Source organism: Thermobia domestica, chromosome 15, assembly GCF_964235325.1.
Source record: "Thermobia domestica chromosome 15, izTheDome1.hap1.1, whole genome shotgun sequence".
NCBI classification, from domain to species: Eukaryota; Metazoa; Arthropoda; class Insecta; order Zygentoma; family Lepismatidae; genus Thermobia; species Thermobia domestica.
The window spans coordinates 74,415,953-74,476,900 of NC_137468.1; the positions used below are offsets into that span (position 1 = coordinate 74,415,953).

Consider the following 60,948-nt stretch of genomic DNA (forward strand, 5'->3'; position numbering starts at 1 on the left):
CGACATATGTAACGATATCTTTGTATTTTCAACGTAATTCTAAATATCTTTTATTATACTTCTGGGCAATGTGTAATTTTAAAATATGTACTAACTAGTGTGAAGAAGTAGAATAAAGTACGAAAAAGACATAGAATCAAAAATTGATTCTAATATGTGGATTGGATGAGTTATTGTTCTTACGTTGTCCTGACGACGGAGAATCAATAAAATTATTATTCCAGAATCATCTTAAGAAAGGGATATACACACAATCTTTTGAGGTGTAGTTATTTTAGTGATTATGTGTCAAAATAAAAAGGTAATGTTCAAAAGCAATAAACAAAATTGTTTTGTGTGATTATCGTTACCTTATCGTTATAAAAATCTGACGGGCCTTTCTCGCAGGATCACTTATCGTTATAAAATCCCTGAGTGCTTTCTTTTAGGTTTAAGAATACATATAGAAAACCCTGAGTGCCCTCTTCTAGGTTTAAGAATACATATAGAATCCGTGAGTGCTTTCTATTAGATTTATGAATACATATAGAAATCCCTGAGTAATTTCTCTCAGGTTTAAGAATATATATAGAAATCTCTGAGTGCTTTCTCTTAGGTTTATAATACATATAGAAATCCCTGAATCCTTTCATCTAGGTTTAGGAATACATATAAAAATCCCTGGGTTCTTTCTCTTAGGTTTAAGAATACATATAGAAATCCCTGAATCCTTTCATCTAGATTTAGAAATACATATAGAAACCCCTGAGTGCTTTCTTCTAGGTTTAAGAATAAATATTGAAATCCCTGAGTGCTTTCTTCTAGGTTTAAGAATACATATAGAAATCCCTGAGTGTCTTCATTTTAAGTTTTAGAGTAAGTTTTCTTCTTTCTGGAAGGCATGAGAAACTACTTCCCCCTGTCTACACTGAAGTAAAATTATATTGGATTTTCTAGAAGCTCTTTCAAAATATGCTTCTTGCAAACATATTTCAGGTGGAGATTCGGGTTTAATTGTAAGTGAAAATATATACATATATGATTCGAAACATACGTTAAGGTGTTCACGTTCAGGAAGATATGATACTATAGTATGCCGTCAAATTTTATTTCACATGGTTCCTCTTGTGTCAAAATGAATGTACGGTACCTCAAATTCCCTAATTATCTCTTGAACAACTCATATATAGTCCATATTTCAAAGAGGGAAAGTTTTAAATTGATACTTACAAAGTTAGTTGCTACAAAATGATAAATGAAATGTTTCTTTTTATTATTATTTTAAAAAGTGCATTTCTTATGTTTGCACGAAAGTGAATTTCCCCAATTTATTATAGGCCTTTCATATGAAGTTGGCCAATTAAAGATTTTTTTTTTGTTTTGTTACAAAATGTGATTATAGACAAACTTTTCCCCGTAACATCCATTCCAGTACTTGTATACATTATGCAGTTTCTTTCTTTCAAGTGAAAATAGTCATCGTGTAATAATGCTGCACTGTTATTTTCTATTACAAAATAGGCAGGGTTTATGTAAATTTCCCTGAATGCCTCCCAAAAAGATTAAATATTAGTCACCTGTACACATCAAGTGCCACAGATGTTGTACAAGGTAAGTCTATTTATGAATCAAGATTAAAAATCTTAAGAGACATTCAAAATTAATTTCTTTATTAAAGTTAACAATTGTAGATTTTCAATAGTTTTAGTTTCCCTTTAAAGTAAAGGTCAATCCAAATGAAATCGACCAATGATAGTTGCTGACAAAATTTAGTTTTTTATTAATTTTTTACCTAAGTTTGTACCACACTTAGGAAGCTGAAAACGGGTATTCATTTATTTTTAGCCGCGCAAGTTCTGTATAGTCGCCTGGCTCATTTTGCACTTTTTAGTGCATTCCGTTAAATGCTGTAATTTTTTTTTTTTTTTAAGTTTTAAAGATAATGAGTTCAAACCAAAACCATATGAAAGATAATAAAATGGACAATATTCTGTTCTGTGCACATTGAGACATGCTTCAGAATGTCGAGAAAAGAAGCTCTGAACATTGAGGTTGGAAAAAAGAATTTGTAATTTTGGAATGTACATTTTGAAACGAAATAAATGAGACTCACCTTCAATTCTTTGTCTACATACAGACTAGATAATATACAATGTCCTAAACAAGTTTCAGATCTGAGAACTATATACTTGATTTTTTGGATTTTTTTTTAAACATTGCGAATTTTCGAAAATTGTGTATTTTCATCATCAAATATCTCAGGAAGGGCTGGAGTAAAAAATCTCAAATTTTGCACAAAATAGACAATAGTTACAATAGTTATGCAGTAACAAGTGGGTAAAATTGCATAATTTATGAATAAAATTGCATAATTCACTGAGACTCGAGTAGTTTCTGAGTTATAAGGCTTTTTTCACTGGGACTTATTATCATGAAGAGCCATTGGAGTAAATATAAATTTTGTAGCAAAATTCAAAATAACACGACAGTAATGTTAGATGGGTGAAGTATGCATAATTTATGAATCATATCTTGTATAAAAAGCTAAAGTCGTCTGTTATTTGTTTTCTGCCTATAGCGCTGCTGTTAAGACATCAGTGAGGTAAATAGTTGACTAATTTGTGTACAGAATTTGGCACTGATAGTAATTGAAAGTACGACCCGTAGGAGTTGTGAACTCTGTGGGTGTGAGTTTCCTTCGAACCTTAGTGATTGGCACCCATACTTTGTCATTCATATATAGTTTAAAAGAGGTTCTTGGGTCATGGGGATGGAAAAAGTGATCAAAAAGATCGTTTTTTTCCTGACTGATGTCTTCAATTCCCCCAATCCACCATTTCTATTATAAATACAGGCTACGGCATCATTAGGTGCAGATGACAACATGTTATGTTCTGGAAGTACTGAAGTACTACAATCACTAAATTCATCTGATTGTGAGTATTCATAACATCTGATTGTGTTTTCGTCAGAGATACAAATCTATAATATGACCTGGTATTAATAATTCTTTTACAAGTAGCAGATCTCGAATTTCTTGCTGTTTAATTGCACTTCTTCTAATGAAACATTTAAATTGTATGCCTCAGATACTATATCAGCACAAAACCTGCACATCTGTTCAGTTTTTAAAATTGTAAATTTCACATCACTGCAACAACTTATAACTCAGAAACTACTCAAGTTTCAGTCATGCAACTTTACTCACTTGTTACTACACAGCTATCGTCCAGGGGCGTCATTTAGGGGGGGCAGGAGGGGGCAATTGCCCCCCCCCAAGAGTTTAAGAAATACATATACTTTAATAGATTGTCTACTAATATATTAGTACAAAACGTCAAAACGTGAGCTCTTGCCCCCCTCAAGCAAAGTCTGAAATGACGCCCCTGCTATCGTCTATTTTGTATAAATTTGGGATTTTTTACTTGTGTCCTTCCTGAGATATTTGATGGTGAAAATACACTATTTTCGAAAATTCGCAAAGTTTAAAAATTTCCAAAAAATCAAGCATATAGTTCTCAGATCTGAAACTTGTTTGGGACGTTATTTATTATCTAGTCTCTGTGTAGACAAATAATTGAATATGAGTCTTGTTTATTTCGTTTCAAAATGTACCGGTATATTCCAAAATGGCCATTTCTAGGTTTGGAATGTCCATTTTCAAAGTTTCTTTTCTCGACGTTCTAAAGTACGCCTCAATGTGCACACCATTCCATTATCTTCCATATGGTTTTGGTTTGAACTCATTACCTTTAAAACCTAAAAAGTTACAGCGTTTAACGGAGTCCTCTGAAAAGTGCAAAATACGCTTAGGCGCCTATACAAAATGCCCGCCACAAACAAACCTGCGCGGCTAAAAAATAAATGAATATCCGTTTTCAACTCCCAGAATGTGGTACAATCTTAGGTAAAAAATTTAAAAAATAAATAAATTTTGCCAGCAAACTTTGACCTGGAAATTGGTCGATTTTATTTGGATTGCCCCGTAACTGATAAAAGAAAATTTAAGCTAAATGGCTGTTAAGAATTTAACGTTTAATATTGAACGTTGAACGACTATGTTAAGAAAGCACTTTTAAAGTACGACTGCCATCTATTAGATAGATGCCACAGAATATTATCATGTTGTGACATTTACGAAAGCTGGATGTAATTCATTTTACAACATTCGATATTGTTCAGCAAATAGTAATTTTATCAAATTAATAATTTTAAATGCCAGTAAGGTTGAACTGTGTCCCTAATTCAACTGCAATATTTCAAGTAGTGTTTCAAAAGTAAACTGTCTCTAATATAAGGAACCACACCTCTAATTGCAGTAGGGATAATACAAGTTCTAGTTTCAAAAATGAATAAAAATTTGCAATATCATAATAAGTATGTACTCATAATAAGAGCATTAATAATAATAATAATAATAATAATAATAATAATAATAATAATAATAATAATAATAATAATAATAATTTCAAACACTGTGGCTTGAGAGTATCACATATTCACAGCTAGTCAAACAAAAGTCTTGTAATCTATGCAGAGACGTCCGGATTATTATTATTATTATTATTTCAAGAAGGGAAAGATGACAGACAAGCGCTGTCGGGAATACACACACATATTTTGATCCACGCGTGAAATAGGCCCGTAGCGAAAACACTGAATTAGGGAGGGGGAGAACATATTTTTTAGGTGCCTAATTTGAATTCACTTTAAACTTATACTTAGCGCTGTAGTTCTAAAATTTTCAGAGGGTATACGCTGTTTTGTGATCATCTATTGTGATAGTTGTAAGAGACTTGAAGACATTTTAATGAAGGAATGTACAGTAAATCGCATGTGTTAATTAACTAAATTAAAATATAAAGAATAGTCTAAAAGCATTTCATGCTATTTCCTTGATAACACTCCTTACTTAAATCGCACCATTAATAATATAAATGAGTGTAGGTACGAGGGAACCAACTCACTCCGAGAAGGAACAGAAAAAAATCGCGCCGGATGTTTTTTCATGAGTCATATATTTGAACACCTCTTAAGAATATGAGAAAAAAGTGGCATAGTCACATTATCATTGGAGTCATGGCCCAGTTAAATAAATAAATATAAAAGAAACTAAAGTAGAAAGTACTATATACTTTGAAGCAGAAGGTACACTCTAATGGCTAAGATTAAGCAGAGGGTATACGGCGTGTACCGCCGTGTACCCTCGACTACAGCCCTGCTTATACTTAAATACCAATAAAGAACTGAAGTTGTCAGGAAAAGATGAAGTAATATCAGGAGGATTAAACTTTTCCGGCTACTCCTTAGATACTGTTTGCCGTACATATTGTGGACAATTCCTTAAAAGTGCTTTGGTTAACATAAACACAAACATGAAATAAGGTACTACATTTACATATGGAGTCTACATAAAAAAAATATTGGAAGTAAAACCAGGCACACTCAGAATATCCTGGAAGTCTGCTCCGTCCGAAATGTTCCATCTTAATTAATTATTATAGTAATTATTTGTGAGACTAATCAGATCTGAGGTCTTGACATGTACGAGTAGTGATTGAAAAGTAATGCCTGCGTGATTGTAATTTTTTTCATTTGTTAACCAATTTTCAAAACTCTTTTGTACCAAAAAAATTTGAAAATTAGTTTTTAAAAAGTTTTTAAAAAACCTTAAAACAATGGAGACATTATTTTTCAATCAAGCCTCGTATTTCGGAACGCCTTCCAAAATTAAAACTTGGGCTCGTATACCTGCAAGTAATCAGTTTTAAGTGTCAATATATGATGTGAAAACTAGTTACTTGTGCAAATGTTAAGTTTTAAGATAAACTTTTTTCAGGACAACATATACAACTTATCGTGTTTCGAAATTTCAGCAGTCAATTGCTTCTCCTTGCCTCATCATGCGAGAGGCCATATTTGTATGCACAGGCGCAAATCTTGGGGTGCTGAGGTCTTCCCCCCAACGTCACCCCAAAGCAAATATGTTGAGAATCTAAGAAACCAAAGCAATTTGGTTTCTTAGATTCTCAACATATTTGCTTGGACTTTACTTCTACACCACTTTCCTAAAGACTTTCAAAACGTCTTTTACGTTAGCATAATCATCGGCAGTCATAAAGCAGGTAGAGACTAGAATTAGCGTGTTTGGTTCGAATCGAGAGATCGTAGTCTCAGAGTTGGTTGCCAGTCATTCTGACGGAAAACTTTTTGTTAATTCCCCCAGGCAAATGCGAGTATTTTACCTTTAGATACGCCTGGTTGAGTTTCTTTTCTTATGATAGACAGTAATATTGTCAATCTTAATTATAAAATGACAAGTAAGCAGCCTATTGGTCACGCTATTTGGGAATACCATTCAACGTTGGTTAAAAGATTTGAAATCTTGGTTGTAGAAAGACAAGAAGAGCATCTTGAGACTTCCGTATTTTAAACGGCTAACTTCTCAGTTCGTCACGATAATTCCTAACAGGAAACAGTCACGCTAATTCCTAACAGGAAACAGTCACGCTAATTCCTAATAAGAAATAGTCACCGTAATTCCTAATAGGAAACAGTTCCTCCAATAGCTGTCGTAACGATTTGTCTATTTGACTTATAGATGTTGCTACGTACAACGAAGTTCTTGAATATTTGCATAAAAAATTTACAGATAATTTGGGATGGTTAGTAGGCCAGTTTAAGTAATAAAAAGAATCAAATATGTAAAAATGTAAATTGTTTTAGTTAAGGACGATTTTAACGAATAGTTTGACAGCAAGCCAAAAGCTTAAGAGCAACAGACTGTTGTTAATTGTCTAATAAAGATTGGCACCGTAGGCTGTAGTTGAAATTTGTTAAATAAATAAGTATAAATATTCAGTGATAAACGCATTGAACGCTTTTCAAATTTTCGACCATTTATTTAACTATCAGTTGTGATTGTTTATTGTTTCCTCCAAATGTTACATTTCAAATATTTTTGGTCGTCTTGACCACCATAGTGTGCAAATAAATGAATTAGTTCATGTCAAAAGGGCTTCAATCACCAAGATGGCGAAATTGAGTTATTATCCTCTTCAGTATCACTAGTAGAACAAATAGTTCAGTATCAAATAGTTTTGTCTTTTAATTTTTTTTATTTTCGTAATCCTTTCGTTCCATACATGCAAAGAATAAGAGAAATTACATTTTTTTTAAACAGAGTTATGACAATCATATACGTATGTCATTTAGTACACATTGGAACTCTACCAATAGAAAGTGAGAAACTATATGCTGGTAGTGGTCTGTCTGTGTATGTCTATTACTTAATACATCTATGCAATACAACAACAATATCCAATACCTAAAACACGGTCACATGTTCATAAAACCCAAGTGAAGAGATTCAAAACATGAGATATTTCTAGATTATGAATAATCATCTTTTGTAATGGTTGGTTTCATAGTGTCGCATCCGGTACATGATAAAACAAATGGTCTCTATTTTCCCCCCACACAACAGAAAAGCAAAATAATCAACTGCGTATTTATCCCAAAGGCTTTAACAAGATAATTCAACATGTAAAAAATAACGCGTTAAAGAAAGGAGAATACTTACGTAATCGTGTCAGTTTTTCTGTTTCTGCCATATTTTCTTCCCTCCAAAATCACTGCCTAGAACCAATGGAAAACATTCTCCAAAGCTTCTATCAAATGCAGCACCCATTCTGACGACAAGGAAGAGAAGCAAACTAAGCGTGTCGTAGATATGTGCCATGTTGTCGCTCTATCAGGACAAATAATGCTAAATTTATGTGTGTATATGACACTAGGCGTCCGAAGAGATCAATAATAATAATAATAATAATAATAATAATAATAATAATAATAATAATAATAATAATAATAATAATAATAATAATAATAATAATAATAATAATAATTATTATTATTATTATTATTATTATTATTATTATTATTATTATTATTATTAACATTGTCTAATTCAATTAATTAAAATAATTATATCTCGAATATTTAACTAAGAAATTATAGCATACTAGCAGCGTTCACCCCGCTTCGCTGCGGTCACCCCGGAACGCAATAAACTTTGTTACTTAGGTAATTTTTACTTTTTCGCTTTCAAGTGATATGATAAAAACCATAGAAGATTGCAGTAAATGTTAACATTATATCGCCTGTCATTTATGTTAACCCGCCCCGCTTCGCTGCGGTCACCCCGGAACGCAATAAACTTTGTTACTTAGATAATTTTTACTTTTTCGCTTTCAAGTGATATGATAAAAACCATAGTAGATTCCAGTAAATGTTAACATTATATCGCCTGTCATTTATGTTAACCCGCCGAGTGACACGGTCATGCGGGTTGCATATAAATACGTTTATTTTTATACCTATGATGAACTAACAAAGGATTTGTACGTTATGGACACTTGAATGGTCAATTATCTCAAGACACTGGTAATTAAAAATTAAAGTGATATGATAAAAACCATCTAGGGTCCAAATCCTAATAACCCCCCAAAAATGAAAGAAATTGGTTCAGCCGTATTAGCGTGATGAGCTAACAAAGGATTTGTGCGTTCTCTTTTATATAATAGATTACCGAAGTTATTTTATATTTAAGTTTTGTTTCTATTAGTACAGCTAGTAACCAACAGGGTGCAAGTGGCTAGAAGCGCTTGCAAGTGGCCCTGGTTTTGGTTACTGAGAGAAGAAAATTGAATGCATTTAGTGCAGGCACTAGCCTGTGTCACGTGTAAATTATATGTGCCCTCATTTTGACTGCTGGGTATTATTACCCACTTAAAAGAGAGTTAATTTCCTTTGGTCACTTGACCTGGTTCATGGTCGTTTACTCACCATATTGGATTCAAGATGGCGGATCATGACCTTCTTTAAACGCTCATAACTCGGCCATTTATGGACGATTTGGATCATCTTTTCTCCTTTGGAAAGAGAAAATTATACTCTACAATTTTGTATTGTTGCACTTTTTGCGAAATCGGCGTCGTTTTGGAGTAGAAATGAAGATAAAACTTTATTCTATTTTCGTAATTTTCTCGAAAATGGCTAATAATTCGAAATTTTAATAAGACACCCAAAAAAAAGCAGAATTTAATAAGTTTTAAAACGGTATACAACATGCTGGATTTAGTTTAAAACTAGGCTATATATTAAAGGAAAACTAATAGTATGTATGATTTTAATTATTGTTACAAAAATAGCTTTTCCGACGTTTCTATCTTCTAGCAATATATCTGTGCTGCAGGCGCTAGCCCATTTCACGTGCGAAGTTTTATGTCTTCTAAGTATTGTTGTGGGGTTTATTAAACACCTATACGAATATAAAAACTGTCACATGATCCAGATCATAGTCGTTTGGTTGCCGTATTTAAAAATGGACGCCAAATTAGTAGATTTTTTTTGTCTAAGTATATCTCCATATCCAGTGGTCTGAATTTACAGCCTGGTTGCTCATTTTATTCCTTTGTAAAGTAAATCCCATAGTTCTTAATTATAGTGTAATTTGAAAAAAAAAAAAAATGGAACAATGACGTATTTTCAGATTCAAGTTTTTTTTAAGTGGATTCAAAGAGCAAAAAGTATTTTTACAAACAGAAGAAATATGTACTTTTAAACAAATACATCGTAGTGAATAATACTGATACATATTAATAACATAGTGCCAAAAATTAAAATGAATATTGCAAATCTTTCAGAGTCGAGATAAGTCGAGACTTAAACAATATTATTTATGAGGGTTCCTGCATTGGTTCAAAATAATACTTTTACATTTACAAAAATCACAATACAATATTTCCAATTTTCTATAGAGACATGCAGTTTCTGTGAAGCACATTTTCCAATTGCATTGCTTAGGAAAGTCTTCAGGCTTCAATGGGTCATCTGTCACCTGTGGAATTAAAATACCGACTTCCTTTATGTAACCACAGTCCAACGGATTGAGTTTCTCAGACGGTTCCAAAACATGAATCCATCTATAACATTGCAAGTAGCTTCCTTTTATGTGAAGACTGATAGAGTTTGTGGTAGGGGCCAAATCTTGAAAGTTTCGTAATTTTAAAATTGATTTCTACATCTTTATTTTTAACGAGAAATGGATTTCTGACAACAGGAAAAATAATAGCTGGTTCATGAACTAGAGAAAACCTACAAACACCGCCAAATTCCGAAATTCCTCAATCTTCTGGTAAAGCAACAGTTATAGACCTTATGACGGTTGCAAGGAAGGTTCCAACAAAATCTGAAGTTTAAAATTGAAGACATATGAAGAATTTGTAAGAAGCATTTGGAAAGCTATCTGCAAAGCTTCTCATCAACATTTGTTTTCGACGTTTATAAGAAGAAATTTTTAAAATTGCTTGAAAGGTCCAAGCGATCACGGAAACAACCTGTAGAATATAGAGCCAGAAATGACAGCAAACAGCTTCCTGTAGATACTGAAGCTTACTGAGCCTTATCTAGGAACAAAGAATTGTTAAGTCATACTTTGTTGATTGGATACTCCGGGAAAAAGATTCTGTTACTTCATCTGTTCCGATTCATCTTGGTGGTGTAGTAAAATAGGTCAGCCAAGATGTGTTTATATGAAGAATGAGGTGGATGGGAATGAACTTAGTTTGGAATCTGATCATGAAGAAGCAGATAAGAGGATCCTAGCCCATATTTCTCACAAGACACTGACTTCAAAAGTAAGCAACGTGGTCATTTGTTCTACTGATACCGATGTCTTTTCTTGTGCCTTCTATCATTACCTACAGAAGTGGAAAAGTTTAGGACTGCAAGAACTTTCGATTTCCTTTGGAGTGGGAAAATCATCGCCGTACCTTCCACTTTACTCATTTGAAAACAGAGTAACGCTTGCTGTTTCAACAGCTTTACAAGCTATTCATTCTTTAACCGGCTGCGACACTACAAACAGCAACTTTGAAAGCAGCAGAATCATCGGCGGTTAAAGAATGCTTTGTGTGTCGCCATCTCAAACATCTCAAAAACGCCATTAGTAGAATGTCAAGAAATCTGCAAATCAATGGCAGCGACTTTTTTTTACCTTGTTTATTATTATAGGATTAAAAAAATGGGAAGGAATTTAGTTGTATATAGACTATAGACCGTTGCAAGCGTAATGTATGCACGTAAACAATAGCACAAAAGTATGCCGCCAGGGTACCGTCCTTTTAGTTGATTTTTTTGAAGGAAAGAAAAGGGGAAAGGAAAACCTGTATCCAAGAATGATGTAAATATTATAAATAAATTAAATGAAGGTGTGAAATATACAGGGTGTTTCAAAACAACACCGACAACGTTTGGGAGCTGATTCCTAACACCAAACTAAGACAAAAAGTATAAACCAACCTGACTGCACAAATGCTTTCTTTCGGAGTTATAGGCATGAAATGAAAAACTAAAATTTATAGGTCCATGGCTCCAAAACTATGGGATCTTCCGTAATCGGGTCGATACTTCATGGAACTAAAATGTGCACTATCCAAAAATACATGTTTCAGAATCCTAAGGTACTCACGAAACAATTTTTATAGAAGGAATTTGGCTACGGGAGAGGGAATTTGAAGTACTCACCAACTACCTCTATAAAAATTGTTGCGGAAGTATCGCAGGATTCTGAAACTTGGTACAGTGAAACCTCTGAATAACGGACACCAATGGGACATGAACTTTTGTCCGTTACTGAAAGGTATCCGTTACAGAGAGGTTACGGAAATTTAATTTCTCACAACGGTAATTGTATACAGAATATACAGTAAATACCTTATGTATGAGCTTAAATACGTAAAATGCAATACGAAAATAGGGTTTACTCTTTTCCAATGCATCAACTGATGAAGAATAATGTGTCAAAGATGTTTGGATATTTTCCTACATGGGAGGGGAAAGCGTTTTTCATTTACTTCAAATTCTCACAAGTAAACCTTACGTTTGGGTGAATCGAGTTCCTGACCGAGACACATATGAGAAAGTAGTACTAAATGTGGTCAGTATTTCAGTGAAGTTGTAGGTGCGAAGCTCTAGGGGCTTAGGAGATACAGCTACCAGAATATCACATGGAAGTACAGAATAGTCTTCATACAGTTGGAGGTAAAAGCCCTGTAAGACCTCTTGTAACTACAAAAGGTGAATAAGAAATATATAGGTATATATTAGGACTAGGGGGAAGTCATATAGTAAGGGTATACCTGACGTCGGTCTTCTTGAATTCCGCCATTTTGAATTAAGGTTAAGTTTTTAAAATAGGAATAGGATCATATGATACATGATTTAAGGCGCAAATTTAATCAGAAGAACAATGGTGACGTTAATTTTTTATTTACGCGCAATTGGTAAAAAGTTACAGGGAAATTAAATATTGTTGCAGCATGTGTATAGTCCCACCTTGTATGTATTTACCCCACCTTGTAAATTTTTGTTAATGATGATAATTAAATAAAAAGCAGGTGGATAAATATTACGTCTATGGTAAGAGTTGTCTTGATGACGGCCATGTTCAAATCCGCCATTTTGAATCAGACAAAAGGTTTAAACGAAACGCATAACATTGACACCTTATTAATAGCAAATTTTACCATAAATCCAACGGTATAACCATTTTTGCTGTATCATTAACCAGCATTTGTTGTCGCATAAATTAGTTGCTAATTTAAGGAAAAATGACCAAACTGGAATTGAGTCATAATTGACCTTGGGTCTTTCTTCCAGAAAAGTCCTCAATTAGTACAATCAATATGTAGTTCAGAAAAGAGTGCATGACTTGCACAAATGCTCTGCTCACAGTGAGCACATCTGAGAAAGGCAATCGAGTTAGACTTGACACATTTGTCGTTAACAATTCCGTCAAAGCAGTAGTCGTAAGGAGCGATCCAACGTCCAGGTTCTTCGTTCAAATATCCAGCCTGATTGAAGGCGAATCGAATCATGTTGCGAAAACGAGGAGCACTGAACTGGTAAATTGTAAACGACTGAAGTTGAATGAACCTATCACAATGCAATATGTTCACGCCACTTTCTGTTTCTGTCACCATTTTTCTTCTGATTAAATTTGCGCCTTAAATCATGTATCATATGACCCTATTCCTATTATTAAAAATTAACCTTAATTCAAAATGGCGGATTTCAAGATGGCCGCCGTCAGGTATACCCTTACTATACGACTTCTCCCTAGTCCTAATATGTACCCATATATTTGTTATTCACCATTTGTCGTTACAAGAGGTCTTACAGAGCTTTTACCTACAACTGCATGAAGACTATTCTGTATTTCCATGTGATGTTCTGGTAGGATGTGATGATCTCCTAAACTCCTGGAGCTTCGCACCTACAACTTCACTGAAATACTGACCACATTTAGTACTACTTTCTCATATGTGTCTCAGTCAGCAACTCGATTCACCCAAACGTAAGGTTTACTTGTCAGAACCTTCTCAAAAGATGAGTTAGGAACCAATTAAAAGGGTAAACTGTTTTATTTACCGAAAAAGGCATGCTTTTTTCCTCTACAAGGATAATAAAACTCATTAGCAAGTGTCCTGTGGGAATCCTCAGTACGGTTGCAGAAGAAACACATGTGTGTTTGTGTACTGGCGTGGCGGAATGGATGAAAAGACAAGTTATTGGGAGTGCACATGTTTATTGACTCAGCCCCAATCACAAAGAATATCTTCTTAGAGAAAGTGAAAAAGGAAGCCAGGTAACTCCGATCCAGACTTGTTCTAGTATCATAAGTAAAGAAAAAAAGTACGAGAGGAAACATTACTCGTTGAAAATGTTATTGTAAGAAAAACAATGTTTATTTTGTTATCTATGGAATTGTCGGGAAAGTTGCAAAGCCCAGAGGAAAAAGAACTAAATTTATTAGGGAAAGGAAGATCTTTTGCATGCAATTCTTGGCCATACGATAGACCCTGCATGAGTGTTATTGTTTATTGAACGTTTACTAGGATTTCCACCAGAGAGTAGTTTATTGCAGGTAGAAAAAAAAAAAAAAGAATTTTAAGAACAGCTTGAAGCTGTTCTGTTTGATGGTTCACCAGGTCTAGACTCATGATAGGTACACTTCTGGGGAAAAGACTTTTTCTTTCTAATGTAATATATCGCAGAACCGAGAATAATTCCTGTCCGCCATGAAGAGGTTATTGAAACATTTGGGGGGGGGGGGAGGACTGGCAGCGTTCGTATCTGAGAGTGTCTGTAAAAGGGAGGGTTTTGTTCCGTAAGAGAACATACATTTTTCCCAGGACAAAAAATATGTCCGTATTATAGAGGTTTATTTAAGAAAGGTTTCACTGTATTTGGATAGGGCACATATTAGCTCCTAAGTGAAGTCTTGGCCCGACTACAGTAGATCTCGTAGTTTTGGAGTTATAGATCTTTAAAGTTCATTTTTTTTTTATGTTTTCGGCAGCCTATAAGTCCGAAAGGAGGAATTTGTGCAATGTTGGTCTATACATTTTGTCTTATCTTGGTGTAAGGTATCGCCTCTCAAACGCTGTCGGTGTTGTTTTGAAAAACCCTGTATACTACGTTTTCTTAAGGGAAAATAGAATATAATAATAATACAACTATTACTAATAGCTGAAATGCAAAAAGAAGAAGAATTGTATTATTATTATTATTATTATTATTATTATTATTATTATTATTATTATTATTATTATTATTATTATCACTAAATTAGTTCGTCAACTTTCATACCACTTGAAACACAGAAAAACGCAGTAAAATAAAAAGAATATACACATAAAGAAACAGCGAGGAAAGTGCATGTAATGGCCTGCACAACGTTATCTTTACAGCAGTGTTGCACAATGCAGTATCAAAACTATCCATAAATCTGTCGGAACCTTGGAACTATTCAAAGAAAAAGTGGTAACTCTCCACACAACACGGTAAAATTGCACTCTGATAATAGATACATTTCTTGTTTGTAATGACCACCTAGCATGGGTTGGTGCGAGTTTTCACAGAATAATCCTTTTTCGCGTACCCTCCGTCGTTCTGTTCCTTGTTTTTAAGGATACCTCGCGCTTCCAGATCAGGACCCACCAATTTCACCCTGCTCTTACGCCAAAATTCTTGTTATATACGACCACCTATTACAGGTTTGTTCGTGTTTTTGACATTAACTTATCATTTAAAGCAATAAGTAATGAAAATTATATCTTTTTTTATTTTTAACTTGACGACATCTCGTAAAACTGCACTTATCTAAAGATTACACTAACATGTTCGTAAAGACAGAATCGGAAATTTATTTGAAAATATTGTTTATTAATTCTCTCTCTCTCTCTCTCTGGTCTGTAAGTACTTTAGTAGCGTAAACACATGCCGATACCTTGCAGGAGGAAGAAAAAGTGAACTATAATATAACTTCAATCGCTGTTGCTATGGAATTTTCGTAAAACGTCTTCCGCGAGCTATGTTTACTGGTAAATTATGATGGTACTGTGATTTTGCACAAGTTATGACCATGACACCCGGAATGTCAGTGCGCGAAGAAAATGAAGTGATTGATCATGGTCGTCCTGTCGACCTATCATTCTTGGAGATTCTTAATCTTAGTGGTAATACACATTTTAGAAATGAAACTGAAGAATTGATTCAGCATGTTAGAACAAATTTAGAATTATATTGTTCTTTCTATAAATTGCTCATTTTTAATCTACTTTTCTTCAGCTATACATATTTTAGTATTCAGATTTTGAGCAGTATGATATCAACATTTAACGAGATAATCTAAACCCTAGTATGTAGATTTTTTAGTTTAACGTTCCACGTTATGGTTTTAACTTAGGTAAAATGATATTTTTGTTTATTATTGTGTGACTGGGATTATGGCAAAATCTAAGTATAGAGGACTGAAACACTTATTAATCATCATGTGTTATCCTTCGTTTCTACAATTGTCGGTTTATATAGTACCAAAATTATGTTTAATTTTTACTGTTTGCTGTTTTAAATGTGTTAATTTTGATGTTTCTTTAAATGTATTAGTACTTTTGTAGATTAACACATATTTCTTTCTGTTACTTAGGTAATAGTATACATGAGAACCCCCTGATCTGCGTTTCTTCTGTGTTCTATTACCACTTGTACATGAAATACCATAAATTTTCTACGTAGTGCTATAGTAAGAAGTATCAATGTGCACAAGACATGCGATATGCGTTAAGTCCCCCCCCCCACACACACACATAGTCATAGTTAAAGTACATGGGCACTACACATGCAGATATAAAGTACAAGTACGTTCTTTTTTATTTTCGTATCAGTCGATAAGTAAATAAAAGTTGCTTTGTTACCCCCTTTGAAAGTTCGTACATACTCAATGAATAATCCCTAAAAGCATGAGCGTCCTGCTCCTTCGGGAACTGATGCAGCTTCACGTATACTATATCCTTAAAGTAATCTCTCTCTCGTAAAACTGCACTTATCTACAAGGTAGCACTAACATTTTCGTAAAGACGTAATCGAAAATCGAACTTAATGCAAACGGTGATGATGAGATGGATTATAAGGACGGAATCATGAAAGAAGGACGAAACGGAAAATCCACATCTACGGTGTTTGCCATCTCAAGGCCCATTTGGAGAGAGGTGTGATCGCACCTACAACTCTACGCGCCATAAGTGAGCGCTCTACAACTGAGTTACTGCAGCCCTCTAAAAAATACACATTGTAGGCCTAATGCATAATCATTCTGACGGTGGTTAGTATCATACTAAAGAGTTCGACTAACATAGTCAAAACGATTCTGCATAAGGCCTTGTATTATTATTTATGAAAGTGGTATACATTTACGATAGGAATCTCATTACAAATTTCTTCAATATACCCTGCTCTTTTCATAAAATTGATTCTGAATATCTTTAAGAACTATATTTTATAATGAGTATTACATTCCTTGGTGTAAATTAACTTCAGGAGGGCTTGAACGTTATGACTATCAAGGAGAGTGTCGCAGAAAATAATGGTAAGCGTCACTTTCAGTAAAATTGAGTTATTAGGTGGAGTAGGTTGGGATTGAGTAACAAAACAGTATGTAGGTAGTTTAATTTCGGACGGTACATCAACTATTTATTGATTTTAGAAAGGCTTACGACTCGGTTAGGAGAGAAACATTATACAACGTTCTTACAGAACTTGGAATACCGAGAAAGCTAATTAGATTAATTAAGATATGTTTAAGTGAATCCCAAAGTAAAGTCCGGGTAGGAAAATTTTTGTCCACGAGCTTCCACGTCGAAAATGGCCTGAAACAAGGGGATGCGTTGTCGCCATATTATTTAACTTTGTGCTGGAATACGCCATAAGGAAAATCAAAGATAGCAACCAGGGCCTAGAGTTGAACGGCATTCACCAGGTTATGGCATATGCTGATGATGTAAATTTAATAGGGGATGATAGGAGAACAGTAGAAATAAATGCAGAGATCTTATTAAACGCTTGTAGGGACATGGGTTTAGAAGTAAATGCAGAGAAAACTAAATACATGGAAGTGCGTCGGGACCGTAATACGGCAAATTGTGGAGGCGTTAAAATATTAAATAATGCTTTTGATAAAGTGGATACTTTCAAATATTTAGGATCAATATTAACAGACGAAAATCATATTCACGAAGAAATTAAATGTCGACTAAAAGCAGGAAATTCGTGTTATTATTCGGTTCAAAATCTCTTGTCGTCGCGAATTCTGTCGAGGAATTGGAAGCTTAAAATATATAAAACGATAATCATTCCTGTTGTTCTGTATGGTTGTGAAACATGGTCGCTTACTCTGAGGGAAGAACATAGACTGAAAGTATTTGAGAACAGGATCCTGAGAAGAATATTCGGACCCAAGAGGAACGAGAATGGGGAATGGCGGAAACTTCATAACGAGGAACTACATAGTTTATACGGTTTACCCAACATTGTTAGGGTCGTCAAGTCTAGGAGGCTTAGGTGGGCAGGTCATGTAGCTAGAATGGAAGAAAGTAGAAACGCTTTCAAAGTCTTGACTGGTAGACCCATAGGAAAACGACCATTAGGAAGACCTAGGCGCAGATGGGAGGACAATATTAAGATGGATCTCGCAGAGATAAGAATACAAAGTAGAAACTGGATGCAATTAGCTAAGGATAGAAGTCAGTGGAGAGCTTTTGTGAACGCGGCACTGAACCTCCGGTTTCCATAGGCCATAGAGTTAGTTAGAGTTACCTATAGGTGGCAGGGGAAATTTGTATGTGTTATTGCATTATATTGCATTTGAATGGTGAATCTTCTTTTCCAGTTTACTCAGAAGTTAGAAAATGCGACAAATCATTGTTTCCCAGCAATGGGTGGAGCTGCAAGGGAGCATGGGGCGTTGTCCTCCCAATTTTTTGACAAAAAAAAAATGAGTTGTTGATATTAACTCCACACCCGTCTAGGAAGTATTCCACAGGTCCGAAACCGAGAAAAAGATCTGCCTCCCCCTCTTCCCAGCAGACAATTCCTAAATCCGTGACACCGATCCCTTCAAATTGAGCTTTTTGCTGGGTAAAATTCTATTCAAATCTCCTGAAAAGCTATTATGCACCCTTAACGAGAATGTTACCTACCAATTAAATACATATTTATAGCAATATATATACTAACTATGCCATAAATTACATGATGCATTATATTCTATTAAAACGACACGTACGATTAATACTCGCATTAATATGTGCTAGGTGGTCACTAAGTATATGAATTCTTAGAAAATCTCGTTCAGGGCAGGCCAAAGATGGTGGGCTCTCTTGGATATTCATTCAGACGGAGAAAGCGCGAAGGATAGTGGGTATGTACATATATGAAGAAGAGTACGTAAAGAACGGGCCAACCTGTTTTACGTTGTTACTACAAGCTAAATTTGTATCTCTGTCTTTCATCATGAGTAAGTGTATTCTTTCTTTCATCTACATTAACTACGATTTAGGCCTATTGACTTCAATGCACTTATTATTTTCTAACTCATCTTGTAATTGAATCCCGCAATAGTACGAGACTATTATACACACTTACCACTCTTGTCAAATTTTCGACTACTCCAAATTTTCCTTCCATTCATTTTTATATTTGGATACGATGTCTATTAGTTCCGGTTTTAACGCACTTCCATACCTACACAATACAATCTGCAGACAGTCTACGTATACTTACTTTTCGCGCGCTTCTTCGGTTGCACATGATGGTTAACTTTCGCATAGCTGACGGACTGATCGATCAACACGTAAGCCAATCTATTAAGCAAGAAATTTGAAATTTGGGCAGTTGGCCTATATATGATTTGTAACGTGAAGTACCATTATTTTTTTTTTCTTTTTGGAAAATGGAAGTGGGAGGGTGTGAAGTAGGGTAGTAATTATTATAGTAAGATCAGGGGTGTAGCCAGCAGGTTTATGTAGGAGGGGCCCGTCGTTTTTGAGGGGGGGCCAGCTACAAAGCCAAAGGAAATTATGTTGCAGCCAGTGTTTTTGAGGCATGAAAAACCCGGCAAATTTTGGTTTCTAGCTTATTATTATTATTATTATTATTATTATTATTATTATTATTATTATTATTATTATTATTATTATTATTATTATTATGCTTTTTGTGCATAAATTATATTCCAGGTAATTTTTATTATGTTTAACCAATAATTATTGTCCCAGACCAAATGCCTTACCGGACCCGGAATGTACCTTTGTGCATAACTAGTTTAGTTTAAGCCGTTGTACACAGAACCTATCTACATAAGGCTGATTTTCTTTAATATTTCCTGACAAAAAATTATTTATTATTCTTGATTAAAAAACAATTATTTTATTAACATCTATGTCTCATTTCCTGTTCTAGGGGCCGTCCACATATTACTAACGCTATTTTTGACCAATTTTTACCCCCCTCCCTCCTGCTTGTCACACTTCGTAACGCAAGGCCGAACCCCTCCCCTTTGTTACGTAACACTTTTGATTTTTGTTTTTTCACCAATTTTTATTATTTTAGGGGCTATTGCAACAAAAAAAAAACTATTTTTAATGGTAGAACTTTTTATTACAAAATGCTTATATTATTGTGAATATATTTATAGCGTTTTTCGCCAACAAATCAAAATATTAGAAAATGGTAGACTCGTAATAATCTTTTATCCCCATAAGGTTGTTTAATTAAGCAATCCTAATTCTTCAAAACTCCCCAAGGAGATCGCACCCATCATTTTAGGTCACTGGTGATTGGCAAGGAGAAAGTACTGCGGAAGATGCAGTTAAAACAAGATCTTAAGAAATAACATTGACCTCTTCTTCCGAGATACAGGGTGCTTCGTGCATTTGAAGTTCGCCAGTGTTAACGAAGCAGAGTTCTGTTGCTCGTCGACCAGAGATTCGAAGTGGCTGCACACGTGAAGGAGCAGGGACATCTCGTTTGTAAACAAGATTTCGAGCATCTTGTTTGGACTTCGGACTTCAGTTTACCACTATACAAATTCTTTCTTTCTCTCTCTCTCTAAATTAGTGCGAGAATGCGAATAAACTCGATTTCTTCAGAAATATTCAAATCCAAAAATAATAATATTAAAGTAGTATGACAATAATATCCGGAGAATTATGTTTTTAATATCTTTAGGTCTGCAAATCGTGCCTTGTTCCGTCAAAAAAATATTTAACAACTCTTGAGCCACCCGACTGATTTCGATTAAATTTTCAACGTAGATGAGGTTCGAGCCTGGAATGGTTTTATAGCTTTACTTTGAAGGTGCGCTTTGAAGAGAAGGGGAAGATATACGAAAATGATCGAAAATGACCAATATTAATCTTGAATCATAGTTTTCGGAGTGGCTGATATGAACAGTGCCACTTCCGATGCCGTTTAAATCCAAATTCAGTCTCCATTAGTACTCCTAAGGGGAATTGTGACATGTAAAAATAATTGAAAATTACCAATTAATTGAAATCCATACTGAAAAACGTTGTTTTTCACCAAATTTTTCATCTAATATATATATTTTTTTAATACTAGTTACAGCATATAAAAAATGTAATGCAGGCCTACTTACAAATCAGTTTAGTACCATTATTTAATGGTAGTATTTACAGTAAATTGTTGAAACGTTTGTTTTCAGTGTCAAAAATAAATCGCAGTAAACTGTGTAATCTGCTGTAAAAAAAAATAAAAAATAAAATAAAATAAAAAAATAAAAAAAATAAACCATACTGTTTTCCGATTGGTATAAGGAGGAAATACCATACTATTTTTCGATTGGTATAGTAAAATAGTATTTTTCCATATTGTGTTACCATAAATTATTAATTATATGTAAACTTTGTTATTTTCAAATGACTGAAGCGAGGTAGTCTTACAATGATGTTTTAAAAGCTGGTCATTTGGGGGGGCCAGGAAATCATTTGGGGGGGCCGGGCCCCGATGGGCCCCCCCGTGGCTACACCCCTGAGTAAGATATTCACATCTTTGACTTCCTTAAGGCAACAAACGTTAAAATTTCGTATTTGAACTTTCTATTTAAAATAACTAAAAACGTATTTAAGCGATTTTCGATCTACAAGAGAAGTGAAAACGGTTAGAAATCGAAATGGATGGAAAGAACTGACTGAGATAACAGTTCTTACAAGAAGACGTCCATATCTCTGAATTCCTCGAGGCTACAGACATGAAATTTGTTATTTGAACTTATTTAAAATAATTAAACACCTTTTTAAACAACATTTGATGTTTGAGCTAGCAAGAAGAAAAAGGATCGGAGTGGTTCATTATGCCCATACGAGGTGTTCGAATTTCGTGCGAAACTTTTGAGTTCAGACGAATTTTATATGAGACGAAAGGATCAGCAAGAGGAACAAAAAAAAAAAAAAAGTGCCCGCAACCACATTTGGCGGCACTTGCCAGTATTACATTTTTTTCCCCTGTTCAGGGCACAGTGGCTCTGTGGTAGAGCGTTCACTTCTAGTGTGAAGCTTTCCTAGTTCGATTGTACGCCATGTGAGATTATGGTAGACAACAGCACATTCATGAGTTTTCTCGGGTTCTTCTGTTTCTTTCCATCTCATTCCACCAGTTCTTTCATAATAATTTGTTTCCAGTAATGTAATCATTAGGATACTGTTTTCCATTCTTTCTTTTGTCAAATAAAAATAGGTTCTCATTCAAGTACTGTATATTGTGTAGAAGTTAGACTAACACATTTAATATTTAATTTCTTGTTTTCTGGATAATGCCTTTCTTTCGTTGTTAAGAATATAAACATTGAAAGCGTTGGTCCTGGTCAAACGTATAGTCAGGGGTGCCCACAAGGGGGGACTATGACGCAAACTGCGTCATTGAAATATTTGAGGGGGGTTAAAATCTATATAAATATAGTTGATGAGGGGGGGTAAAATTAATCGAAAAGAAGATTTTTTCATGGGAGAACACCTACGGATAGACAATTGGGGGGGTGCGTCATAGACATAAGGGGGGGTATAGTAACACAGTTTTGACATTTTTTTTAACCGGTGAAGTCTATGAATTCAATAAGAAAGAGTACGCTTTACGATTCTGTAAATTAAATTAGGAACGTAATGACAGTAGCATATCACACAGTAAGTATAACCAGTATAATAAGCGTTTCAATGCAACAACTTCAAATCTTTCCCATTGCAAAATAATCTGTAAGTTTACAAACACAGTTGACTGCTAATACTGGCCGCCTTGTGAGTTTGATCCTTACCTCGTGTGAGGTCAGCGACGCTCTTTCAGGCTCCAGCTACCCACTGTGGTCAAGATGGGTTTCCCTTTACGAAAGCGTACTTACAAGGGACATACCCAAGTGCCCGGCTCCGATTTCAATGATTTTTTTTTTTTTTTTGCCATGTCCATGTTTTCTATTTTTTTAAAATAATTTCTAAGATTTGTGGTTATTAGAGATTACTGCAGAAGTCCCTTACTACCCTTTGTAAACGGAGTGTTAACGAAAAAAAAGTTTAAAACAACCATGTGGATACATATAAGGCCTAGGGAGAAGTCGTATGGTAGGTATGACCTTGACGGCACCATCTTGAAATATTTTGAATTAAGGCCAAGTTTTTTAAATGGGAATAAGATAATATGATACATAATTTCGGGCTAGAATTTAATCAGAAAAACAATGTTGAAGTTAGTTTTAAGATACGCACATTTGGGAAAAAGTTACAGGCATATTAATTGTTTATTCTTACTAAGTGCATAAATCCCTTACCTCCGCTTCTAACCCTCGTATTCTTGATAATAAGTGGATAAAGGTTTCGGTAATACATATTATGCCTAGAGGCAAGTGTTACGGTAAGGATAACCTCGACGGCAGCCATCTTGAAATCCGCCATTTTGAATGAAAGTGAAGTTTTGAAAAATGAAAACCACAGCATGTGACAATTAATTTTAATTTTAACCAACCACACTATGTTCGCTGTTGTGTCGAATGATATTTATCTCAAGTTTTGTCTCTATGCATGCAATAGTCAGGCAACCTTTCGAGAAAATGTATTCTAGAATGGTTGGAAACACTGACAACCTAGGATGGTTGGGAGACGGTAACACTCAACGTCTTTTTGCTATAGTATCATGTGATGTTTCTGCCAAGCTTGGTGTATAAACGTCTCACCGTACGGAACCTCTTTTACAACTTCTCATTTTTACAATTGGTTGGCAACACTGACAAACTGGGGTACTTGGGAAGGGAGAGGAATACGTCCACAGTATATTTTCTCCAATGCCAAATGATGTTTATGCCACGTTTCATTGATATACATCCAGTGGTACAGAAACCATCTTCTACATTGTATTTACAGTTCGTTGGGAACACAGACCAAATGGATACGTCAGGGTGCAAAGTGATATTATCAAACCCTTGCCCAAGTCACGTCCTAGCAATGAACCGAAAAAGAACGTGATGGGCTCAGGCGCTTACACGTAATGCATCGTAACCTTCATTTTTATTATGTTGAATATACATCATACATAGGGTTACGAACACCAACAAACCAGCCCCTTATAGGGTCAAGTTGCAGGTGTGCCCGTGATTTAAAAACGGTTTCATACTTCTCATGGTAAGAGCTTTCAGACGATATAGGTTTTCCCCATGTACTTGGTCCCAGTATGGAATCATCCCTAGTTAGAATAAAGGCGTGCCGAGGACACCTCGCGATCAAAGTCGAGATTTAAGTCGCATTCGCTGCCTCGATGTCTCGGTCGCGATGGATGAAGGGCACACATAGGCAGGGGCGCCGGAACCGGGGGGGCAAGGGGGGCAGTTGCCCCTCCTGAAATTTTCAAAGGGGGCAAGATACTCGTTTTGCCCCCTCACTTTCAGACCGTAAAAACATCACATAACAGTGATTATATGAACTAAAGTTTGCTTTTTATAGTAATGTGAAAAAAATTCTCTATTACAGATTCATCTTTCTCTTTGAAACAAGGGACTGGTGCTTTTTCTGCCCCCATGTTAGACAGAAAGAGTTAGGAAAAAAGAATTGAAAGTTCTCTTTATTTCCATTGGTGTACATTCTCAAAACACTGTAAATTCTTCTAAAGCTGTTGTTTAAGTAATCGTAAGTCTGCAATATGAAACGAGTCGTCGAGCGAGATTTTAAAGTTTAAAAAAGACAATAGTTTAAATGCGTAACAGGACGTTTAAATATTTGTTTTATAAATTTAAATTATTCTTACAAACAATATGCAGAGTGCAGTAAGTTTTATAGTGAGGAGGAAAAATGTATAAGGTAGGATTAATAATTCAGAGCATATGAAAAATGCGAACTCTATTGTCGTTCCATTCGTTTAATCCTTTCACTACCATTTTTTCGGAGTGAGAAACATTAATATATGGCTATTTTAAGTTGTTTTCAAACGTATAAATATATATATAAAACATTTTCCACCGTTTCGTTTTTTGACGTGGGAAGGGTGGGACATTATGTATCACTCTTATATTTTTACGTGAGACTTAGAAAAAATATATGTCCCAGTGTTATTGACATAAATGATCATCTTGTATTTTCAATTATGAAACGTATATTGTCAGAAAAACAATTGGGTCGTATTTATGATTACAAATATTTTACATTTCGGCATCCTTTTCCAAATTACAGTACATGCAACTACTGCTTTATCACTAGCACATTGTTCCTCACTTTTATCTGTTCCATTATCACTTTCATTGTTCACGTTCACTTCCCCTACTGTCTATTTGATAATGTTAATAAGAATTCTGTGAACCATTAGCAGGTTTCTCTTTACCAGTGGAACATCGATTCATAGCAATAAAATGTAAATTACCAGGGGTCCTCTGAGAATGTATCGTGGGACACATATGTCCCAGTGGTAGTAAAAGGGTTAAGATATGAGTGCAGAAACAGAACACCTGTTTCAGCTCTCCTTTCAGACCAAGTTTGTAAACAAGAATAAGGAAGACAGTCACTGCTTATAATAACTAGTAGTGTTAGATATTTAGCTCGCAGTGGTCAAGCAATCAGTGAACATTTGCATAGTACGAGTAATTTGAATGTCACTCCTGGATGAAAGAAAAATGGATGTGCCTGTTTTCAACCAATGGATTAATCGACAGGATAACTGGCTTAGTGCTGATTGAAAGAATGAAATTTTAAAGATTATTTGACATGCAATATAGAGAGACTTGGTAGCAGAAGTTAAAGAGTCTCCATTTTATGCAATCATAGCCGACTCCACGACTGATATTTCAAAGAAAAAACAGTTGTCTCTGTATGCGCTGTATTGACTCTGATTCATCAAACCCAACAAAATATTTATGGAAATGATTACCCCACATGGCACAAAATCGGAAACAGAATTCACGATCAAAGATATTCTAACGAAACCTAACCTGAATGCAGAAAATATACGCGAACAGTGTCATGATGGTGCAGCTATCACGTCAGGACGAGTGAATGGTGTGCATAAGATAACTTCGACTCAACACCCGAAATCTGTATACATTCATTGCAATTATCATGCATCAGATCTTCCATTGCAGGAAGTAGTACGAAAATGCGAATCTTTGTGTGACGTGCGGGTCATAGTGAAAGACGTTTGAAACATCAACCTGGATTCTGCAAAACAATAGACAACATACGCACGCCGACATTGTTCTTGAACCCTGTAAAACTATCAACGAAAGTAATCCTGAACATTTGCTGCCTGTTTGTCCTACTCGCTGGTGTGTTAGACGAAAATCTCTAATCAGATTTCAATCTACTACAAACGAATTCAAATCACGTTGGAAAAGAATAATCAGTAATACAAGTGGTCCAAATGATTATCAAAAAGTAATTCTAAAAGAGTATTTGAAAAGAATGAACAAATTCGGAATGATATTTTTTCTGATAGTCGGTATACGTCCTTTTGTACCTTGGCGAAAGTGCTTCAAAATTCTGAAGCTTCTACTTTTGGAGCTAAAAGAGCAGCAACACTCTGAGAAACCTACGAACGGACAGTGCATTTGAAAACATATATAAGGAAGCAAAGGAAAATGCAGACATACTACACTTAAAAGTGCCCACTTCACCAAGATCAAAGAGGACACCAATTAGGTTGGAGGAGATTGATAATCCTTCTATAGCAGCTACCCTAGAACCTGTATCAGATCTTCGAAAAATGTACTTCGAAATCATTGACTATTTGTTGAATGATGTGCAGCGTCGTTTCAATCAGCCAAGCCTCAAACAACTCATAAAACTCTAGAAGATACTTTTTGAAGGAATGAATGAATATAATGAATATGTGCTGGTGGGCCTCTCTCAAGAGAATATTTGAAGCAGGAATTGGGAGTTCACTCGTCGGATTTTAACCTGGATAGATTATGAGCTCAGCTCAGGCTGCTTCCACCTACTTTGATGACGACTGAGTCGCTGACGACCATCAGAATATTAAAAACTATTAGTGCTGAAACCCCAACTGTTCGCAGCCTTCTCGACCAAGTCGTTCATCTAGGGACTTTCGTTCTCACTATGCCAGCTTCTTGAGCATTTGCGAAAGATCATTCAGCTATTTGCGTTGTCTAAAGACATATTTGAAGACGTCCATGACGCAGGAAAGATTGGCTCATATGCGTTGTTGCATATGTGTAGCGACCAGACTTGAGTTGAGTTTGGGTTTAACGTCCCGTTCAGCAGCGAGGCTATATAAGACGTGGACCTACTGATTAACGTGGAATCCGAACCACATGAGCTTCCGCCGGGAATCGAACCGAGGTCCCCCACGCCAAAGGCGCGTACGCTAACCGCTTAGCCACAGAGGAGCTCAGCTACCAGACCTAAACAACATTGCAAGAGAATTCATATCAAAGACAAGCGAAAGAAAAGATACTATTGATCAATTTTGAAAAGAAAAAAATGTAGAATTATGTAAGTGAAAATATTATGCGAATTATAACCTATTATTTAAATTACAAAATAGCACTTAAAATGCAATATAAACTTGAATTATTTCTTATTAATTGTGTCGAACTTTATTAGTATGAAATGAAATAAATATAATGAGATTAGGAAGAGAGATGAATGTAATAACCAACTGGATATACTGAAGTAAGTGTAGTAAAAAATACAAATAACTGTGGATAATTAGTGTAATTGAATTTTCTATATAAATTTTATGAAGTCTTTAGTGAAAATTCCATTTTTCCATTTCTTGTACAAAGTCAAGTAGGTAGAAAAAATATATTTTCTTATTTTTTACTTAATTATGTAGCCTGTTTTATAATGTACAAGTTACTTTCTACTACAAAGTGCTACAAAGTTTGTAGTTCTAAATAGCAATTTCTAATATTACAGTGTATTGCAACACCAGAACTGGATTTTTAAAAATATAATTTTAATTTCCTCATTTCCAAGTGATTTAAGTAGCTTTAAGATTCTTTAATAGTGTCCGTGTGACCATGTCCAGTACAGTTAAAAATATGTAACAGTAAAATTGTAAAATTTGTACTTACAAACAGTCATTGTGAGCAGTACAAATTTTACAATTTTATATGTTTTTAATTCTGATTTCAGTGGTTGAAAATTTCTCCACCAGACCAAAATCCAGCACACAACTGACACGGAATTAATTAATCTAAAGATGTAAACTAAGATGCCTCTAATAGATGGGAATTTCACTCTCACGAAACTGTTTACAGCTTCATTATATTATTATTATTATTATTATTATTATTATTATTATTATTATTATTATTATTATTATTATTATTATTATTATTATTATTATTATTATTATTAATATTAATAATAATAATAATATTAATTAACCAATCAAATCAAATTATTGTTACATTACAAACATATATTCGTATTATCTTACCTATGTTATATTCCCGTGTCTATTTTCAAGACAGCAGTTTGCCCCCCCAGCTGAAAAATACTTCCGACGCCACTGCACATAGGGACCTCGCTGTAAGTTTTCAGTTTGAGGAGAAACATTGCTGTGGTGGGTGTGAAATTATTCCGTGCGTGTTTTGTTGTTCAGTTGATTTTGTAAATTCGTGTTGCTAAACTATGTACTCCAGTGACAGTCAAGATTATGAGTCAATACCTATAATTAAAAAATGGTGGTTAATTTCAAATATTCAAAATAGACGTTCAAATATTCAAAATAGTGCTCATCCTACTAATAAGAGAAGAGAAAAGTAATCGGTGAATAGCATCATTTATTTCCGGAACTGAAACAACATACAGATAAATTTCATGAAAATATGAAAATGTCTATTGAAACTTTCGACTACATTTCAAATTAAATCAAGCAAAACATAGAAAAAGAGAACATGAGAAAAACCAAAGTTTCGTCTTGTATTTCGCAAAAATACTTGAGTTTCATCTCGTGTCCATCTCTTTCAATGGGTCAGATTTTTGCCTTTTTTCAATTATTCGTGATTTCTCTTCTAGCACCCGGGCGAGAAAAATTATTTCTCAGTAAAATCAGAAACAGGTATGTCTTCAGGTTTTGGGATGGAGGGGGTATTAACTTAACCAAGTGAAGTTTCGTCACTGCAATTCCATTATTCGACATTTCCTCCCTATGGATACATGCCTGTCTTTACGGTTATTTATTTACCTTATACAGTATTAGTAACGAATGTAGAAATTCTTTATTAATCTCGGAATTGGGGGGGAGGCTGTGGAGTTGAAAATTTTAAGCATAGATATGATTAACACTAGCTTCTTTTTCTTTAAAAATTGCAGGATTTTGGAGCTTCAGCCCGAAATCCCCCTCCCCGTAACCACCACTGCCTTAATTCTCAAATAAATATGAATAGCTTCCTGACATTCCCATTTGAGTTCCTATTTTCTTCCATTCTCTATTTATAACGTACTTATTATAATGATGTTTGTGCCCCTTATCCCATATTCCTGGAACATTCCTCATTAGTCCTATTAATATGTCTTTCATAATCAAATTTAACAGTGTAGCAAAATCTCCCGAGCATAGATACACACAATCCTCTGCAGACGAAATTCTGAACAAATGAAGATTTTATTCCGTGCAGCGCTTCGAGACCTAGGGAGGATCAATGAGAACACGTACCACAGCGATGCTTCCACCGAACATCGATGTAAAAACAAATTCGGTTGTTTATCATCGCCACCACTAATTCATCATCGCGGTTGACCTCTAGGTCGCGATATAACGTATACCTCCGGCATGCGTTAAGGCTTGAGTAAGGCTGTTAAAAGTCTGTGATTTTATGACAATTGTAAAGTACTTGAATATTTAGTGTTCGTAACTGTTCGTGTTTTCTCATCGCACTGTGTGAGGTACTCTGAAACGTACTATTGCATGGAAGAAGTTTAGAACTGAGTTCAACCGAAATTGAATTGTAGGAGCTGCCATTGTCCAGTCAGGTACACAATATTCCATTTTAGGATATATTATTGTCTTGTAAAATGATTTTAAAGAAGAGAGTTCCCCTATTTCTGTTCTTTACAGAATTTCTAGAATGTCAACTGATTACTTAGGCTTAATATTAAGGTTTATATGCTCTGTATAAGTTAGTTTTGTGTAAAAAAAGAAAAGAAAAAGAAAGAAAGAAAGAAAAAAGAAAAGAAAAGAAAAAACGAGATATTTAACTATTGACTCTCATAATGGACGAACCATTTAACTTGTATGAGGTGTATACTATGTTTTTCTTTAGAGTAAGTGTTAAGAATTTATTCTTATCGGAATTCACTTTTATGAGCCATGTATTACACCAAGAGTAAAACTTATCTATGCCATTTTGAAGTACCGGTAGTTCGGAGTCTTCTGTACTGTTGACTTCCCTGAAGATTTTGCAGTTGGAACAAGCCGAAGAGCAGAAAATAAACCTGTACACAAGTGGACTTGTAATTGTGAAGAATTAATAAGTTCGTTACTCGTTATTTACGTAATTCATAGTTTTCAAGAAGAGGAGCTATAAATTTTCACGCAAGTATCTCGATCCACCGAAAGAAAATTTAGATATTTAGGATTTTTGCAAGTTTGCAATGCTTTTTAAGGAATCAAAACATACTGTTTTCTACATCCTTTTCAGGACCAAAGTCGTTACTAGTTTCCAAATCAGAACAAGAATCCTTGTAACGAAATTCCAAACTTTGATCAGCTGCTCAATTCCATTCTCAGGAGCATGAACGTCTTCCACACTTGTTCAAATAAGCTTTCCCCTCCCCCATGTCGAAGACAGGTGAACTCATGCACGCTAATTATTTAAATTTGAACAAGTAATGCCAACGAAGGTACGTATGAGACATGCTGCAAATTTAGCTCATGGTTCATTCGAAATAAAAATGTAAAGCAAAGGGGAGGTCTATGTCCATGGTCAATCCATGATATTAGTTGCACTATGGGCTTAACCCGTTGCTCGTCCGGAGAGTGTTAAGGCGGATTTCCATGCAAGCGTTCGTTGCGTTCCTTGGTTGAATAGCCAATTGAGAAAGTTGTTTAAGTATGGGTTCTACGTGTAATACAACTTTCTGTTGGCTACACATAGAAATCGCAAGCAACGAACGTAACGGACGCTTGCATGAAAATCCGCTCTTAATGATTTACTCGTCATTTAGCCTAATTCCCATTTTGCCTAACACTTTATCAGCTATCGATCACAGACAAAACCTACATCCGCCATTTTAGGTGGAATGCCAATTCTCATTATACCTAACGATCTTATCAGGAAGGAAATATCCCCTATCTAAAATATCTGACAGTATTTCCATGCTTATACATAAATAAATGACAGAAACTTACGTACAAAAGCCACATTTATTTCAAATAACTATAACATAAAATGTTTCAAATACACACACACAACAATGAAACAATAACTTACATCAAAGAAATTACTACAATCATATTAACATCTTACCACAATGAACAACCAAGCTTGCTTAAAAATCGATATTCATTTCAAATAGCAAAAGATATTTCAAATATACAATAATGTAGTTATATACAGTGTGAATACACACACAGTCGTCCTTCCTGATAAGATCGTTAGGCGTAATGGGAAATAAGCCAAATGGGAATTGGTATTTCACCTAAAATGGCGGATGTGATTTTTATTTGTGATTGACAGCTGATAAAGTGGTAGGTAAAATGGAAAAACATCGTTAATGATAACGCTTTTGGATACCCTATTCAAAATTTCTCATCGATTGCTTAAATGCAATTGAAGACATTTAAATTTTACTATTGAGCTCCCTCGTGGCTAAGTGGTTAGCGTACGCGCCTTTGGCGCGGGAGACCTGGGTTCAATTCCCACGGGGAACTCATGTGGTTCAGATTCCACGTTAATCAGTAGGTTCACGTCTCATATAGCCTCGCTGCTGAAAGGGACGCTAAACTAAAATCAACTCAAATTTTACTATTGTCTGGTTTTGCATCCTTCTGATCTTTATTGTGCCGTATGTCCATTAGCAGCTACAGCTTTGGAATATGTTAAACCTTCAGAGGGCTATCTAAATTTGCTTGGAGATTATTCAGAAACTATATAACAGTTAAGAAGCATTCCTGGTCACTTTATGTTTCACACATTAGGCAACATAAATTTTCTATTCTTAACCACGTCAGCTTTACGTAGGTGGAGTCAATGCACAAATGTTAAACAATTAATTAATTAACTTGCAGTTAACAAGAATGTATTAATTCATTACAGATATCACTCCTGATATAAAACTGAGGACTAATCGTGTCAATGGAGTACCAAGACGAGGAGCTAATGGGAAGTACAAGACACGATCATTGTGGTTATGCAACAATCTATTGGAAAATACTGACGGCCTCTGCCACGCAGTTGATGCATTGCTGATTGATCCATGCAGATTAGGATGGCTAGATCTCTCATTCAATATGATAACTGATATTACTGACGTTAGTATAAACACTTGTCTTTATTTTTACCATAGATTCTCTATAAGTAACACTTAACATGTTAGGTTCATTAAGAGAGATTACAAATGTTTCGCCAAGCTTTTTTATTTCTTTCGATATCCTCCTCCAGTTGCAAAAATACAAGTTGTAGTCAGGGGTGGATCAAGGGGGGCGATCACCTCCCCCCCTAGAAGAGGAAACTTTCTTATTTTATATATAAATAAAACCCATCTCAGAGTTTGCAGCTCTTAAAAGTAGCTCTAAGTAGCAGTATTACCACCCACCGCCCCCCCCAAAAGTCCGTCCTGGATCCGCCCCTGGTTGCAGTCGGACTCGGAAAATAGATTTCGTCCTATTTTTCCCGAGGAATCGTGAAGTAATGGGGCAGACACAACATTAATGTGACATTCATCCATACGTCATTAGAACAAGTACGACTAAAATCCTCTGAATGAAGATATCGCACTGCTAGCAGAATGTTCAGATGAGCGGCCCATTCTGTGCCCGGTAACTATGATGGTTGGAACAATTAATGCTTAGCGGTATTGTTAGACTGACAAGACCGAAATATGTTATTCGCAGACTTCTGGCGTTCTCCTTTAGGTCGACAATGCGAGATCACACTTGATGACGTCAAAGAAAAACTATTATCCTAATCTCGGCTCGGAGCGCTTTCCACATCTGCCGTAACGACCTCATGTCAGTAACTTTCATCTCTTTCTGGTATTGAAGAAAACATCAGTGGCGGATCTAGCCCGGGGCCGGGGGGAATTGTACCCCCAGTTTTTGGGTGACAAAAATAATTTAATTTATAGGGTGTCCAACATACAATGCAACCCAGAGTTTGGGATAGTAGAACTTTTGAACCTGAAGTTATACACAAGTAATGGTTATACCAAAATGAAGCCTTGTTTATGCATATATTTTGAAACTACAAGCAACGATTGAAGTACACTAGGAATCACACAGTGTTGCCAGATGTAACCAAAGGTGTAAATCAATTTTTTTGCAAAACATGTAAATTGACTCATAACACATACGTAGGCCTATGGATCTTCTGTCATTAATTTTCAGTTTGCTTAGTTGGAGTAGCTTGCAAAATATGGAGCAGAAAAAAGAATTTTTCATTTCCACCGATAACTAATCGGATAAGGCCTCTGTAAGGGGAAACTAGGGAAATCGTAGTTTTCATAAATTAACACTCTGAATTGGCAACCCTGCTGATGTTTCAGTGCATCAAAAGGTGTGTTAAGGATCTGTCTACATTATTCAATTCCTGAAAACAATTAGAAAGAAACTTTGAAATTATCATGATAAAAATTTTACTTACATGCACCCGGCAACACTGCTATTCATTTCTATGGGTCTATTTAAAGCAAGGGGTATACAAGAACAATTCTCGAACTATTCACAACCTGGAAACGGACATTCGTAGTGCCAATGAAAACATTAATACTTCTAATCTTCGTAAAGTTGCTGCCAACCTGGTGAAACGGGTGAACCAGTGTTTGAATCAAAACAGGGGACACTCCCAGATCCACTGTAGAGCTGGTAACTCATTTCTGATAGTAGCAGTGTTGCCGGGTGCATATAAGTAAACGTTTTACCATAATAATTCCAAAGTTTGTTTTTCATTGTTTTCAGGAATTGCATAATGTAGACAGATCCTTAACACACTTTTTGATGCACTGAAACATCAGCAAAGTTGCCAACTCAGAGTGTTAATTTATGAAAACTACGATTTTCCTAGTTCCCGCTTACAGAGGCCTCATCCGATTAGTTATCGGTGGAAATGAAAAAATATTTTTTCTGCTCCATAGTTTCCAAGCTACTCCAACTAAACAAACTGACAGAACATCCATACGCATGAGTTATGAGTCAATTTACATATTTTGCAAAAAAAAAAAAAAAAAAAAAAAATGATTATATTGATTTACACCCTCTGTTACACCTGGCAACACTGTGTGGTTCCTAGTGTACTTCAATCGTTGCTTCCTAGTTTCAAAATACATGCATGAACAAGGGTTCATTTTGGTATAACGATTATTCGTGTATCACTTCAGGTTCAAAAGTTCTACTATCCCAAGCTCCGGGTTGCATTGTATATTGGACACCCTGTATTATTTTTATACTTCTTAAAGTGTATAGTAAACTCATGATATACTTATCACAGTATGGGGCCTGGCTGGCTGCCCCCCCCCCAAGTATTTACCTTCTAGATCCGCCTCTGAGAAAACTCTTAGCGGAAAGTACTTTGCAACCAATAACGAGGCGAAGATAGTCTTGATGGAGTTTTTTCGAGTGAAGGGCTCGCATTTTTTTTTTTTCCAAAAGGGGTTTTTAAATCGTTAAAGCGGCATGACAAATGCTGATTCTTATGTAGAAAGATAAAACCTTAGTCTTTATTTTCACAGTTTATTATTTGTCTTGCACGAACGTCTATGTCCATAGGCGCTATGGGAGACTTTTCTATTTAACCTCGTATGGATGATTACAAAGAAATGAAAGAGAATCGCACTCGAAAAATGTTGTGCTAATCATAATTTACCAACAACTTGACGATGACATGCGAAGTCCGATGAAATAACTGAAATTGTTTTGACCATCGAACAATTTCTAACGTTTGGTACTTTCAAACAAATAATGTAGCCCCTGTAAGTTAGGCAAAGTTCTATTTTCAATATTGAGCGTAAAGTTTTCCAAATTTCTCAACCGACAATGTTGAACGGCATGCTTAGGCAAACGTTTGACTTTCCGATACAAGATTAGTCAACCGTGCGACGATTAACCAACGTTGGCCCAACATTGTTCGCTGATGGGAAAGTGGTAGAGTTTTGAAATGTCCTAATTTACTGAATTGTTAGTGATTTATCACTAAGGTTATTATATGTTTCATTTTGATTGAGACAGTCTCGATTTGAAGTCCTATGTCCTGGTGTGCGCTGGTTTACATTTTCTGCCTGTTTTTGCTTGTGGCAAACAGTGACGTAATGAGCCATTTGGGACGCGACTTTTGTTCAGTTGATTCGGGTTTGGGTTTTGCTTCTTAGACTTGGTCTGACCCGGTGACCCAGACAGACCCAGTAACCAGACCCACCAGGAGGCTCAGACAAACTCATTCACCCGGAGAGACTTAGTAATTCAAAAGTAGTAGAAATATGAGCTCTGCAGCATTTACTGCAGAATGTTATAGTTGACTAATGATATTCACTGCTTGAACTCGAACATTAATTTGTTTGATTCTCGTTGCGACATGTCTTAATAAAGTTACCATGTTTTTTTTTTTTTCTAATATTTCACATTTATTCGTCTTCCCATCCCATATTTGGTTTTTGAACATAGCCTAAACAAAAATAATTAACAACATATCGTTTGGGCTCAGCAAAATCTTCTATAGCTAATGTAAACGAGAAGTATTATATGATTAAACTCTAACGATCTCTCATAAGATAAACATATAGCTTACCTTTTCTGTGATTCTGACGCGTTTGAACCCTAATAAGTTTTGTAGTTATCTTTCAGTGCCATGCTTGACGTACACAAAAGCAAATAACAAGCGAGAAAGAAAATTATATTTAGTGAAAAGACAATGAGAGAGGAGATAATATATTTGTTAGAACTGTATGAGTATTAATGGCTTTTATGAATCTACCCTTCCACTGATATTTGACGAGTTTTTATCAGGGGTCCTAGGGCACTCCTGGTCATGGATCTGTCGGTGTCAACAGGTCTGGCGGCTAATGTGTCTAACTACCTCTGGGGTTTCATGACCCATTCCATCGCTGATAACAACCTTTCACACCATTTTGTGTGCCCTATGCTCATTGCAGTATTCTATAATATTATTTTTAGTATCATACTTCTACAGCTACATGAGCCTATACAGCTATAAATGACTAATTTATACAGAATAATAGGATATGTTAAATATCAGTAGAATGTGCCACTCAGTCGAGCAGTCATACAGTCAGGCAAGCAGTACATAGAACGGAGCGGTAAGAGTTAACTATTAGGAATTAGTGTTACTCACACTCTCACAGGTTGAGATGTTTTGCCTTCATAATAAATATTGTTGTTAACGGCTCGAGCGGCTCGGCTCACGGCTCAGTCACCACCGATCCGAACCGAGAAGTGAGCCGAGCGAACAGATCACCAACCCAGCCGGCTCGAGCCCTCGGCTAAGTTGGGCAGAATCGAGCCGGCTCGAGCCGATGGCTTACCTGGGCTGAGTCGAACCGAGCCGATGGCTCATTCCAACCGAATCGGCTTGAGCCGGTGGCTCATCCCAACCGAGCAGATGGCTCATCTGAGCCGAGTCAAACCGAGCCGATGGCTCATTCGAATCGAGCTGGCTCGAGCTCTTGACTCACCTCAGTCGAGTGAAACCGAGCCAATGGCTTGCCTGAGACGAGCCAAACCGAGAAGTGAGCCGAACCAACAGCTCACCAAACGAGCCGGCTCGAGTCCTCGGCTAAGTTGGGCAGAACCGAACCGAGCCGATGGCTCACCTCAACCGAACCAGCTCGAGCCGGTGGCTCATTCCAACCGAGCAAATGGCTCATCTGAGCCGAGTCAAACCGAGCCGATAGCTCATTCGAATCGAGCCGGCTCGAGCTCTTGGCTCACCTGAACTGAGCCGAGCCGGTTGACATCACTAGAGTACACTCCCGTCTATATACCTTAGTATTTTTAGATCCTGCTTCCACTACAGGCTTCAATCATGTATTTTCCAATATGCCACTTTTGACTGATGTACCTCTTATTGTCATCATGTATGTCACCACCACCGACCCGAAACGAGAAGTGAGCCAAGCCAATAGCTTACCCAACCGAGCCGGGTCGAGCCGATTGCTCACCTGAGTCAAGTCGAACCTAGCGGATGGCTCATCTCAGCCGAGCCGGCTTGAACCGATGGCTCACCTGAGCTGACTCGAACCGAGTCGATGGCTCATCTCAACCTAACCGATGGCTCACCTGAGCCAAGTCGAACCGAGCAGATGGCTCATCGCAACCGAGCCGGCTCTAGCTGATGGCTCATCTGAGCCGAGCCGATGGCTCATTCCAATCTAGCCGGTTCGAGCTGTTGGCTCAGTTGAACCGAGTCGAGTCGATATTTTCAAAATACGCTACCTTTCATGTGACTAACAACGCAATATTTAACAGCTGGTGTAACATTCATTTTTTTCTCCTATGTACACACGGAAAACAAAGTATTTGACAGTTGACAAATTTTCTTTTGCCAATAACTCGGGAACAAATGAATTAATTTGTATCTTTTTGTTGTTATTCTTAGAATAGTTATAACTTGACAACTTGCCAAAGTTGGTACTCTAATAGGTTAATTTATTGTTGAGTTATTAGGAAAAGCAATTTTGTCAACTGAAGAATACTTTCTTTCGTGACTGTACTTACTTATTCTATATAGCTATTGTAAACCTTATGTTGTTGTATCTCCTACCTTTGTAATTAACCGTTCATTTAATTGTAGTAAAAGAAACGTAAGAAAACAGCGCCTGCAATTTTTATGGCTGGTATGCCACGGAAAACCTCGGAAATGCGCACAAACTTAATTATGGAAATTCTTAACGAGTATACATGTAGGTTGACTAACAAGATTACTGCATTATCAGCCGACAACACATAGAAATTTGGAATGACAACCGAACAAGAAAGAATGTTTTCTAAAATGTGAATTCCAGTCTAAACAGAAGCTTATTAGGTTCGGGTTGTGTCGCTAATATTATTTAAAGTTCAAATGACCAATTACCAGTGGATATTGAGACGGTTGTGTGTAGGATATTTTCATACTTTCACATATACACTGTCCTTGAGCAAATTTGCAGGAATTTTGTGATTTTGTAGGTGTCCAATAAAAAAAAAATCTTGGACATTCGAATAACAGATGATTATCTTTAGCATCGGGAATTGATAGGATTATTCCTGATTTGAAGTCTTGCTTCTCTTCGGCAAGAATCATGCCCTACAAGACTGAAAAAATTTCTTTGACGGTAACACTTCGCTTCTGTTTTTGTAGTTCAGTTAAGAATAAATATACTTGTACGTACAATGATTGCATTAAGGAAATTGAAAGCAAAAAAAAAAAAAAAAAAAGTTGTACTTTTCTATGAGTTTCATTTACTTTTAATAGAATTATTAGAGATAGGAAAACTGAACAGTTTCCACCTACAAAATCAAAATCATTACTGCAAGAAGAGGGTGATATTAGAGGTAACATTTCAACAACAGTGTGACAAGTTCTATGACATGTTCTGATGTCCGTTAGTTATATTGAAAACTGAGCATCAGAAAATCCTGTTGAAGATCGTACATCGTTATCCTGGCTTTGTCTGATCTCAAAAGACATTGCATGTGGATAGGCTACAGGTAAATTATCGTTGGCGGTCATTTTAAACACTTCGGTCAGTGTGATATAGATGACGGCCAGTACTTTGAGCATATAAACTGGTTGAAAAAAATGATAGAATCCGAGAGGCCGATATAGAATTATAGTTCAAATGATTTGTTCATGGAAGATAAATGAGTACAAATTTTAAAGACATTTCATGAGGAGGGAATCGAGTTTCAGCATTTTCGTGTGTGAATGCCTCGGGACCAATGCCTCTGTAAAGTGCATATTTTCAATTATAAATTTATTATGGACAGATAAATAAACTGGACATCGACATCATGGAAACATGTGTGACCAGAAAATACTTAAAGATAAGGAATTACTTCAACAACTGCATGATTCAAGCAAGTACTCATTCATACACGCGCACCCAGAGCGATGAAATGGAGCAGAAGCAGAAACATCTCAACAATGAAAGTTTTTATTTAAATATCAATATATCAAGTTTTTTTAAAAAAATGATTTAGGATTTTAGGATTTTATATTTCTACACCAGTGCAGGGAGGTAAATGCAATTTTGCTGCTTTTATTTTGGTTGTAAAGATGAAAACATTGTGTCCCGAATTTTCATTTTTCAAAAACAACATCCCTAAGCAAATTCCTTTGCCAATTGTACTCCCTGCTATTATTTCTTTTATTAGAACTCTTAGGCTAATTGTTTGCTTATACGTTGAGTCCATCTTTTCATTCCATCCCAATCATTCATCTTTTCATACCATCCATTTTATCTAGTGGAATTTCAATTTTCTCGTGCAATGAGTACAGGGCCGGCCTTAGGTACAGGGCAGGTTTTCAACTAACTTGCGCAAATGTCTGTAGAACCTATATATATATTACGCTCTCCATGCTGATCTAGTGGTTGGCGCGTGCACCTGTGATGTACACCTTGTCTCAAAAAGGTTGAGCGCATTCTTTATTGGTGTTTTGAGGCAAAAATTTTCAAAGTCCAACTTCGGGTATCTTCGGGAAATAGTAAACCAGGTTCGAACCTCCAAGCCAGCCTTTGCTATCGGGAAAAAGTTAGCAGATGGGTTTTTCTTCTTTTAAATATAATAAGACTTGTTACCAAGTGTTGAAAAAAAGCAACATTGATTGAAATATTTAATAATACAATATTTCGAAACTTTGTATTAATGTCAGCTCATGTTTGTTTGTCATTTAGCTCTCCATACGTGATGGAACATTTAGAAACGTAAACGAATGTTTCCATATGTAAAAGAATGCTCAAAGTTAAGACATAGAACATAATTATCACCTGAGTACTAAAATAAAAATCAAAGTAAAACAAAAACGGCGTTTCTAGTGGGTATGAATGTCATAATTTTCTTGAAAACCGTTATACATCGCTAAAAATACCTTAGCACAAGTCCTTGTGTTAGCTCACTGGTAAGCTGTCGGATTTCAAATCATAAGGTTGAGAGTTCGAATCCCATCTGGGCCAATGCTCTTTTAAAAATTATATTTTCCGCAATACATGAAAAATTATATAAAATAATGAAATTAAATACATCAGTTTTTATATATATAACATAATCATTGCAGAATGTAGTAATTATTATGTTTAAAATATAACATCTGAAATAGGTAGGTGTTCACAGTAGGTCTGTATTATATATATGAGAATGTTAAATACAAGTTAAGAAACTCGTTCACTAGCAATAAATAAATCATGTAGTGTATTTATTTGCAGCTATTTGTCATACAGATGTAACTTCTCAATATTCTCAATACAGCATGTCATTTACATTCGTGAAATACAGTATATTCCTACGGATATAGAAAGTGTGTAAACAGAGTATCCAAAGTCGGATCCTGCTTCAAGACACATAACTTTTCCCGATCCCCTTAACGTCACGGGAAGAAACACAAATTCTCTTTAGAACGGAATATCGTTACTTAGAGTCTCATTCGAATACGTTGGATATGCTTTTGTATATTCATCTTTCTCTCTCTCTCTCTCTCTCTCTCTCTCTCTCTCTCTCTCTCTCTCTCGCTCTCTCTCTGTCGCTTTGTTTATGTGTTGCGGAATATCCCAAGTTGAATACAACATTTGCAAAGTATATGACCATCAGAGTTATGGAATACCGGAAATTGAAAGTCGTGTTTCTTCAGGTTGGATTTGCGTGTTCATGTTAGCTCACTGGTAGAGTACGGGCTTGTTAATGAGGTCGTCTTGAGTTCAAAGCCTGCAGAGAATATCTCTTTTTTTTTGTTTGTAGAATTGCACAGAAATCGGATTCAAGGAGTGGTTTACTTCTAGAAATATTTTCAGAAGCGTTTAGGTAGCCCTCAAAAGGACTGTTTTCGGGAGTTATGGCGGGGACATTAATATTGTGTCCAATACCCTTCTGAATTTATTACACGCCCCATTCTTCGGGGCATAGAATCTATTAAATGGGTGACAAATTTATCTCCTTCCCCTACCTCTAGCTATGCTTCGGAAACAAGATGCCACAGGTCATCCTGGGTTCTTGGTGGATCTGCCTCAGGCCAACTATCCCTTAGAGCACGCTTCACTTCTGCCCACATATTTTCCATGAGATTGAGGTCTGCTCCACGAGGCGGCCAGTCAATTAAATCAATCTCAGGCTGCCCTGCGAACCATTCCTGAACCACACGGGAAGTATGTATTGGCGACTGGTCTTGCTGGAACTGAATTACACCATCAGGCGGAAATACTCGTACAGATGGCACCATGATATTACTCATAATATCTAAGTACTGAGCACTGTCCAGGTGTCTTTCAATTCTGTGAAGCTGTTCTGCTCCGCGCCTGAAAATCCAACCCCAACATGAAATAGATACATGGCCACTGCGATTTCAAGCAGCAACACATCCAGGGTCATATCGGGTGCCTCTCGGCCGATACACAAAACGGCGTCCCTCATTTGATGTTGTGAATATGGATTCATCTGAGAAAACTACGTTTTCCCAATTGCGACCCACATTCGCCTGTGCAAACGCGAGACGGTAAATTTTGTGGTCGTCTGAGAGTTTTTCCTTCACGGCAGCAACAGAGCCACGTAACCCAGCATGACGAAGCCTTCGCAGAGCTGTATGCTTACTACCAGGAAAAAGAGAATCTTCCCTTAGCTGTCTAGACGTCCATAGTGGGTCTGACCGGGCTTCGTTTACTAATCTCGCATCTTCGGCTTCGGTTGACACATGCGGACAACCAGAAGATCGTAAATTACCAGTTTGATGTGTAGGACCATATTTCCGAATCCATCGCCTTCCTCTAGAGGCCGGGACACCTACTCGCCTGCTAGCTGCAGTTGCAGAATAGCCTTCCAACTCCCATAAAGTAATTATTGCTGTACGTCTATCCATAGTTACCAATGTTCTGAGCTGTGAGCAGGAAGCAATAGGTAAAAGCTAGTACCTGACGTGTGGTTGGTTAATTGCACGACACGCCTATTGTGGGGAACGACTTGGTCAACGACTAGCGAAAGAAATCTGAAAATGGTGCGCCGTAATAACAATATCAAAAACAGTTTTTATAAAGGAGTATTAATACATACGAAAAGCTGTTTAAAGAATGAATTGTTATACTGACTTTACACGTATAAAAACATATACCATATACCAAACAGATTGAGCAATATTATGATAGCTGTATTGAGACGAACACTTTCGAAGTCCAACTTCGGGTATCTTCTGAAAACAGTAAACTAAAGCTGCTGGTTCGAACCTCCAAGCCAACCTTAGCAATCGGGAAAAAATGTACAGATATGTTTTTCCTTCTGTTAAATATAATAAGACATGTTGAAATGGTATTAAGTGTAGAAAAAAAGTAAAGTTGATTGAAATAGTTAATGATACAATATTTCGAAACTATATATTCACACTCTCGTTTCGTCATTGTGATTTCCATACGAAAAAAAAATACGTATGAGCTCAGTTATATTTCAGAAGCAGCTTCCGAAAAGCGGTCATGTTAGCTCAGTGGTACACCCCCGATACCCGATTAAATCGTGAGTTCGATACCCGTTCAGGTGAGATTCTTTTATGATATTCTACTTTCCTCAATGCATGAAAATTATGTAAAATAGTTACATTACAATTCATCAGCTGTACATATCAGTTGAATATAAAAGCAATTCTTATCTTTAAAATATAACATCTGAGGTATTGACAGAACGTCGGTATGTTATATGTGAATATTAAATACAAATTAAGAAAATCGTGTAATAGCAATAAATAAGTTATGTAATGTATTTATTTGCAGCTATTTTCATACGCAGGTAACTTCTCAATATTCGCATTACAGCATTTAGGTAGAGAATATCGAAAATCGGATCGTGGTTCAAGACAAAAAACTAGCTAGCCCCAAACTGTCACGTAACAAATTCACGAATCGCAAAAGTAAAGTGAAGAGATTGAGAGCGGTAATACCTTAATCGCTCTCTCTCAACTCTCTCTTATCTGCATTTATACATATAAAAGTGTATGTACACGGTGCATGTATGTTCCGACATAACTCATGTATGCCTAGAGCAGGGTTTCTCAACCTGGGAGTCGTGGCCCCTAGGGTGTCGCGAAGATAAGCGGAAGAGATAAATATAGTTAGAATCTAATACCGGAAATTATTTTGAATTTTGTTCTGATAGGCATACTTTTATTTTTTATACATACTGTAAAGAACAATAAAAAATAAGTCTACTGAACATTTTCAAAGGGTGCAGAGTTGTTTAAAAATGAATTTAAATGAAAGACGTATGATATGATACTAATGAGAACTGTATATAGAAATACTAGAAAAATACACATGGAACAAAACCTGCACATTGAAATACAATTAAAATTGAAACCTAATGAGATACCTAAGCATGGTGTAATTTCACTAGTGCAGCAATGCCCGGTTCAATCTTCGTGACGAACATTATGAAGCCATTTTCAACTGATAAGCGATTTCTTGTCTTTGTTTTAATGTTTACCATTAAGAAAAAAACTTTCGCACAAGTACGATGTAGCAAATGGAATTATTACTTTTAAAGCAGCAGATACCAGACCAGGATATTCTTCTCTCCTCATCAGGCAGAACTTGTCCAAGTCTTTGTTACAGAAAATTAGTTGCAAAGACTTGTAGCATGATCATTCTATTATTTGGTTAAGAAGTTGTGGGCTTAGATCAGATACGTTAATGGCCTCTTCAAAGAAGGAGTTTAACATCCATCTTGAACCAGCACCTTCGTCGTTGGGAATATAGATAGTACAGTTACTGTATCCACTGTCAATGCCGGGCGCCGAAAAAAGGGGGCACAAATTTCGGAGGAAGTGTGTTACTCATGTTAGGAAAGTAGGGATGCACGCGAGACAAGACGAGACGAGAAATGGAAAAGTTTCGTCTCGTCTCGCAACCTCAAACGTTGGTCTCGTCTCGCGTAAGGTCTCGTCTCGCAAATGTGAAGTCTCGTCTCGTGTCTCGCATAAAATTTTGAGTCTCATCTCGCATCTCGCGCGAGACTTTCTCGCATGGTCTCGCAGTCTCGCATATATTCTAGGTCAAAATTTTGCAATGTGTTATTCTATGGCTGCTAATGAATGATGATGTGATATTCTGTCCGAAGGCAGGTATTTGACCTAAAAGTCCCTTGGCAAGGTGAATGGTGGTTTGCCATTGCTTTCCATGGGATGAATGTTCATAACATCCTAAGGAGACGGAACCTAGAATTCAACATGGTATTCGAACTTGTGTCCCCTCCGCTCCAAATTAAAAGAAAAGTTGTGCTGGAATTTGATCGCTGGACCATTAATTTTCGTCAAATTAATAGCATAATTTACAGCAAAACCAGCATAAATTGTTGCTGGATCCAACATTGTTTTCCAGCTTAGAGGTGTCCAGCAATATTTGGCTCTTCTAAAATATCGTCGCCACTATCAACATTTACACGTTTTGGTCGTTTCCTTGAAGGGTGAGTTTCCAGTATAAAGATGTTTTTATACCAACAAAAGGGCTTGTACACAACAAAAGAACTCCTCACAACACAATACGACCCAATTCTTTTGGTTCGTTCGCGCTTGTAGCAATGTTGGATTATCGCATTTTATCAACTTTCGCTTTCAACTTATACTGCCAGATCTAGAAAATAAAATTACTGACAGATATAGGGCAATTCCTACCATCTCTCACGAAACCTATAGGGACATCCTGCCAAGCCAGTATTTGAATTAAACTTCCGAACTAGAGGGGGATGTTTTTGATAAATATATGGAAAGAAAATACTTATTCCATGTAAAAATATCATGTTATTTCTGCGAGCCGGGCCGGGGATAAACTTTGACGAGAGGGGATTTCCCCGCCATCCCCCAACATTAATCGCTGTAGTAATGTGAAAAAGACAGAAACAACAGAAATATCATATTTCGCAGCAATAGGGAGTCTTATTCGCTTTTCAGACCAAAAATAGAAGTTCATGTATTCGTGCGCGCCCGCGTGTATGTGTTTGTGTCGCAAAAAAGGTCCTAAATCTATGCTGTAATAAATTTCCAATTTACAAAGCTTTTCTTTTTTAGAAACTAAAGAAGGCTTTAATTCTGAAAATTAACCTTCATTAATAATAAATCTCATAAAATGTCTATTGCCCCAATCACTTTTTTGTTCCTGGAGGCATTAACACTCAACTTAGAAAACTCAATAAATGTAAAATTACTAAATATACAATTAAATGTAATTCATAAATGTTGCGAGACTGCGAGAAGTCGGAAAGGCAGCGTTTACTTTTGAAAATTTTATTGAGCTTCGTGCCAACCATGGTGGCGCTTCGCAGCTAGTCTGTCGATCTCACTCGCTCCGTCGTATACTCTCGCCCCGAGCGCTGATTTTCCATGCCACGGCACTGTTCACTATAAACTAGAAATGGATTCTACTATTATAGAAATAGGTATGTTAAAAATCCCACACAAGCTTATTATAAAACACAAATTATAAAAGAGTCGCTGGCAAGAGGATGTGATAAAAGGGGATCGTGATAGGAATTAGATTGAGAACCACTGGCCTAGAGTAATTTTAACCAAATTTCTTATAGTCTGAAAAAGAGTGCTGTCGGGTTACCTATGGTGAATGGGAGGGGGATACATATAAAAGATTGCTATAGAAAATGATCGGTATTAGTGTCGAATTCATAGTTTTCGGGGTCGCTTAGATAAATAGTGTGACTTTCGATTTCGCTTAACTCCGATTAAGCTCTCATTAGTAGGGATGGGAACGAGCGACTTTTCTTTGAAACTCTACTCGACTCGAAACAGACATCTTTGAGGTCTACTCTAGGACTCGGCGCGAAAAATATCCTCCAACTCGACTCGGATTAGAGTCGAGTCAAACTGAAACGAACCAAATCCTGTGTGTAGTCCTACCTAGACAATACATAGACAATATAATTATTCTATTATCAATTATACTACTATTACTACAAATAATAATAATAATAATAATAATAATAATAATAATAATAATAATAATAATAATAATAATAATAATAATTATTATTATTATTATTATTATTATTATTATTATTATTATTATTATTATTACAATATCGTGTATAAACATGAACGATAGATGGTTAGTAAAGGAATACTAAAAGCTAGTTGACTGCCGACGTCGGTAGTCATGACGTCTACAAGGCAAAGACATCGTTCATTACCCTAAGCTGTAAGCGTCGGTGGACTAAAGATGGTCAACTATTGACCTCTCGCCAAAAATTGGTGGCCCCGCAGCGACAATCCGCGGTGGCCCGAGTTCCATCTTGAAAACTTTACTACCAGCGGCAGAGACGCGATGAAACGACAACGAACCACAAAATTACTCTCCCAAAATATGTTAAAATGCCTATATGTGTGATTTGTTTATATTTAGGTGAGTCAAAAAAACACAAAACAAATACCCCGGGGTGGACGCGAACTATCAATATTACGATTACTAGGCACGTGTTCTTCTGATTTCCCCACGAAAACGATCATAAAAAGCTTGCTTGTTGATGGATAAATCATTGACGTCTTACTTTAGCCAATCAGACAAACCCCTACATCTCGAGTTCTAGGAGGTGATACCGTGAACCGTTTCAGATTTATTGCTTTCTGGTGGGGTACTATCTATGTGCAAAATTTGAGCATAATAGCCGACATGCATCTTCGGTGCCTCTTATCTTTAGTACAATTTTAACCAGAGATGGTGTGGGTCAATGAAAATTTGATCCACGACCCACCATGATCCAGTATCACCCACCACCCAAATGACCCATTGGCCCACTCTGACCCATCATCCATCGTGATCCACTCTGACTCACCACCAACTATGAACCACTCTGAAGCATTGCGACCAACTCCGACCCACCAACACCCATCGACATCAACTCTGACCCATGATCCACGTCCTCTTCTCCGTTGACTAAAGAGGCTACACTTGTAATAAAACAAGACTGTGAAATTATCACTTATCGGAGTTTGAATTTCTACCGTCAATGGCTCAAGCACCTCTCTGTTACAATACTGATGGATCTGACCTTTACGATATATAATGGCAAAGTGTTTCTCAACTTCCGAATTAAAATGAATTTAAATTTATCATATATAATTATTTCTTTGTTGCCTTACAGACACATTTCAGTAGAAAATAGGATGAAATTTGAAAGTCTCAAATCAAGGAAAAGTAGACCAACGTAAAAAAAGAAAGAAAAACTAATTTTCTATATCATTAACCACCTGGAGTGCCACTCTTTATCTAATCCACCTCGAAAATTATGGATTCGACACTAATGTCGGTCTTTATATATATATATATATATATATATATATATATATATATATATATATATATATATATATATATATATATATATATATATATATATATATATATATATATATATATATAATTTTGATGTTAGCCCCTTTCATTTCTCCCAGGAGAGCAAACGGATACTGTCACCGTTAGGACTAAATTTGGTCTTAAATGACATTAAAATTTCTACCAATTAATTTAGCGACCAGTGTTGCATTTAAAAGCTCAGTGCCCCTACGCACTTTTGCTCTCGGCGCCCCCAATAACTACATATTTCTCCGCCCCTTCATCCCTAACTTAAAAATAAAACTTAATTCGAATATGCTTAGTTAGTGAATTTATTACATTTAAATACCACTCACTACATGCTACAGGTAGAACTACGTAACAAAAAAATAACAAATGTGAAACGTGTTCTGAATTATTTTTAAATTTCTTACGCTATTATTATACATATTAGAACAGTAAAAGAGGATTGTTAATGAAATAGTATATTTGTTCTTGATTGTTAACTCTTTCATACGGAAAAAATTAAACTATTATTCAAGTTTTAAACTTCACTCTGCAAATATATTGCCCTATAGGCAATGGGACTAATGTGAAATGTGGACTAATGTGGACTAATGTGAATGCGACACTGTTAGCGGCGCTGAAAACTTACGATTCGATTCTAATATCGGTTGATTTCGATATTTTTATGTCGCTACGTAACCACCCTGGGTGCTAATGGGAGCTTAATTGGACTTGAATTGAAAGAACTATTCACCTAAGCGACCACGAAGCTATGGATTCGATACTACTATCGACCCGTTTCTAGCATTTTTGATATGTATCCCGACAGTACTCTTTTCCAGACTGTAAGAAATACAGTTATAATTGCGCTAGATATATCAGAATTATGTTGAAACACACACATACATCCACTTTTATATTCTGTATAAATAGAGAGTGAGCGAGCGAGCGAGAGAGAGCGACTAAAGGCATCACCATTTCCACATTGCAAAAGCATATATCAGGAATTGAATTGAAAATCTATGTAAAGACTTTCTGCTGTAGCGTGCTTCATAAGGACAATTCCAGTCTGCTCACGTGACCTTTGGGGTTCATGAATTTCTTGCGAGCGTTGCGACTTTGGATTCTCTGTTTAAACCCTCGGTTTATGCATCGAATAAGTTTTCAAGAACATAAATGACATGCTGTATTATGAATGTCGAAAATTACCCTCTATATGACAAATAGCTGCAAATAAATACACTACATGATTTATTTATTGCTAGTGAACGAGTTTCTTAACTTGTATTTAACATTCTCATATATATAATACAGACCTACTGTGAACACCCACCTATTTCAGATGTTATATTTTAAACATAATAATTACTACACTCTGCAATGATTATGTTATATATATAAAAACTGATGTATTTAATTTCATTATTTTATATAATTTTTCATGTATTGCGGAAAATATAATTTTTAAAAGAGCATTGGCCCAGATGGGATTCGAACTCTCAACCTTATGATTTGAAATCCGACAGCTTACCAGTGAGCTAACACAAGGACTTGTGCTAAGGTATTTTTAGCGATGTATAACGGTTTTCAAGAAAATTATGACATTCATACCCACTAGAAACGCCGTTTTTGTTTTACTTTGATTTTTATTTTAGTACTCAGGTGATAATTATGTTCTATGTCTTAACTTTGAGCATTCTTTTACATATGGTAACATTCGTTTACGTTTCTAAATGTTCCATCACGTATGGAGAGCTAAATGACAAACAAACATGAGCTGACATTAATACAAAGTTTCGAAATATTGTATTATTAAATATTTCAATCAATGTTGCTTTTTTTCAACACTTGGTAACAAGTCTTATTATATTTAAAAGAAGAAAAACCCATCTGCTAACTTTTTCCCGATAGCAAAGGCTGGCTTGGAGGTTCGAACCTGGTTTACTATTTCCCGAAGATACCCGAAGTTGGACTTTGAAAATTTTTGCCTCAAAACACCAATAAAGAATGCGCTCAACCTTTTTGAGACAAGGTGTACATATTCTCGAACCCGATTCCCGCCCCAATCAGGGCTTCATCGAAACCTTTTTCCCTATATGTTTTTAGCCAGTCACAAAGCTTTTGGAATGATGAAAGTCCAGTAGTAACTTCCATGGATATATATATATAAAATTTAAAATGTCAAAATTTAAAACTATTCGTTTAATTTTATTTTAATTAGCTTTCACAGACCACTTTCTCTATGTTTACAAAATGCTAGCTTTTCAAAACCATCACAGAATAAAGCAAATAACCCCTATTTGCTTCCATTAAATCGTGAAAAATAACACAGATTTTAGACACAAAATAACACCAATTTTTGGAATAAAATAAAACGAAAACTTCACGACTCTACATATTATAGGTAGATTTAAACCATGCAAAAACATAAAAATAATATTTACGTTAATATATAATTCTAAAATTAGCATATAAAGCATAATATATTCCCCATATATACACTATCTCGTAATTTATGCGTACAATCTAAGAAAATTTTAAAAAATGAAACACTATGGCGAAAAAGGACGTTAATACAGATTACTACTCCTCACATCCCATGCCGTTAACGTCGCCAATATCTAGTGGCCCACTTACCGGTAAATGTCGATCTTCGATATACCGACGCGTCGAAGGATTACCGCTGATTTGGCACTGGCGGCAGAGTTTCATCGAGTTGAAACAGATATCTAGAGTCGGGGTGTTGATTGCGTAGCAGCAAAAACTTAATTTTGGTCCGCGTTCATTCGATTCGCCAAGGAGTCGCAAAAAGACCAACACAAACTATCGCCTGTCATGTGCATGCGGTCAATTTTATATATATATATATATATATATATATATATATATATATATATATATATATTCCTGACGAATTGTTCCTAATGTGAGATCCGGGGTTCAAGAGTAACTCCTGCTTCTAAATCATGAACTGGAAACTCTTGAGATTAGTGTGTATATAATTGTATGGATTTAGATGGCTACTATCGCCGACCATTAGAAAGTGAATACTATGGGAGTACTATGAAATAAAGAAAAATAGACGCGCGTCATTTTGATATGGTCATGGCCAACGCATTTTATCTGATCCCAAATTGTTATCGTTGAATATACAAGGTTAAAGGAGTATTCTGGGCAAGTTAAAAAGATTTCAACTATTTACCCCTCTACAAGCAAGGTTTTCTTCATCGCCTCCGTGGCGAAGTCGGAAGAACACGCGCCTAGTAATCATAAGGGGTGGTTCCTGCCCATCACGTGGTACTTTTTGTTGGGAGTCACTTGGTGCAGTTCATTTTTAGGTAATACCCAGGAAGATGTTGGGAGTGAAAGTGTTAAAAGTTAGTGGGTAGATTGTGTAAACGAAAGAAGAACGTAATTAAGATTAGAACAATGGTTTACCAATCAGCTGAGGACAGTAAAAGCACAGTCAGACAACAGAAAAGTGTATACGAGATTCAAACAAAGAGAAAAGAGATATAATTAGTCAAGAGATGTGATGGTATTCAGAGAATATGTTATTGTAGAAGTGTGAAATAAAGAGTATTGTGAAAAGTACATATTATTGTATTTTTCACAATACAGTACTTCTTTCTCCCAGGTCATAACATGCGAGTGATTTTAATAGGCACATGCCTAACAAAATCTACCTCAAATATATATTTGTACATGGACGCTAAAAGCCAGCGTGTAGTAAGCGTCATATTTATTCAACTTTCAGCAACCTATTTGAAAGTTATTCGGTGAAGTTCTTGAAACTTTAATATTATAAAGATAACCAAGAAAGTTCTGTCGCTTTTTGTGGAGGTCTGTGTTCAATTGGCCCTCACACCGTGACTTGGATGCAAATGGAGATAAATCGAAGGTCAGTTGTTGCTGTGGATATACCCAACAACTACCTGATAGGGGCAGGTCAGTTACACAGTGAACTTGCGTAAGGACAACGTAAACATGGGACCTCCACTGAGAGCCCTAAGGGCGAGTATGGTGTACGAGTTCAAACTGAGGTCAAACGCTGCTGTAGCAAGGGAGAAGATATGCCAGGCCTTTTGTGAGAGTGTTGTGACTACGCGGACAGTGCAACGGCGATTTAACAAGTTTAAAACCGGTGACAAACCACTGGAAGACGCAACACGTTGCCAGAAGACCAACACATGTACAAAATGAAGATCTTCAGGCAGCAATTAAGGCGAACAGTGGCCAGATATGTGAGGAACTGAGACTACAATTCAGTGTGAGTGAAGAAACCGTTCGGCAGCACCTACATTAACTTGGGAAGCACTGGAAGTTGGGTCAATGGCTTCCACATGATTGGATCCGAGCAAGAATGCAACGCGAGCAGATACCTGTGTTACTTTGCTGTTTTGTCTGAGGAAGGAGAAATTTCTGGAAGGGTGTTAACATATGATGAGAGGTGGGTCCTGTACGAAGTTCCACGGTGTCGTCATCATTAGCATCCTATGAACCAGTTCAAAAACAGTCAAAACCAGCACTGAACCAAAAGAAAGTCCTCCTGTGTGTTTGGTGGAATGCTCGTGGCATCGTGCATCGGGAACTTCTAGCAGTTTGTCAGAGCATCAATGCAACTGTGTACTGTGAGCAGTTGGTTTGTATTCAAGAACAACTCAAAACTCTGGAGCCAGCACATCTGAATCGCAAAGGGGTCCTCCTGTTACAGGACAATGCTAAGCTCCACGTGGCTAGGATGACCAGGGACACCATTCTATGCCTTTTGTGGGAAACACTACTGCATCCGCCATTCCCCCCCCCCGGACATTGCACCATCCGATTACCACCTGTTCTACCGCAATAGAATCCATGGCCTTCCAGAGCATTGGCAGAAGGTCGTCGATGCTGGTGGCGACTATTTTTGATCTTTCAGGTACGTCTTAGGTGACATATCAATGTTCGAAGGTTGTAGGTGAAAAAGTGACAGAACTTTCTTGGTTACCTTTATAATAACAAAGCTCCGCCTCCTTTGGAGACAAGAGGACGCTCGAACCAAAATTATAAAAATTTTTCCAGTTAGTAGTTGAGGTATGAAAGGTTTCAAAATTTTGTAAACTGTAGGTAGCCCTTGGATTATTTACTTCTATTTTTCCTTATAGAGAAAACCTTATTTATAGTACGTTTTTATCTTTGTAAATAGCTTGCAGAACTTTTAAATTTTGATGAGAAAACAAGCAAGCATTGGACTTTTTATTTTATTTTTTATTTTTATATAACAGGTTGAACTAGATCTATTGAATTACTGAAGAATCTGACAAATCTTCAAATTCTTTTTATGAAACATTTTTATTTTGCATTTTTGCTGCTGTAGGTCCTTAAATCTATTCTTAAAATACTTGAGTTTGTGGAAGTTTAATAGAATATCATTTTCAAAATATTTCATGGAAAAATTAAACAAAAAATCCTATTATCAGAAAGTCTGTGTGATATTTCACTTTGCTCGTACTAATCTGTCCCCACATGGGGAAGATTGGTACAGATTGCAGACATTTCGTAAAATGTAATTTACTCCAGGTGGAACATTGGTAGATTGTACATTGTAAAGTAGCTAAAGAATCGCAGTTTAAGTAGGAAAAAAAATCATGTTTCTGAAGCTGGTGATATGTTCTAAAATCTCGGGTAAGTAAAAATCGTACCAATGTCCCCCTCTTCTATAGGAGGATGTTGACTATAGGAGGATGTTGACCGAGCTATGGTAAGGGTAATTTTGGACTGTCGAAGGAGATTTCCTCCCTATTTTTGATAGAGGTAGAATGTGAATACGGGCTAAGGTATCCTTCTCAGAGTAATTTTCCTAAGGACCACTTTCATTCCTAAATTTTGGAGGGGATGCATATCCCTGAATATCGGTTAGTAGTAACAACATCACTGTAACCTCACGCTCACATTACTAGTCTCATATACTCATTTTATCTCATACCTCAACGTCTGACATCACGTTTGCTCGATGTATTTTCCATTACCAGTCTGATATTGCTCTTACAACATCAACCGCTAACACATTAATATCATCTTACCAGCATTAGGACCACTCAAATCCAGGTTCACAGAGCAATTCACGGTGTGGGAGACAGTGGTCCAGTGGTAGAGTGATCGACTCATACACAATAGGTTCTTGGTTCTAGTTCATGCTGGAGAACATCGTATCTGGGAGTTTTCTCCGGGTTTTACCCTTAGTTCACATTTTCATTCCACTTAGGACAGGTATAGGCGTATGGAAGTTTCGTTGTCAAATATCCGAGCATAGACTTTATCAAAGATATCCAGATGCTAGAGGGCCCAAGCAAACTTTGAGGGCTTCTCTCGGCCTCACAGTATTGGCGCCCATGGTCACGCTTGCTCGGACTCATGTTCACATCACTTCGAATTCATGCTCACTTTGTGTAGTTTCAGGTCGACTAGCTAAAGTTGTCCATCGCAAGCAGGACAAAGATAATTTAAGTGAATACGTTTAGCATCGTCCATGGTACGAAATATATTAACTTTAATAAGATCATTTCCACTTTGAATCTTCATGAACAATTTTAAGAAACAGATCCATAGATAGGAAATTTCATTGTAACTGTACGGTTATGTTGCTCCATACTGTACTTACATTTCTTTTCTCATTTTCGTAGGAAATTCTGGAATTTAAAAATCTCCGAATACTTTATCTACATGCCAACTACATGAGGACTCTTGAACCCATTGCAAAACTAAAAGATTTGCCTCTTTTGCGAACTGTGACTTTCCATGGGAATCCCATAGAGTACAAAATTCCTCAGTACCGAACACGTATTATATATATGCTTCCACAGGTTATAACTTTGGATTATGCAGCCATAACACCAAGTGAACGAGAAAGGCCTCGTCCACGGAAATATGTCCCTCCACCTCCAGATGATGAATGGGGACCTTTCGACTTAGAAAAGACTAAGTGACTGACATTGCATGAAGGACTGAAAGAGATCGAATGAGCAACACATATGTTTAAAGAAATTAATAGTTTCTCACTAATAATAATAATAATAATATCATCTCATAATGTAAAATCCCGTTGATGTCTGTAATAATATCCTAATATATGTGATCTTTTTGCTTGCCTATAAGTAAGGCGGAAACATTTTTTAAATATATGTTAAAATTTGTCATATTTTAGACATTTATACAAATGGCAGCTGATTTTTGTCATTTTTTTGTAAACATATTCTTGTTACTTTACTAAGACAATACATTTTTCCTGCGTCAGTCACATAATAGTTTCTACATTCTGTTTAGCTATGAGTAATTTGGTCTAATACTGATTTAAATAAATAAATAATATTGATTAAATTGACGCACACAAAATAAGAATTTTGTATACTTAATTTATGTATTTATGTTCAGTTATACGGTGCCTATATTCAGGGGTAAAAGTAGGGGAAACGAGGGTAGACGCCGTCCTCCCACCTCAAAAAAATGTATGGGGTCCCCCCAGTTACTAAACAATTACAATGGGCAAAGATAGGCAGGGGGAACGGCGTGGCATCATGCCGCTACCTACCGTCCCTCCATCTTTTCAGATCCACTTTTACCCCTGCCTAAATTAGAAATGATAAAGCTTAAGCTTTCATATATTTAGCTTTTCGAAAAATATATATATATATATATATATATATATATATATATATATATATATATATATATATATATATATATATATATATATATATATATATATATATATATATATATATTTCTTGCAAATTTAAGTGCAACTGTGCATTTACTATTTTTGCTAAGAAAAGGCTAACTAATGGAAAAGACCAATTAAACATGATTATGAGATACGGTTGATTCGAAGTGGGGACAGTTTTTGCTGGTACACTTATGCATATAATCGCCTGCTCTTGGTACCACATGAAATACCACATTACAGCGCAGAAGTACAGTGTGTCCGTAAAGTTGTGCAACCTAAAGTTTGATTCCGTATACTTAAAACAAGTGTAAGATGTTGTATGTAGATATTTTTGAGATCATGACCAATGCTGAAACTTGTAACCATTTTGTATAGTAACGAAAGAAATTACCGTAAGTGTAAAATAAAAAATGTGCAAAATGAAGAAAATCAATATTCAGTTGCAGAAAACTGATCTCCTGCGGGTGAATTCCTGTGTATATTTATAGTATGCATCAACATGTATCCATTGGTGCGAAAATGTGACAAGGTTGATGCAGTTTTGCCATGTAAAAAGGCTATTTAATGTAATTACGTAAAATGGGTGTTTTTTGACAGAAACGCGGCCCCTGGTAACAGTGTTGTCGGAAAATTACTGCAACAGGTGTGTTTTAGGTGTCATTTTATTAACTATGTGCAAATTCTCATTGGTTATCATTAATTAACCTAAATCACACCAGTTGCAGTAATTTTACAACAACAGTGTTGCCAGAAGCCGCCTTTCTGTCAAAGAAACACCCATCTTACCCAAGCAGGAGTATGCTAGGACTGACCAATGATGATAAACGGTTTATAGTTAATTCACAAATCAAGCTGTAAATGAGACCTCGAAGAAAAGCGCTTTATGGTGATTTTAACACTAGTTCAATTTAATTAAAAATTACAATCTCATTTTATTAAATTCAAAAGGAAGCTAAATATATAGGGAAAATTTGACCAATAAAATAAGTAGTAAAAATCAAATCCAAATTCGCTCACAGATCAGTTGCCTCATAACCAATTGGCCACCTAATGTATCGGTCCATTTTCGGCCCAGAATTGATTCACAACCATAAGTTTGGCCATTATCGGGCAGAAGACGGCATGCTCATGGGATAAGTGCGTGCTTCCACGAAGCACAACGAATCTGTGCTGGCCATTGAAGTTCGTATACCTTGGACTGATTCTCTCTAAAGTAGAGGTTGCGAACCTGTGTGTGTGAAGAGCAAAGAGGGCGCAAGCCACTGACAGAAATAAACTGTAAATTATGAACAAAATATAAAAAGTTCTTGCAAAGATAATTTACAATTTAGCTTTAGCAAATATTTGACATTGTCTTTTCTATTCCTCTTCAAAGATTTCTACGTTATTAAAAAACTAAATAATTACACATATTAAAATTCTTTACAAAATTACCACAAACGAGAACAAAATACTATATCAGCGTTCAACACGGATATCAAGAAGTTATCACGTTATGGGTAAATTATATTAACATGTTGTTTTCTATAGGTATAGGCTTATATAAATTTATGCTCTTAGAGTAAAATTAAAGCGTTTTGAATAATTAACAGTGCAATCGTTTCTGCGTCCATAACATTATGGCAGCACCGAAACATGGATTTAAATATGAGAATGCAAACCTTTTTCAGCCGAGAACAGCACATTCCAACGTGCGATTTTTTATTATTTATTTATTTATTTGTCATAGTGATAAAGTTTCACTGTGTACTGAATAGTTAAACCAACATTAAAGCTCAAGTAAATTAAAGGATTTTTATATATGGTGATTTTTGTGCGTAATGTGTACTAGTTGATTGTGAAACTCAAGACAAAATTTTCTGAAAAATCAAGTGATCTTGATGGCTTACAAAAAGTAATTTTTGAAGTAGCTTCTCAGATTGGGACGCTGATCGGAGGCAAAATTACGAAGTGATAGATTTCTCACTTCTGACGCAAATTGTTCTTAGTTTGATCCCGAGCATCGTACTCAAAGTATTCTCATAGTTCACATTATCTTCATCCAACATTCCTGTTTTATCATGTATCTTGAAGCCTGCTGAAAGATCACTTAAAGTGACTTTTGTTTCAACTTTGAACGCTCTGAAGCAAAACTGAAATTTTCAACAGAATTCTGATCAATAAAAAGGCAAACATAAAATCTATCCTAGGGACTGGTCTGAAACATTCTGAATGTTAAATTCGTTTTGAAAGTGCCGTATATTCTGGAAGCAACAGCCAGCTATGTGACTTATCTTTCAGCTCACTGAAAACTAATGAATAGGATTAGGATTTTGATGATTTTGCATCTTTTTCTCCGTTGAATAATAACATTGCTCATTACGATATAATTTTGTTTCATTAAAAATTCAGTGATGTAAAACACATTTGTAGTTGTATTGCATTTTGTATTCGCCGATTTCAGTACGTAAGTGCACTTTTTCCTTTTTAATTATTTACGGCATTTTCTAGTATTTGTTCTTCACTTTTAACTGCATATCTTTTAAAAGTTAACGGGAAAAAAATTAAAATGAAACACAATATTTTGTAAATTCACTTCACCTGAAGGAAAGAACACATCGAGCCTTTGCTTCTTCAAATTCTGTATTGTTGAGAGTTGTAATTGTTCTATGAATCATATCTTCCCTTTCGCCCGTTCTCCTTCAACAATGTAGATACTTTTAGATCATTTCTAACGTATATTAACTCTTGAGGCAGACAGTTTTGTACAGCGTGCAACTTTGTTATTGTAAAATGCCGAAAGTTAAAGGAGTATGTCTTCGAAACTACAGTGTTGTTTGTGAATTTGGTGGGGGAAAGTTTCTACCACGGATGGCTCGATTTTCTTCTGCGAAGTGTGTGATACGCAGCGCCGTAACTTAATTTTTTTTTGGGGGGGGGAAGCAAGCATTAATATTTGGGTCCCCTAGAAAAAGTTGTTTTCAGCCCTCCCGCAAAATTCGAAAATAGGCCCCTTCATTCCACCTTTCTCTTACTCTTTGTGGGCCCCCGGAGTCTGTGAACTCTCCAGCACGTCCTTGGGCCCGTTTCATACATGACAAATCAAGGGGACAATATTGACAAATCTCAAAGCCATATAAATAAATATTATTTCTAGGGTCCCTAATAGTAGACATTTTTTTACTGAAATTCGCCCACGACTCATTTTTGTTTTATTTACCTTTTGTGTGCTGTTTTGTTTATGTAATGTAATGAACCTGTTTGATGTTTCAATTTATAATTTCATGTTTGTATCGTATATGGAGTAAGAAAATTTTGTCTTAAAGTGTGTCCCCTTAGAACGGCAGGGAGCTTGCCTGGGGGGACAGTTGTCTCCCTGCCTTCCCACAAGTTACGGCCCTGGTGATACGGCGGTTTCATGAAGAACTTTATATTTAAAAAAAAAAAAAAAAAAAACTGTGGAGCAGCATGTGCAGGGACTTAAGTTACGTGCGTACGAAAAAAAAAATCTGTACTGGCATTCTTTTTAGTGGACAATGTGAAATTGCGTGCATTATTGTTAAGCGGATACATATAGATCTACTTCTAAATTTCTCCCTGATTCTTCGACATTAAAGAATAACTACATGAAAAGGATTTAAGTGAAAGCATGTTGAATATTAGACGTGAAGTGGAAGGAAACAATGATTTGCAGGGACAAAATGTTGGGAATGTTGCTATTGGGGTGATGCAACATGAGGCATGATAAAAAAATAATAATAATAAATAAAAAAAAAGTTTCTTCTAACCTATAGCATCCCAAAAAATGTTAATTATTCCAACATCACAAATTATTTGATAAATTAACACATCTGTTACAGTCTGATACCTTTCAGAACGAGAATGTACTGTTGTTTGTATGAGTTGTCACGCCGCATATGGTGAAGTCAGCAGTCTCGTTGCAGGCGCTGTGTTCAAAAGTGGTCCATATAACTTGCCTGAAACATAGTTGCCACAGAATGACTGTAGATGTACGAATGCAATTTCCGAGTGTGTTAGAACGGAGAAAATGATCGCTAAAGCACCACTACATGTAGCTGTTTTTAAATGGGAGCATCTTGAACCCTTTCTACACCTAGTCCAGTTTTAACCAAGTGGGGAACCAGAAGCCTGTGATTACTACTGTGAAAAAATTCAGTATTGTGAAGAATGCTATAGACTCTTTCGAAGCATTTGCAACTAGTTCAAGGCTTCGAACAGCACAGGAAATGCTAGCCTCTCCTAAAGTTAAAGGCAAGCTTGTGTATATGTTCTTTCAGGCACAGTTTTCAACTTGAAATGAAACTGGGAATAGGTGATTTTGCGGATTTCAAGTGTGCTCCTCTCTCGAAACAGAAAGAATATTTTGTCAACAACCGCCACGTCCTCGCTATATTAGACAATCTGTACATGCTATTTATTATATATATACCTTAGCTTTGCCTTAATTACGACACAAGAGCAGTAATACCAAATGAATACTGAATCTATCTTAACTGTATGTATTTTGGATACTATTTCTAAAAATAAAAACGCAGTGTTATGAAGAATGCACATACTGTGTGTTTTTACACTTTCTGCAGTATTTTAAAACTTATTTTAAGGCATTTTAAAAAAGAATTTTTAGAGCATAAGTGCATTTTTATTCTGCATTTTCTGCAAATTTATAGTGCAATGAAATCCTAACCCTAACTAATGAAATCTAAGGTTCACAATGAGAGAAGACGGAATGACTGTCCCAGACATCACCGTTTGTGTTCTAATAAAATTAAAGCTTGTCTTGTGTCTATCGATTTTGCTTTCTTCTATAAGCTATATTGGTTTAACATTTATTTATCCAAATTTTCTTTTCAATAGGAAATATTGCGATTTACCAATCTTCGAATTCTGTATCTTCATGGAAATAAAATCCAGGAACTCGATTACATTCGTAAATTAGCAGGCTTGCCTCTTCTAAGAAATGTGACTTTTCATGGCAATCCAATTGAGCAAATTCCTTACTATCGAGTAAGAGTTCTGAAGATTCTACCACAGATTATGTCTTTGGATTTCGCACGTGTGTTAACCAGCACTAGACAACAGGCTTTGCCACCGAGAATCAAATCGGAAATAATGAGGGAAGAAGCTCAAGCGAAGAGGAATGTCTGTTGTGTTAATTGTAGTACGAATCCTTAAATACTATTTTCTTTTAATATTCAGATTGCACAGTAAGAAAACTTACTTTTCATTTAATGTGTGAAATTTGTACATTTCTTTTGTGGCGTTTGTATACATATATACACACACGTAATTTTTTTAAAAAATTCGACTTGAATGTGGACTTGTCTATGAACTAACATTGATGGAATATTTGTCAAATTTGCAGTAAATTATTATATCAATTAATATGTTAATTTATTTTGGCTCCTCTACTAGAAGGGGCTTAATGCACTATCAAACGAGTATGAATTAATTACCTCTAAGGAGTGCGTATATTGACTACGAAAAACAATTTGATTAGGTAAAGATGGTTATTTTCTTGAGAGTCCCAGGGAGTAATATTGTCCCGCCCTATTCCGAACGGTCATACAATTGCAGGCATTTTCGTACATTTTTGGATACAGAAGTTTTACCAAAATTGACTAAGAAACGACCAGAAATAGTAATTTCATCCTCCACATGGACAATGCGCTGCCACCTTGT

General features: G+C 36.0%; 1 protein-coding gene across 2 annotated transcripts; it reads left to right on the forward strand.

The window, feature by feature from the left end:
- The first annotated feature begins 15,348 nt into the window (after window positions 1-15,348).
- LOC145671085 (leucine-rich repeat-containing protein 51-like) lies at window positions 15,349-60,662 on the forward strand. Of its 2 annotated transcripts, none has more exons than XM_081739830.1 (3): window positions 15,349-15,563; window positions 32,150-32,364; window positions 60,124-60,662. In XM_081739830.1, exons 1-3 carry the CDS (start codon window positions 15,464-15,466, stop codon window positions 60,439-60,441), a joined length of 633 nt encoding a protein of 210 aa, XP_081595956.1. In that variant the 5' UTR covers window positions 15,349-15,463; the 3' UTR covers window positions 60,442-60,662. The 2 variants fall into 2 exon arrangements, with proteins under 2 accessions (XP_081595956.1, XP_081595957.1); XM_081739831.1 differs by lacking the exon at window positions 60,124-60,662 and adding an exon at window positions 54,230-55,066 and having other exon boundaries at window positions 15,350-15,563.
- The last annotated feature ends 286 nt before the right edge of the window (window positions 60,663-60,948 follow it).

Excerpts from the sequence above, each read along its gene's own strand:
- LOC145671085 (XM_081739830.1), top strand. The coding sequence starts at position 15,464 with ATGACCATGACACCCGGAATGTCAGTGCGCGAAGAAAATGAAGTGATT. Across the intron at positions 15,564-32,149 it reads GGAGATTCTTAATCTTAGTG|ATATCACTCCTGATATAAAA; the intron begins GTAATACACATT and ends AATTCATTACAG. Across the intron at positions 32,365-60,123 it reads TGATAACTGATATTACTGAC|GAAATATTGCGATTTACCAA; the intron begins GTTAGTATAAAC and ends TCTTTTCAATAG.